Source organism: Triticum dicoccoides, chromosome 7B (genome assembly GCF_002162155.2).
Source record: "Triticum dicoccoides isolate Atlit2015 ecotype Zavitan chromosome 7B, WEW_v2.0, whole genome shotgun sequence".
Classification (NCBI taxonomy): domain Eukaryota; kingdom Viridiplantae; phylum Streptophyta; class Magnoliopsida; order Poales; family Poaceae; genus Triticum; species Triticum dicoccoides.
Window position 1 is genome coordinate 695,861,293 of NC_041393.1, and position 64,681 is coordinate 695,925,973.

Genomic DNA, 64,681 nt, shown 5'->3' on the forward strand with positions numbered 1-64,681 from the left:
TTGGCCTTCTTCTCCGGCACCACGTGGGGTGCCAGAGCCAGCAGCCTCGTTAGGCGGGCGTCCGCTGGGTCCTCTGGCAATGGGGTCGGACAGATGGTCTGTTCGGCCTTCGCCAGCCAGTCCTGTCAAAGGTAAAGGGAGTTTAGATGCCGCATAGAGTCAAACTATGGAAAACAAGTGGCAAAATCACTTACCTCGTCAGCTGGACGCTGCGAGCGGAATCCGCGATCTTCGGTAGCGGATGCGGGAGCCTCGGCGCCCTTGAACAGCACCTTCCAGACATCTTCGTACGTAGTGTCAAAGAGCCCGCTCAGAGTCTGGTGCTGCGCTGGATCGAACTCCCACATGTTGAAGCCCCGTCGTTGGCACGGGAGAATTGGGCGGATGAGCATGACCTGGACTACGTTGACAAGCTTTCTTGGCCACCAGCTTTTGGATGCAGGCTTGGAGTCCGGTCAGCTCCTCCAAATCACCCCAGATCCGGCCACTCTCATTCCAGGAGGTGAGCCATGTAGGGATGCCAGATCTGAATTCGGGGGCCGCTGCCCAATCAGGGTCACGCGGCTCGGTGATGTAGAACCACCCCGATTGCCACCCCTTAATGGTTTTCACGAAAGTGCCCTCCAGCCAAGTAACGTGGGACATCCTACCCACCATGGCGCCTCCGCACTCCGCTTGTCTGCCCTTCACAACCTTCGGCTTGACACTGAAGGTCTTGAGCCACAAGCCGAAGTGGGGCTGGATGCAGAGGAAGGCCTCGCACACGACGATAAACGCCGAGATGTTGAGGATGAAATTCGGGGCCAGATCATGGAAATCTAGGCCGTAGTAGAACATGAGCCCCCAGACAAAGGGATGAAGTGGGAAGCCCAGTCCGCGAAGGAAATGGGGAAGAAATACTACCCTCTCATGGGGCCTGGGGGTGGGAATGAGCTCTCCCTCGTCGGGGATCCGATGCGCGATGTTCCTGGAAAAATATCCGGCGTCGCGCAGCTTCTGGATCTGCCCCTCCGTGACAGAGGAGGCCATCCACTTGCCTCCCACTCTGGACATAGTTGGAGAAGGTTGAGGTGAGAAGTGCGGACTTGGGCGCTGGAGCTCGAGTTCACGGAGATGGATAAGCCAAGGAGGAAGAAGGCGCAGGTAAAAGGGTTGGATCTTTATCCCCTTATATGGGCGGACAAAAACATGTGTCCCCACTGGCCTGGTAAAACTCGCTTATCTCCCAAGCGTCACAATCGATGGCGCGGTTGGGTTACCCACGTTCGTATTGATGGGAATCTCGGAATAAGGGGAACACGATCTCTGCTTCGACAAGACGTGCCAAGGAAACCGCTTCGCTAAACGCGCTGAGGTGGTACAATAAAAACGATTCTAGTAAAGGCTTGGTAGTGGTGTGACGTCACGCCACAAAATACGTCAGCAGATTGAACTTGTGTAATATTATTCTCTCTACAGTGGTACATAGAATTTATTTTTGCAGAGCTGGACACTATCCTGGTGTTCACAATCTTCTATAAATTATTCGGAGGAAGAACCCGCCTTGCAATGCCGAAGACAACATGTGCGCCGGACTCGTCGTCATTGAAGCCTGGTTCAGGGGCTACTGAGGGAGTTCCGGACTAGGGGTGTCCGGATAGCCGAACTATCATCATCGGCCGGACTCCAAGACTATGAAGATAGAAGATTGAAGACTTCGTCCCGTGTCCAGATGGGACTTTCCTTGGCGTGGAAGGCAAGTTGGCGATACGGATATGTAGATCTCCTACCATTGTAACCGACTCTGTGTAACCCTAGCCCTCTTCGGTGTCTATATAAACCGGATGGCTTTAGTCCATAGGACGAACAACAATCATACCATAGGCTAGCTTTTAGGGTTTAGCCTCCTTGATCTCGTGGTGGATCCACTCTTGTAACACACATCATCAATATTAATCAAGCAGGACGTAGGGTTTTACCTCCATCAAGAGGGCCCGAACCTGGGTAAAACATCGTGTCCCTTGTCTCCTGTTACCATCCGCCTAGACGCACAGTTCGGGACCCCCTACCCGATATCCGCCGGTTTTGACACCGACAGGTACGCTGCGGTGGTGATATCGGTACGTATACAGCGCAACCGAATTTTCGCAGATGGGAAATACTTGGCTGATTGCCACGTACTATTTGAAATGGGGAGGTTTCATGATATGCAGTTGGTCTGACTTGTATCAGATCTGCGGCGTGTAAAACCGCATGTCCCCAACAAGAGGTTGGTAAATTGCAATTCTGTAATAGTGGTCTAGCAATTAATTTTACTCTTTTGATTAAAGATTCAGCCATTCCATTTTGAGTATGCACATAGGGTACTGAATGTTCAAGATGGATTCCTAAAGCCATACAATAATCATTAAATGCGTGTGAACTAAATTCAGCAGCATTGTCCATTCTTATTGTTTTTATCCTATGTTCAGGATGATTTGCTCTCAATTTGATAATTTGAGAAATTAATTTGGCAAAGGCATGGTTACGTGTGGATAATAGACACACTTGTGACCATCTAGTAGATGCATCGATGAGCACCATGAAGTACCTAAATGGTCCGGATAGAGGTTGAATAGGACCACATATATCTCCTTGAATTATTTCAAGAAAATTAAGCGACTCATTTTTAACTTTAAGATAAGATGGCTTAATAATTAATTTCCCGGTAGCACAGGCGGTGCATACAAAATCTGATGATTTGGGAAATCTTTTAATTGGTAAATTATGACCAACAGAATTACTTATAATTTTTCTCATCATACCTATTCCAGGATGACCAAGGCGATCATGCCAAGTCTTGAATTTATCAAGATTTTGAAAAATTATTTTGTACGCAACATAAGATACGGGTTTTATCTATGTAAAGTATAATCCGGATGAAAATGAAGGGAATTTTTCAAGAGTTTGTTCCTCATATCCATTGCTTTTTGTTAAAAGCAAATATTCTTTGTTATCCACCTCTATCGTTTTTAGATGGAAATTGTTAGATCGGATATCTTTAAAACTTATAAGGGTACGTGTAGATTCAGGATACAAGAGTGCATTCTGAATTACGATAGTAGTACCCATAGGCAGTGTGAATGTGGCTCTTCCTGAACCAATAATTGCTTTGTTACTTCCTGTTATGGTCATAACATTTTCCTTTCTCTTAGTAAGAGTTTGGAAATATTTTGCTTCCCTTAGAATTGTGTTAGTGGTAGCACTATCCACTAAACATAACTCTTCTTCCATCGGATTGTTCCCGTTAAAATTCTATAGATAGAAAAAGAATAGTTTAGAACAAAATTACTTTTATTCATATATTCATTAAATTACATACATAATATTCATATTACAATCTCAAATATAAATTCATTACAATATTATGTCTGATTCACATAATGCAATTTACATAGTCTGAAAGACTTTATTCTACTTATTGTTATATAATATATAACGTCTTATAATATTTAAATAGCTAAGTGACATCAATTTGTTTATGGGGATTAACTGAGGTCTCCAAAAACATCTTGGGTGTAATCCACAAGCATGTCTTCATCGAGGATGAGATCGTCCTTTGGCTTGTATACTTGAATAGCGCTTTGAGAAGGACCAGCTTGAGGGTTATCTTGAATGGCGTTGAAGTGAGCTTCAACTTTATTTCCATGAACTTGTTTGCCTTTTCCTCCATACTTCATGTATAGATCCACAAGGTGCTTGGGAAATCGGCATTGATTAGTACGATGATTCATGCATCCACACATTTGACAAGTTTGAGAGTTGTCATTTTGATCATTTTTCTTGAAATGACCTTTCCCCTTAGTTTGACCATTAGTCTTTTGACCATTGTTCTTTTTCCATTTTCCCTTGAATTTCTGGAAGTTCCTTTTACGGTTTCCAAATTTACTAGTAGAATGAGCATTAGCATGTGCTTCAGGGATAGGCATGGCACCCGTTGGGCGAACATTGTGATTCTTCATGAGAAGTTCATCATGCTTCTCGGCCTGAAGTAATGTGTATATGAGCTCAGAATACTTTGTGTATTTCTGTTGACGATACTGCTGTTGCAATATCCTCATCGAGGGATGGAAAGTGCATAAAGTTTTCTCTATTAAGTCTGCATCTGAAACTTGTTGATTGCAAAATCTTAGTTTGGAGTTAATTTTATGCACGGCAGAATTATATGCATCAACGGACTTAAAGTCCTGAAACCTTATAAGAGACCATTCTCTTTGGGCTTCCGGCAACATTACTGCTCTTTGTTGGTCATATCTCTCCTTGAGGGAGTCCCATAAAGATAAGGGATCCTCCTCCATCAAATATTCAGTTTTTAAATCAGGATGGAGATGGTGCCTTATGTAGTGCAATGTTGCATACTTTACCACTTGAGGTATTTCTGCAGCATTTTCGGGGGGTGCAACAATGCAAGGACCGAGGCTACGTCCACTTAAGAATATTTTCATATCCATGGCCCATGATAGATAGTTACTTCCATCTATTTATAGTTCTTGGAATTCTTTCTTATTGATGTCGGCCATATTTCCTGCATGTATGGTCATGCATTTGATTAATTTTACTTGATAGTAAAATTTATTTTGGTAAACAACAAATATGTTCTAGAGGAACACTTATAATTTGTAAGCCATATATGTGTATATCATCGAATTTTGATATATTTGGAAGAGCACCATGGAGGCATAAAAAAATGCCTCTGAGTAATAAGCAAACTGTAATATACAGTAGAGATGCCATTACTGTGTGATTGCACAAATATAATTCAAGATAATCATATATTTTTGTTAGGCCTTTTATCTCATATTAATGAGAGAATATTGCATGAAAAAATATTTTTAAAATGCAAAATAAAATTGTTGTACCAAATAACATGTTATAATATACTAAAACAAATATTAATAAACATGTTTTTTTTCGCGAATACGCAAGCCGCGTATCTTTGTATTGATAGAAGGAGAGTGTAGCATGGGATTACAAGCATACAAGGCCATGTACGCAGAGGCATGGTGCACAAGCGTTGGAGCAGACTAGAATAAGGGGCTGCTCAGCCCTAGGCGTCTACACTAGCAACTACTCGCCAGGAATGATGTTAAGCAGTCCGTTGGCGCCTGCCTTAGCCCATAGGCGCGCCTCGTCTTTGATGGCGTTGGAGATCAGCGAGAGCGAAGGGGTGGCTCGGTCGAAGATGCACGCGTTGCGGTGCTTCCATAACTACCACGCCGTGAGGATGATGAGGGAGGATAGCCCTTTTCGAACTGGTGCCGGCGAGCGGTCGAGGCAGGAAGTCCACCATGTCTGGAAGGGAGTGTGAGCACCTGGGAGATCGACGGCCATGCAAGCCCAGCCTAGGATGTCATGCCAGACCTGGCGCGAGAAGGGGCAGGCCGCGAGGAGGTGATGCATGGACTCGAGCGCTTGATCGCAGAACGTACAAGAGTCCTCGTGTGGCAGGCCGCGGGCAAGTCGCCCCGCAGTCCAACAGCGGTCTTGCATGGCAAGCCAAAGGAAGAATCTGACGCGGAGAGGCGCCTATGGATGCCAAGTGAGCTGCCAGTGGGGGTCTTCACATGCGCCAACAAACAGAGCCTTGTAGCAGGAACTCGCGGAGTACGTGTCAGAGGCGGTCCAGCGCCAGGAGAGCACGTCTGGCGTGGGGGAGAGCGGCGTGTAGCGCACGAGGCGCCAAAGGTCGACGTATTGCACCATGGCCGCCGGGCCGAGCGTGCCGCGGATGTCGTGAACCCAGGAACGCAGGTGAAGGCCGTCTTGCACAGTGCGGTCTTTTCGTAGGTGGCGTGGGACGAGAGCATAGACTAGAGGTGCGATCTTAGCCGCGGATCTGCCATTGATCCAGTGGTCGGTCCAGAAGCGGCAAGTGTCGCCCGAGCCAAGTTGCCAGCTTGTGGAGGCGCGGAAGATGGCCTTTGCGTCGGCGTCGTGAGGAATGGGGAGGTGGCTCCACTGTCGCGAGGGGTCAGTGCGCTGGAGCCATAACCATCGAACACGCAAGGACAGCCCCGTGCGGTAGATGTCGCGGATGCCAAGGCCAACGAGAGAGATAGGTCGGGACACTCGCTGCCAATTGACGCGACATTGGCCTCCGTTGGCCTCCTTGTGACCCGCCCAAAGGAATCCGCGGATGATCCGGTTCACCTTCTTGATTGCCGACTTGTTGAAGGCAATGGTCGTGAGGAAGTGCGTGGGGATGGCGCAAAGGACATGTCGCACGAGTGTGAGGCGATCACCCTGAGAGAGCATGGAGGCGCGCCAGGTGGATAGTTTGCGGCCGAGCTTGTCGAGGATCGGCTCTAAACTCGTCGAGCCGGCCTTGCGGATGGCGAGAGGCAGCCCCAGATAGGGGATCGGGAAGTGTGCCACCGGGCATTGCATCTCGGAGGTGATCGTGGCAATGTGGTCATCGGTGCACCGGATCGGGGTCGCCGAGCATTTGTTGAAGTTGGTGTGTAGCCCGGATGCTTTGCCGAAGACTGTTGGAAATATGCCCTAGAGGCAATAATAAAAGCATTATTATTATATTTCCTTGTTCATGATAATTGTCTTTATTCATGCTATAATTGTGTTATCCGGAAATCGTAATACATGTGTGAATAACAGACATCAACATGTCCCTAGTGAGCCTCTAGTTGACTAGCTCGTTGATCAACAGATAGTCATGGTTTCCTGACTATGGACACTGGATGTCATTGATAACGAGATCACATCATTAGGAGAATGATGTGATGGACAAGACCCAATCCTAAACATAGCACAAGATCGTATAGTTCGTTTGCTAGAGTTTTCCAATGTCAAGTATCTTTTCCTTAGACCATGAGATCGTGTAACTCCCGGATACCGTAGGAGTGCTTTGGGTATGCCAAACGTCACAATGTAACTGGGTGACTATAAAGGTAGACTACGGGTATCTCCGAAAGTGTCTGTTGGGTGACATGGATCAAGACTGGGATTTGTCACTCCGTATGACGAAGAGGTATCACTGGGCCCACTCGGTAATGCATCATCATAATGAGCTCAGAGTGACCAAGTGTCTGGTCACGGGATCATGCATTATGGTACGAGTAAAGTGACTTGCCGGTAACGAGGTTGAACGAGGTATTGGGATACCGACGATCGAATCTCGGGCAAGTAACATATCGATAGACAAAGGGAATAGCGTACGGGATTGATTAAATCCTCGACATTGTGGTTCATCCGATGAGATCATCGTGGAGCATGTGGGAGCCAAGATGGGTATCCAGATCCCGCTGTTGGTTATTGACCGGAGAGTCGTCTCGGTCATGTCTGCTTGTCTCCCGAACCCGTAGGGTCTACACACTTAAGGTTCGGTGACGCTAGGGTTATGAAGATATGTATATGCAGAAACCCGAATGTTGTTCGGAGTCCCGGATGAGATCCCGGATGTCACGAGGAGTTCCGGAATGGTCCGGAGGTAAAGAATTATATATAGGAAGTGCTATTTCGGGCATCGGGACAAGTTTCGGGGTTATCGGTATTGTACCGGGACCACCGGAAGGGTCCTGGGGGTCCACCGGGTGGGGCCACCTGTCCCGGGGGTTCACATGGGCTGTAGGGGGTGCGCCTTGGCCTAGATGGGCCAAGGGCACCAGCCCCTATAGGCCCATGCGCCTAGGGTTTCCCCCTAGGAGGAGTCCTAGTGGTGGAAGGCACCCCGAGGTGCCTTGGGGGGGAGGGAAACCCTCCCCTGGCCGCCGCACCTAGGAGATCAGATCTCCTAGGCTGCGCACCAGCCCCCCTTGGCACCCCTATATATAGTGGGGGAGAGGAGGGACTTCATACACCAGCCCCTGGCACCTCCATCTCCCCCCCGTTACGTCTCTCCCTCGTAGTCTCGGCGAAGCCCTGCTGCTGTGACGCCCTGCATCCACCACCACGCCGTCGTGCTGCTGGACCTTCATCAACCTCTCCTCCCCCCTTGCTGGATCAAGAAGGAGGAGACGTCTCCCGTCCCGTACGTGTGTTGAACGCGGAGGTGCCGTCCGTTCGGCGCTGGTCATCGGTGATTTGGATCACGTCGAGTACGACTACATCATCACCGTTCTTTTGAACGCTTCCGCTCGCGATCTACAAAGGTATGTAGATGCATCTAATCACCCGTTGCTAGATGAACTCCTAGATGATCTTGGTGAAACGAGTAGGAAAATTTTTGTTTTCTGCAACGTTCCCCAACAGTGGCATCATGAGCTAGGTCTATGCGTAGTTCTTCTTGCGCGAGTAGAACACAATTTGTTGTGGGCGTAGATTTGTCAACTTTCTTGCCGTTACTAGTCCTTTCTTGCTTCAGCGGTATTGTGGGATGAAGCGGCCCGGACCAACCTTACACGTACGCTTACGTGAGACCGGTTCCACCGACTAACATGCACTAGTTGCATAAGGTGGCTGGCGGGTGTCTGTCTCTCCTACTTTAGTTGGAGCGGAATCGATGAACAGGGTCCTTATGAAGGGTAAATAGAAGTTGACAAATCACGTTGTGGCTTTAACGTAGGTAAGAAAATGTTCTTGCTAGAACCCTAATTCAGCCACGTAAAAACTTGCAACAACAATTAGAGGACGTCTAACTTGTTTTTGCAGCAAGTGGTTTGTGATATGATATGGCCAAAGTTGTGATGAATGATGAATGATCTATATGTGATATATGAGATGTTCATGCTATTGTAATAGGAATCACGACTTGCATGTCGATGAGTATGACAACCGGCAGGAGCCATAGGAGTTGTCTTTATTCTTTTATATGACCTGCGTGTCATCAAGAAACGCCATGTAAATTACTTTACTTTATTGCTAAACGCGTTAGCCATAGTAGTAGAAGTAATAGTTGGCGAGCAACTTCATGGAGACACGATGATGGAGATCATGATGATGGAGATCATGGTGTCAAGCCGGTGACAAGATGATCATGGAGCCCCAAGATGGAGATCAAAGGAGCTATGTGATATTGGCCATATCATGTCACGTTTATTATTTGATTGCATGTGATGTTTATCATGTTTTGCATCTTGTTTACTTAGAATGACGGTAGTAAATAAGATGATCCCTCACAATAAATTCAAGAAGTGTTCCCCCTAACTGTGCACCGTTGCGACAGTTCGCTGTTTCAAAACACCACGTGATGATCGGGTGTTTTATTCAGACGTTCACATACAACGGGTGTAAGACAGATTTACACATGCAAACACTTAGGTTGACTTGACAAGCCTAGCATGTACAGACATGGCCTCGGAACACAGAAGACCGAAAGGTCGAGCATGAGTCGTATAGAAGATACGATCAACATGAAGATGTTCACCGATGTTGACTAGTCCGTCTCACGTGATGATCGGACACGGTCTAGTTTAACTCGGATCATGTAATACTTAGATGACTAGAGGGATGTCTAATCTAAGTGGGAGTTCACTAATAATTTGATTAGTTGAACTTAATTATCATGAACTTAGTCTAAAATCTTTGCAATATGTCTTGTAGATCAAATGGCCAACGTAGTCCTCAACTTCAACGCGTTCCTAGAGAAAACTAAGCTGAAAGACGATGGCAGCAACTATACGGACTGGGTCCGGAACCTGAGGATCATCCTCATAGCTGCCAAGAAAGATTATGTCCTACAAGCACCGCTTGGTGACGCACCCGCTCTCCCTGCAGAACAAGATGTTATGAACGCTTGGCAGGCACGTTTCGATGACTACTCCCTCGTTCAGTGCGGCATGCTTTACAGCCTAGAGCCGGGGCTCCAAAAGCGTTTTGAGAGACATGGAGCATATGAGATGTTCGAAGAGCTGAAAATGGTTTTCCAAGCTCATGCCCGGGTCGAGAGATATGAAGTCTCCGACAAATTCTTCAGCTGTAAGATGGAGGAAAACAGTTCTGTCAGTGAGCACATACTCACTATGTCTGGGTTGCATAACCGCTTGACTCAGCTGGGAGTTAATCTCCCGGATGATGCGGTCATTGACAGAATCCTCCAGTCGCTTCCACCAAGCTACAAGAGCTTTGTGATGAACTTCAATATGCAGGGGATGGAAAAGACCATTCCTGAAGTATTTGCTATGCTGAAATCATCAGAGGTAGAAGTCAGGAAGGAACATCAAGTGTTGATGGTCAATAAAACCACTAAGTTCAAGAAAGGCAAGGGTAAAAAGAACTTCAAGAAGGACGGCAAGGAGGTTGCCGCGCCCGGCAAGCAAGCTGCCGGGAAGAAGCCAAAGAATGGACCCAAGCCCGAGACTGAGTGCTTTTATTGCAAGGGAAGCGGTCACCGGACGCGGAACTGCCCTAAGTACTTAGCGGATAAGAAGGCCGGCAAAACGAAAGGTATATGTGATATACATGTAATTGATGTGTACCTTACTAGTGCCCGTAGTGGCTCCTGGGTATTTGATACCGGTGCAGTTGCTCACATTTGTAACTCAAAGCAGGGGCTGCGGAATAAGCGGAAACTGGCAAAGGACGAGGTGACGATGCGCGTCGGGAATGGTTCCAAGGTCAATGTGATCGCCGTCGGCACGCTACCTCTGCATCTCCCTTCGGGATTAGTTTTAAACCTTAACAATTGTTATTTAGTGCCAGCTTTGAGCATGAACATTGTATCGGGATCTCGTTTAATTCGAGATGGCTACTCTTTTAAATCTGAGAATAATGGTTGTTCCATTTTTATGAGAGATATGTTTTATGGTCATGCTCCTATGGTGAATGGTTTATTCTTTATGAATCTCGAACGTGATGCTACACATGTTCATAATGTGAGTACCAAAAGAAGTAAGGTTGATAATGATAGTCCCACATACTTGTGGCACTGCCGCCTTGGTCACATAGGTGTCAAACGCATGAAGAAGCTCCATTGTGATGGACTTTTAGAGTCTCTTGATTATGAATCATTTGACACGTGCGAACCATGCCTTATGGGTAAAATGACCAAGACTCCGTTCTCAGGAACAATGGAGCGAGCAACCGACTTATTGGAAATCATACATACTGATGTGTGCGGTCCGATGAGTGTTGAGGCTCGCGGTGGCTATCGTTATGTTCTCACCCTCACTGATGATTTAAGTAGGTATGGGTATATCTACTTAATGAAACACAAGTCTGAAACCTTTGAAAAGTTCAAGGAATTTCAGAGTGAGGTTGAAAATCAACGTGACAGGAAAATCAAGTTTCTACGATCAGATCGTGGAGGAGAATACTTGAGTCACGAGTTAAGAAAATGTGGAATAGTTTCACAACTCACGCCGCTTGGAACACCTCAGCATAATGGTGTGTCCGAACGTCGTAATCGCACTCTGTTAGATATGGTGCGATCTATGATGTCTCTTACCGATTTACCGCTTTCTTTTTGGGGCTATGCTTTAGAGACTGCCGCAATCACTTTAAATAGGGCTCCGTCGAAATCCGTTGAGACGACACCGTATGAATTATGGTTTGGAAAGAAACCTAAGTTGTCGTTTCTAAAAGTTTGGGGAAGCGATGCTTATGTCAAGAAACTTCAACCTGAAAAGCTCGAACCCAAGTCGGAAAAATGCGTCTTCATAGGATACCCAAAAGAAACTATTGGGTACACCTTCGACCTCAGATCCGAAGGCAAGATCTTTGTTGCCAAGAATGGGTCCTTTCTGGAGAAAGAGTTTCTCTCGAAAGAAGTAAGTGGGAGGAAAGTAGAGCTTGATGAAGTATTACCTCTTGAACCGGAAAATGGCGCAACTCAAGAAAATGTTCCTGAGGTGCCTGCACCGACTAGAGAGGAAGTTAATGAAAATGATCAAGATACTTCTGATCAAGCCTCTACTGAAATTCGAAGGTCCACAAGGACACGTTCCGCACCAGAGTGGTACGGCAACCCTGTCTTGGAAATCATGCTGTTAGACAATGGTGAACCTTCGAACTATGAAGAAGCGATGGCGGGCCCGGATTCCGACAAATGGCTGGAAGCCATGAAATCCGAGATAGGATCCATGTATGAAAACAAAGTATGGACTTTGACTGACTTGCCCGTTGAGCGGCGAGCCATAGAAAATAAATGGATCTTTAAGAGGAAGACAGACGCGGATGGTAATGTGACCACCTGTAAAGCTCGGCTTGTCGCTAAGGGTTATCGACAAGTTCAAGGGGTTGACTACGATGAGACTTTCTCACCGGTAGCGAAGCTGAAGTCCGTCCGAATCATGTTAGCAATTGCCGCATTCTATGATTACGAAATATGGCAAATGGACGTCAAAACGGCATTACTTAATGGTTTCCTTAAGGAAGAATTGTATATGATGCAGCCGGAAGGTTTTGTCGATCCTAAGAATGCTGACAAAGTGTGCAAGCTCCAACGCTCGATTTATGGGCTGGTGCAAGCATCTCGGAGTTGGAACATTCGCTTTGATGAGATGATCAAAGCGTTTGGGTTTACACAGACTTATGGAGAAGCCTGCGTTTACAAGAAAGTGAGTGGGAGCTCTGTAGCATTTCTCATATTATATGTAGATGACATACTGTTGATGGGAAATGATATAGAACTCTTGGACAGCATCAAGGCCTACTTGAATAAAAGTTTTTCAATGAAGGAACTTGGAGAAGCTGCTTATATATTAGGCATCAAAATCTATAGAGATAGATCGAGACGCCTCATAGGTCTTTCACAAAGCACATACCTTGATAAGATATTGAAGAAGTTCAATATGGATCAATCCAAGAAGGGGTTCTTGCCTGTGTTGCAAGGTATGAAATTGAGCTCAGCTCAATGTCCGACCACGGCAGAAGATATAGAAGAGATGAGCGTCATCCCCTATGCCTCAGCCATAGGTTCTATTATGTATGCCATGCTGTGTACCAGACCTGATGTTAACCTTGCCGTAAGTTTGGTAGGAAGGTACCAAAGTAATCCCGGCAAGGAACACTGGACAGCGGTCAAGAATATCCTGAAGTACCTGAAAAGGACTAAGGAAATGTTTCTTGTTTATGGAGGTGACGAAGAGCTCGTCGTAAAGGGTTACGTCGACGCTAGCTTCGACACAGATCTGGATGACTCTAAGTCACAAACCGGATACGTGTATATTTTGAATGGTGGGGCAGTAAGCTGGTGCAGTTGCAAGCAAAGCGTCGTGGCGGGATCTACATGTGAAGCGGAGTACATGGCAGCCTCGGAGGCAGCACATGAAGCAATATGGGTGAAGGAGTTCATCACCGACCTAGGAGTCATACCCAATGCGTCGGGGCCAATCAAGCTCTTCTGTGACAACACTGGAGCTATTGCACTTGCCAAGGAGCCCAGGTTTCACAAGAAGACAAGGCACATCAAGCGTCGCTTCAACTCCATTCGTGAAAATGTTCAAGATGGAGACATAGAGATTTGTAAAGTACATACGGACCTGAATGTAGCAGATCCGTTGACTAAACCTCTCCCTAGAGCAAACATTATCAACACCAGAATTCCATGGGTGTTCGATTCATCACAATATAACTAGATTATTGACTCTAGTGCAAGTGGGAGACTGTTGGAAATATGCCCTAGAGGCAATAATAAAAGCATTATTATTATATTTCCTTGTTCATGATAATTGTCTTTATTCATGCTATAATTGTGTTATCCGGAAATCGTAATACATGTGTGAATAACAGACATCAACATGTCCCTAGTGAGCCTCTAGTTGACTAGCTCGTTGATCAACAGATAGTCATGGTTTCCTGACTATGGACACTGGATGTCATTGATAACGAGATCACATCATTAGGAGAATGATGTGATGGACAAGACACAATCCTAAACATAGCACAAGATCGTATAGTTCGTTTGCTAGAGTTTTCCAATGTCAAGTATCTTTTCCTTAGACCATGAGATCGTGTAACTCCCGGATACCGTAGGAGTGCTTTGGGTATGCCAAACGTCACAACGTAACTGGGTGACTATAAAGGTAGACTACGGGTATCTCCGAAAGTGTCTGTTGGGTGACATGGATCAAGACTGGGATTTGTCACTCCGTATGACGAAGAGGTATCACTGGGCCCACTCGGTAATGCATCATCATAATGAGCTCAGAGTGACCAAGTGTCTGGTCACGGGATCATGCATTACGGTACAAGTAAAGTGACTTGCCGGTAACGAGATTGAACGAGGTATTGGGATACTGACGATCGAATCTCGGGCAAGTAACATATCGATAGACAAAGGGAATAGCGTACGGGATTGATTAAATCCTCGACATCGTGGTTCATCCGATGAGATCATCGTGGAGCATGTGGGAGCCAAGATGGGTATCCAGATCCCGCTGTTGGTTATTGACCGGAGAGTCGTCTCGGTCATGTCTGCTTGTCTCCCGAACCCGTAGGGTCTACACACTTAAGGTTCGGTGACGCTAGGGTTATGAAGATATGTATATGCAGAAACCCGAATGTTGTTCGGAGTCCCGGATGAGATCCCGGACGTCACGAGGAGTTCCGGAATGGTCCGGAGGTAAAGAATTATATATAGGAAGTGCTATTTCGGGCATCGGGACAAGTTTCTGGGTTATCGGTATTGTACCGGGACCACCGGAAGGGTCCCGGGGGTCCACCGGGTGGGGCCACCTGTCCCGGGGGGGCACATGGGCTGTAGGGGGTGCGCCTTGGCCTAGATGGGCCAAGGGCACCAGCCCCTATAGGCCCATGCGCCTAGGGTTTCCCCCTAGGAGGAGTCCTAGTGGTGGAAGGCACCCCGAGGTGCCTTGGGGGGGAGGGAAACCCTCCCCTGGCCGCCGCACCTAGGAGATCAGATCTCCTAGGCTGCGCACCAGCCCCCCTTGGCACCCCTATATATAGTGGGGGAGAGGAGGGACTTCATACACCAGCCCCTGGCGCCTCCATCTCCCCCCCGTTACGTCTCTCCCTCGTAGTCTCGGCGAAGCCCTGCTGCTGTGACGCCCTGCATCCACCACCACGCCGTCGTGCTGCTGGACCTTCATCAACCTCTCCTCCCCCCTTGCTGGATCAAGAAGGAGGAGACGTCTCCCATCCCGTACGTGTGTTGAACGCGGAGGTGCCGTCCGTTCGGCGCTGGTCATCGGTGATTTGGATCACGTCGAGTACGACTACATCATCACCGTTCTTTTGAACGCTTCTGCTCGCGATCTACAAAGGTATGTAGATGCATCTAATCACTCATTGCTAGATGAACTCCTAGATGATCTTGGTGAAACGAGTAGGAAAATTTTTGTTTTCTGCAACGTTCCCCAACAAAGACATGGAGGAGGGTGCGCATGGCAGCGATGTCATGGCTGTCCGGATGGCAAAAAATGACGACGTCGTCCGCGTAGAGGGATATACTGGATGCCTCATGCCGGGTAGTGAGGCGATGGAGGAGGCCGGCGTCCATAGCGCGCAATAGCATGGAGTTGAAGACGTCGATCACGATCATGAAGAGCATGGGAGAGACTAGATCGCCCTCTCGCAGTCCATGGGCATGGTCAATCGGGGGACCTGGGTGTCCATTGATGAGCACCCTCGTCCAGGCCGTGGAGAGAAGGATGGAAATCCACTCGCGCCATCGTGGTCCAAAGCCAAGATGTGCCAGGACCTGGAGCAGAAACGGCCAGGACACACTGTCAAAGGCCCGCGTGATATCGAGCTTGAGAAGCATACGTGGCGCCTTGAGGTTGTGGAAGAGACGAGCGGTTTGCTGCACCAGCATGAAGTTGTCGTGGATGCACCGCCCTCTGATGAATGTACTTTGGTTGGTGGAGACCATGGATCCAAGATGTGGAGCCAGCCGAAGGGAGAGCAGTTTGGCGACAAGCTTGGCGAAGATGTGGATGAGGCTAATCGGCCGGTAATCATAGAGAGATCGCGTGTCTGCACGTTTCGGGAGTAGAGTAAGGAGTGCCTCGTTGAGCTTCTGGAAGCTTTGGCCGTTCATGGAGTATAGCTTGTCAAAAGCTTCGCAGAAATCGTGCTTGATCGTGTCCCAACAAGTAACGAGGAACTCGGAGGTGAAGCCATCGGGGCCGGGCGCCTTTTCGGTCGGCAAGCTTTTGACGGCGTCCCAAATCTCGTCATCAGTGAATGGGGCGTCCAGCCCGAGCAGGTCGAACTGCGGAACATGGAGAGCATGGAGATCAAGCGTGATGTCATGCTCTGAAGCGGTGCCAAGCACCTCGGAGAAGTGGTCCAAGGCGGCGGTGACCATAGCGTCGTGATCAGTGATAGTGGTGGATCCTACCTGGAGGCTCGTCATAAGGTTGCGCTGCTTGCGGTGTGCCGCATGGATCTTGTAGTAGGATAGCGCAGCGTCATCGCTACGTAGCCAGGAAAGACGCACCCATTGTCGTGCGATCGATCTCTTGAGGGAGGCCAGACCCAGGTACGAAGCCTTGAGCTTCCGACGCAACCAGGACTCGAGGGGGGAGAGCTGCCTGGAGTCTTGCGCCGCGTCAAGACGTGCAATGAGCTCACGCGCAACCTTGAGCTACAAGGAGACGTTGCCAATCGTGCGTGCGCTCCAACGCTGCAACTGTCTTGCCGTATCCTTGAGACGTGTCACGATCCTTCTGAAAGGGTCGGTGTCGGTGTCAAAACCGGCGGATCTCGGGTAGGGGGTCCCAAACTGTGCGTCTAGGCGGATGGTAATAGGAGACAAGGGACACGATGTTTTACCCAGGTTCGGGCCCTCTTGATGGAGGTAAAACCCTACGTCCTGCTTGATTGATATTGATGATGTGGGTATTACAAGAGTAGATCTACCACGAGATCAAGGAGGCTAAACCCTAGAAGCTAGCCTATGGTATGATTGTTGTTATTGTTGTTGTCCTACGGACTAAAACCATCCGGTTTATATAGACACCGGAGAGGGCTAGGGTTACACAAAGTCGGTTACAATGGTAGGAGATCTACGTATCCGTATCGCCAAGCTTGCCTTCCACACCAAGGAAAGTCCCATCCGGACATGGGACGAAGTCTTCAATCTTGTATCTTCATAGTCTTGGAGTCCGGCCGATGATGATAGTTCGGCTATCCGGACACCCCCTAGTCCAGGACTCCCTCAGTAGCCCCTGAACCAGGCTTCAATGACGATGAGTCCGGCGCGCATATTGTCTTCGGCACTGCAAGGCGGGTTCCTCCTCTGAATAATTTGTAGAAGATTGTGAACACCAGGATAGTGTCCGCTCTGCAAAATAAATTCCACATTCCACCGTAGAGAGAATAATATTTGCACAAGTTCAATCTGATGACGTATTTCGTGGCGTGATGTCACACCACAACCAAGCCTTTACTTGAATCGTTTTTTATTATACCGCTTCAGCGCGTTTAGCGAAGTGGTTTCCTTGGCACGTCTTGTCGAAGCAGAGATCGTGTTCCCCTTATTCCGGGATTCTCATCAATACGGGCGTGGGTAACCCAACCGTGCCCGTTGCCACGCCCCATCCATCGAAGGCGAGTTCTAAACGGTCACGGAGATGGCTCTTGGTATTCTCCCCCTTTATAATGAGACCAAGGCCCGTTCTTTTCTTCAATCCTCAATCGAACTCGCCCCTCACCCCGAGTTCCAACACCCGGGGCTCCAGATTCGGGTACTTTGGACCTTCGACAATGTCCGGCTCCGACCTTCAGGGCCGGTGGATGCCCTCCTCCGTCACGGAGGAGGACGTGCTAAAGCTTAGGGACGCCAGGTACTTAACCTACGAGATTTCGCACAGGTTGCCTGCCCAAGGGCAAGTCATTCCTACCCCTGAGCCTGGTGAGAGCGTCGTGTTCGTACCTCACCTCCATCGGGGTTTAGGTTTCCCGATGGATCCCTTCATGAGGGGGCTCCTGTTTTACTATGGGCTGGAATTCCACGACCTGGCTCCGGAGTCTATCCTCCATATCTCATCATTTATTGTTGTTTGCGAAGCCTTCCTCCGCACTACCCCTCACTTTGGTTTGTGGCTCAAAACCTTCAATGTGGAGCCAAAGATGAACGAGGGGCGTCAGGCAGAGTGCGGAGGGGCGGTCATAAGCAAGAGGGCCGATGCTCCATGGCCCGAGGGCTCTTTTCAGGAGGAGCTCGGTTTGTGGCAACAGGAGTGGTTCTACATCACTGCTCCCAGGGGCAGCAGGCAGAGGCCGCCGCCCGCCTTTCGCCCGGGCCCTCCACTACGGTTGACATCGTGGGTCAATAAAGGGTTCGACTGGGGGCCGCCCAAGGACGTACCCCTATTGCAGGGCCGGATTCGAGATCTCCAAGAGAAGGAGATCAATCTGGTTGTAGTGATGCAGGTTATGCTGATTCGGTGTCTTCTGCCCTGCAAACGTCGCCCCCTCCGCCTGTGGGAATTCAATCCGGAGGGACCACGAGCTCTTCAACACTTTATGGGTACAAAACCCGTGGAGATGTACAAACTGTTCTTCGTATCACAAGAAGTGTGTCCGGACTTGACCGAGGACGCTGGCCTAAGCTGCAATCGCCCGGATCCTCAAGTAAGTAGCCCTGTGATCGGACATATCATCCATTTATTTGTCATGGATTTGCTTTTTAACCAGCTATCCCTTGAACAGGAGTGGATAGCGCAAGCAAAACTGATACGGTGTCCGGCCCCCCTCCCTGAGACCATGCCGGGTCCCGTGTTAATCAAAATGTTGGAGGTTGCGCCTTCGGAGGAAGGCGAAGGGAGGAATAGGGAAACCACCACCTCTGTTAAGGAGGCTCTCAGTAAGGGGGGAATCAAGAATCCCTCCCTCCAGGGGGAGAAGAGGACCGCTTCCGCAAACCCGGAGGCCAAAGCCTCGAAGCAGGGAAAGAAATCTGCACCGGAAGGTCCTGCGCCGGGAGGAGTCCCGGCCGTACAGTCTCCCCAAAGGAATCAGCCCTCCAGCGAGCCGTAAGTAGAAAGAAGGGAAGTTTTACAATAAAAGGCAATCCTATTTTATTTCTAAGGATAACCGAAGTTTTTACCTTGTAGTTCGGATCTCAGCCCTTCCCAGCAGAGCTCATCCTCGGGGGACCTTCGTCCGGAGATGATGGAGAGCGAAACGCCTCCATTTGCCGACCCATCAGGCGGGGCGGACGACCATGAGGTGTCGCCATGGAGGGTCTCCCCGAGTCCGGCGGGGCCTGGGAGTTCGGCACCCACTGGAGTGCGGCCGGTGGAGCTGCTGGGTTTGCTCGAGAGGGCGTCTCTCTCAGAAGATCACCGCGCGTTAATGAGTGCGGTGATTGAAAGGATCTCATCCGCCGAAAGCGGGTTACATGAGGCCGTCGGAAGTTTACTGAAGGGGTTTGAGGTACAAAAAAAATGACATACCTTGTGACAGTGTTGCACATAGGGTGCGCCCTGTATACATAGTAGCCCCTGAGACTCAGTATGTTGTCAAAAGCGACAGCGTGCCGAGGATCATAACCTTAGTTACGAAATGTCGCCTTTACTACGCGGGTGGCGGAGCGTTCGGTGGCCAGCCGGACTGATAGAGTTGCCGAACTGAAGCGGCAACTCGACGTTGCGGATGCGGACATCACGCTGGTCAATAAATGACTTGACGAGTCGCAAGGTAGATGGTGTTTCCGTGGTCACCTGGTAAGGGAGCTGACGCCCACTCCTTACAACGTGCATGCTTGATGCAGATGGTGCCGCTGCTGTGGAAGACCTTCGGGCGGAGCTTGCTCGAGCCAAGGACCAAGCCAGAAAAAGTGATGCGGCTGCCTTGAAGGCAGCGGAGGGGCTAAAAGCCGAGAAGGCTGCTCACTGCCGAAGCATGGGAGGAAATGGCCGCAATGGCCATGAAATTAAAAGATGCTACCGACCGCTATGAGGTTCTTGAAAGAGAACGCCAAGCGGAGCAAGAGGACCTGAAGAAGGCCACCGCCGAAGCCAAGGATGCCCGTTCTGCAATGCGGGCTATAAAGGAGGAACTGCGTCAGGCCGGAGACATGGTGGCTGGAAAGCCCTTCCTATTATGTAGGAAATTCATGGATCCGAGGTATGCTCAGTTGGGACATCTGTGAAGTTTGGAGGATCCCTATCTGGATTTGGTGGTGAGTGCGGCGGATGCAGTTCGGCATTTCCGAAGTCAGAAGGATCATCAAATGGAAGAGCTGTTTTGGTCTCAATTCCATAGTCTGGAGCATCCACTGCCGTTGACCGATTAGTTAGCTGAGTGGGTTGAGCTGAATAGATTGTCCGGACTAGCCATGACGGATGTGGTGGCTCATCTGTGGCCGGAAAGGCCCAAGCCGAAAAGTTATTTTGGTTTATTGCAGCAATTCCTTGGGGCGGTGCCGCATATCAAGGCGATGAAGCAGTCGGCCTGCATAGAGGGTGCATGGATGGCTCTTGCCCGTGTTAAGACATACTGGGCGGAGATGAATGCCACCGATGTTGCGTCCCGGGGTTCGGACGAGAGCCGATTACCCATCGAGCACTATTTTGAGGAGGTCCTGCCGGGCGCTCGTTTAATAGAGTCGCAGTGCTCAAAAAATGTCATGTTCAAGTGACGTGTATGATTTGTGAGATCACATTTATAATATAATGACTTTTTATACTTGTGCGTTCAAGTATTGAAATATCTCCTGTGCGGCCGTTAATGTATCACTAGTAGAAAACAGGGCTTTCGTCCAGGCCTATTTAGCCCATTAGTCCCGGTTCAATCCAGAACCGGGACTAATGTGAGCATTTATCCCGGTTCGTGCGGCTAAGGCATTAGTCCCGGTTCACCTGTGCCCTTTAGTCCCGGTTTGTGCCTCAAACCGGGACTAAAGGGTGCGATGCCCATTAGTCCCGGTTCATGCCTCAAACCGGGACTAAAGAGTAGACCTTTAGTCCCGGTTTGAGGCACGAACCGGGGCTAATGGGGTTGAGACCTTTAGTCCCGGTTCATGCCACGAACCGGTACTAAAGGTCCCATTTTCAAACTCTACCCCCCCCCCTGTGGATCGCCTTTTCAATTTAAAAAAAAATAAAAGAAAATGATGGAAATGTCAAAAAAATAAAAGAAAATAAGTTTCCCATGTGATATGTGGTCTAGTTTTTGGGAAATTTGCAAATGTGAATTTCGACTTTATTTGCAAAATCTCTCTGGAATTTGTAAATATGGGCATAACTTTTGCATACTAACTTGGATGAAAAAGTTTTTTATATGAAAAAGCATCTACTCGAAAAGTTACATCCAAATTTAACCGGGGGATCCCCGTTAAACATTTCCAAAATCCTCAAAAACCTAACAGAAAAAAAGTTACGGGGCTTTTAATATCTAGAGTGGAAAAAATCGGAAAAATGACAAACTGTGGTCAAACCATGGTCAAACCATGGTCAAACTAATTATTCTAGAATATTAGTGTTAATAACTAATTTGTTCAGTTATTTTGAATTTTACTCAAATCTGGTCAAACTGTAGTCAAACTGTGGTCAAACTATGGTCAAACCCTGGTCAAACTAATTATTCAAAATAACTATTGTTTTCTAAATAATTATTGTTTTTGAAAACAATAGTTTGAAACTCAAACAGTGAAATGTGTCAATTCATGCTCAAGCAAAATTCCTGAGGGTTAATAGGATTAACATCTTACTATTGTCAGGAAAACAACAAGTGCAGACTTGGAAACGAGGGAGAATAGAACCCGGAAGTTAAGCGTGCTCAGGCTGGGTGAGTGGGAGGATGGGTGACCGTTCAGGAAGTTAGGTGATTTGGAATGATGAGGGTGATTAGAGAAGAGGATAAATTGAGCATTGATGAGGGGTGCTGATTAGAGATTCACTAATGAGGGGTTAAAATAATTCAGAAATTTGAAAATAAAAAATTTCAAAAAAAAATTCAAAAAAAATTTCAAAAAAAAAATCATAAAATTTCCATTAGTCCCGGTTGGTGTTACAAACCGGGACTAAAGGTGGATTGTTAAAGGCTCCACGTGGCCGCCGCCTTTAGTCCCGGTTCTGGATTGAACCGGGACTAAAGGGGGGAGGCATTAGTACCGACCCTTTAGTCTCGGTTCACCAACCGGGACTAAAGGCCCTTACCAACCGGGACAATAGGCCCTTTTCTACTAGTGTATATGTATGTATAACCTGAAAGATGGCAGTCTTTGGCTTCAGCCCCCACGCACATGGTGCGGGGGTGTTTGCAAAAAAAAGGCGCATTTTCACACTTAATCCAACGTCTTGGTCCTTTGAAGGAGGTGATAGCGTAGCAAACTAGGCAATCGGACTATAATGCTTTATCACTTTCACTTAGCCATAGGAGCTCGATGGTGGGGCTACGATATAGCCCCTAGAGGCACCGCGCTCTCCAAACTTGGGGCGCGTGTGTGCCTGACCGGGAAGCGGTCCTTCGTCGAAGCGGAGGAATTCTAAACATTCCAATAGTCGATCGAGTGGTTGACCAGTCTCTCGCTGTATCATGACAGTCAGTTTTTGGCTTTCTCTACTGAGGTGCTCGCCCGGCCGAACCGGGGCACAATCGCAGTAGTTCTCCTGGTGCGGCGTTAGCCGATGGAGCGGAACGTAAGGCAGCAAAACACAGGAGCCGGGAAAACCCAACATTTGACCAAAGACATGATTCGGAGCTGATGCATATAAGGCCTAACTCGAGACGCCGAACACTCCCTAAGGTATTCGTACTTTATGATAACGGGCAGAACAGTGCCCTAAGCCCCTAATGTCCAGGCACAGGCGAAAACATCTGACGTGGCCGATGCCAAAACGCCAGCCTCCTCCTCGGTTATGGTGGGAAACCGGGGGATGAGTATCAACAAGAGACAGTAAGAAAGGTTTACGCAGGGTCTTAATCTGAAAAGAATCATTGTAACGGGTCCCTACTGCACGTCTGCACCTGTGTCTCCATTGTGCTATATCCTGGACGGGTGTAGCACCTGATTCATCTGTAAAAGAGAAGAACTTAGTTTGGAAAAAATATCGTGCGAAAGATGTATTTAAAATAGAGTATGTTTTGGGAAGATTGAGCTTTATTGGCTCTCATTGTTTATACGTGCAGCCCTTGTAAAGAGGTGTGCGGCTGGGAAGCCCCTTGTTTATTTATTCCGGACTCGCCTAACCATGTCCGAGGTCTAAATGACCTGTTTTTAGGTGCTTTCATCAGCAAAGTTGGATTAATGTGCGGCTGTCAAGGCGGTCTCACGTTTTTCGTGGTCGAGGGACACTCGGAGTTTCCCTTTAATGGGATGATGCCGCGTGGACCGAGCACCTTGTGTGCAAGAAACACGTAAATGCGGTATTGCGTTAAAGCGGGCGAAAGCTTCGTGTCCCAGTAGTGATTTATGGCTACTTTTGAATGGGGCGATATGGAAGATTAGCTTTTCGCAACGGGATTTGTCGGGTGAACCGAACACAACTTTTAGTAGTACAGAGCCTGTACATTTGGCATAAGGGCCTGGCCTCACTCCTTTGAAGGAAGTGTTGCTACGGCGAATTTTGGTAGGGTCTATCCCCATTCTGCGGATGGTGTCCTGGTATAGCAGGTTTATATCGCTTCCGCATAGTTTATCACATGAAGTGAGTTCACTGTTTTGACCTCTAGTGGGAAAGTCTTCTGTGCTCCGGTCTGCTGCCTGTGGGATTCGCTATCGTCTTTGCTTGGTGTGTTGAGCCCCTTGTGTTCGGCGTTAAGTCGACCGGACTGTTTGAAGACCCAACAATCTCTGTGGGTATGGTTTGCAGGCTTCCCGGGGGTACTGTGGATTTGACATATCATATCCATGATTTTGTTTAGGTTGGATAGCTCGTCACTGTTGTCCTTAAGGGGCATTGTTTTGTTATTCGGCCGGGAGCTTTTGAATCCGGCGTTGACCGCCGTGCTATTTGGGCCGCCATCTTTATTCCTACGCTGATCTTTTCTGCGCAGTGGTTTCCCGTTTCCATCCCTGACCTCGGATGTACTCGGGTCACTGGTGCTGCATCTTGCTAGCCAGCTGTCTTCTCCCGCGCAAAAGCGGGTCATGATGCTTGTTAGTGCAGCCATTGTTCTAGGTTTTTCCTGGATGAGGTGTCTGGCGAGCCATTCGTCTCGGACGTTATGTTTAAAGGCTGCTAAGGCTTCGGCGTCCGGACAGTCGACTATTTGGTTCTTTTTTGTGAGGAACCTGTTCCAGAATTTGCGTGCTGACTCCCCGGGCTGTTGAGCTATGTGACCTAAATCGTCTGCGTCCGGGGGGCGGACATAAGTTTCCTGGAAATTTGCTCGAAACGCATCCTCAAGCTCTTCCCAACTTCCAATGGTATTTTCTGGGAGACTTTTGAGCCAATGCCGAGCTGGCCCTTTGAGCTTGAGGGGTAGGTATTTTATGGCGTGGAGATCGTCTCCTCTAGCCATATGTATGTGTAGGATATAATCCTCAATCCAGACTCCGGGGTCTGTTGTTCCGTCATATGCCTCTATGTTTACGGGCTTGAATCCCGCTGGAAATTCATGATCCAGTACCTCGTTGGTGAAGCATAGTGGGTGTGCGGCGCCCCTGTATTTAGGTGTGGCGTTATCTTCGCACACTCGGCGGGTTGTGTTTCTTCCTGGAGCCTTCTTTTTTGGCCCATAGATGGACCTGATTGGGCCATCCTTTTTGCTAGGATCTTTATTTGGGAAATGTGCCGGATTGTGTGCGGCGCCACTTGCCGCTCTTGGCCTGTGATCTGGTCGTTTACCCAGCCAGGCGGCCTCTTTCTTTTTTGACTGTGGGGGCTCTACGGCCTCCTCGTCAAATTCAGGCAACAGTTTGCGCTTCGGGTAGCTCTTTGTGTGGTGACTATCGCCGTACTTATCTGCGGTCTTGAGTACTTTGCTCCATCTCATTCTGAGTACGTCTTCCACCATTTTGAGCTTCCGTTTTTGCTTCTTCAAACTCCTTGCAGTGTCGACGAGTCTTCTGTAAAGGTTCTTATGCTCTGGTGATGTGTCTGGCGTGAGATCGCCTGGACTAGTGTTTTCGCCGGGAATGGGTTGCTCGTCCACTGGGTCGCCCTGCTCTACGTCTGGGTCTGTATGGGTGTCGTTGTTATCGAGGCGGGACTTCGGGCGGCGCTTGCGTCGCTGTTTTTGTTGTTTTTCGGGGGAATTATCCTTCACCGCATCCCGTTGTTCCTCGTCATCACTTCCTTTTGGTGTATCCACCATGTATACGTCATGAGTTGAGGTGGCTTTCCAGTGCTCAGTAGGCGCTGGTTCTTGGTCGTCCCCGGCATCGTCGTCCATACCGTCGATGTCTCCGGAGTCGAAGTCTAGCTTGTCGGTTAAATCTTCGACAGTGTGGGTGGGTCTTGAATTTCTTTGTCGTCCGCATCCCAGCAGTCCTGACCGCAGTCCGGCCAGGGCTCTCCTGACAACGAGAGATATTTTAGTGAGCTAAAAACATCGCCAAAAGGTAAGTGTTGATAGATGTCCGCAGCGGCGAACTCCATGATAGGTGCCCAATCGGATTCGATTGATGGGGGCGCGGGAGGTTCGGAGTCCGGCAAGGAGTCCGGCACCTTGGAGTCGCGAGCTTCAGAAGGGACAAAGTCAGTATTCGGCTCTATCGCCGTAGAGGTTGCAGCCCCCGAGGCGGTGTCTAACCATCCGTCCTCGATCTGCGCGGCCGGCTCCGAATCAAGGGTTGGAGCGGACTCGTGTGCGGCCTCCAGGGCACTGTCCGGCAGCGGAGCTAAATCATGCCCATCGTGACAGTGCGGCACGCTCGGCTGTGGCTCGAATCCATTGAAGATCAAGTCTTCGGGGATGTCAGCCGTGAAGTTTAGACTTCCAAATCTGACCTGACGGCCAGGGGCGTAGCTTTCGATCTGCTCCAGATGGCCAACCGAATTGGCCCGCAGTGCAAAGCCTCCGAATACGAAGATCTGTCCGGGGGGAAAAGTCTCACCCTGGACCGCGTCGTTGTTGATGATCGAAGGAGCCATCGAGCCTATCGGCGACGACACAGTGAAGCCATCGGGGCCGGGCGCCTTTTCGGTCGGCAAGCTTTTGACGGCGTCCCAAATCTCGTCATCAGTGAATGGGGCGTCCAGCCCGAGCAGGTCAAACTGCGGAACGTGGAGAGCATGGAGATCAAGCGTGATGTCACACTCGGAAGCGGTGCCGAGCACCTCGGAAAGTGGTCCAAGGCGGCGGTGACCATAGCATCGTGATCAGTGATAGTGGTGGATCCCACATGAAGGCTCGTATAAGGTTGCGCTGCTTGCGGTGTGCCGCATGGATCTTGTAGTAGGATAGCGCGGCGTAATCGCTACGTAGCCAGGAAAGACGCACCCGTTGTCGTGCGATCGATCTCTCGAGGGAGGCTAGACCCAGGTACGAAGCCTTGAGCTTCCGACGCAACCAGGACTCGAGGGGGGAGAGCTGCCTGGAGTCTTGCGCCGCGTCAAGATGCGCAATGAGCTCGCGCGCAACCTTGAGCTGCAAGGAGACGTTGCCAATCATGCTTGCACTCCAACGCTGCAACTGTCTCGCCGTGGCCTTGAGACGTGTCACGATCCTTCTGAAAGGGTCGGTGTCGGTGTCAAAACCGGCGGATCTCGGGTAGGGGGTCCCGAACTGTGCGTCTAGGCGGATGGTAATAGGAGACAACGGACGCGATGTTTTACCCAGGTTCGGGCCCTCTTGATGGAGGTAAAACCCTACGTCTTGCTTGGTATTACAAGAGTAGATCTACCACGAGATCAAGGAGGCTAAACCCTAGAAGCTAGCCTATGGTATGATTGTTGTTATTGTTGTTGTCCTACGGACTAAAACCATCCGGTTTATATAGACACCGGAGAGGGCTAGGGTTACACAAAGTCGGTTACAATGGTAGGAGATCTACGTATCCGTATCGCCAAGTTTGCCTTCCACGCCAAGGAAAGTCCCATCCGGACACGGGACGAAGTCTTCAATCTTGTATCTTCATAGTCTTGGAGTCCGGCCGATGATGATAGTTCGGCTATCTGGACACCCCCTAGTCCAGGACTCCCTCGGTCGGTGTCAGGCGCGGAGGATGTCCAAGCCACAGAAACCACATCGTGGAAGCCATCAAGCTTAGGCCAGAATCGCTCGAAGTGGAAGCGTCTAGCCCCGGGCGGCCGCGCCACACAGTCGATCAAGAGCGGGCAGCGATCCGAGGCGGCCAAAGAGAGGCACTGGAGAAGGCAATGGGGGTGGGCAGTCTCCCAACCGGAGGTGCAGAGGATGCGGTCATTGCGGACTAGGGTCGGGTTGTCGCGCTCATTAGACCATGTATAACGGCGGCCGTGCATGTATAAGTCACGGAGCTCCTCATCCGCAATGAATCGACAAAATCTACCCATGATGCGATGGTTGATGTTTGCATTGCTCTTCTCGGCCGCCGAGAGTATCATGTTGAAGTCACCGCCGAGGAGCCATGGGCCTATGCGGGAGTCACGCACATCGTGCAGCTCGGCCAGGAACTCGAGCTTGGTGCTGTCGTCTTGGGGCCCGTAGACCCTGGTGATCCACCAATGGCCCTCGCCAGTCGGGGGGGAGGGGGTAACGAGAGCCGTTCCATGGTGCGCGCCAACGATTGGGTTCGAGAGGGAGAGGTCTGAGCGTCGCCAGGCAAGCAAGATGCCCCCCTGGGTGCCGGCTGCGGGGAGAAAGAAGTAGTCCTCGTAGAGTGGGCCAAGCGTGTCAAGCACAATGGAATCGGTGACGAGTGCAAGTTTGGTTTCCTGCAGACAAACGATGGACGGTGAGCCAGCGGTGATCACGCTACGAACAGTCGTTCGCTTGGCGTCAGAGTTGAGGCCACGAACGTTCCAGAAGATTGCTTTAAAGTTGTAATCCATAGAAGGATGATGAAGGCATTAGGGTTACAAGAACAGCAGCACTAAGCCTCGATGAGCTGCGCGTTAGTCGCGCGGGCTGTCTTAGGGAGCGCAGACGGGAGCTGCCAACCGAAGAAGTCCGCAAAGGCCTGAAGGACATCCATGGCCAGGGGCTGCTCAAAGAGAAGGGCATATTTGTCTAGAACGTCACTGGGAATGGGGGAGTCGTCGTCGGCAATGAGGCCAAGGCGCCTGAGAAGAACTCGTTTAGCCTTCATCTCCGAGCTGAGACCGAGATCGGCCCGGGCGATCCAGAAACTACGCTGTGGCGTAAAGTTAGCTGGTAGCTCCTCTCGTCTACGCCGTGGCTTGGGAGCAGGCAGGATGGAAGAGGCCCTGACGGAAATCACGTCGACAAAGGAGGCCAGAGGGGTGTCATGTGCGGCCATCTGCATGGGCTGCATGGCCAAGCTAGACACAGCTGTAGCTGGCTCCATGTTGGGTGGCGTCGCGTCAAAAGGAGCAGATGGGCCTGAGCTGGGGCCGGGCGGGGCGGCAGCAAGCGATGGGATGAGCACCATGCATGTCTCCTGGCATGGGTTGGCGGGGGACGCGCCAAGCAGCAATGGGGTGGGCGCGGGCCCGGGGGATGTGACGGAGGCATGCACGTCGCCCCCAGGGGCCCGATCCGTTGCAGGAGCGGCATCCGATGCAGGTTCCACATCGGGCGGGGCATCCTGTTGGGGAACGTTGCAGAAAATTAAAATTTTTCCTATGGTTTCACCAAGATCCATCTATGCGTTCATCTAAGCAACGAGTCATGGGAGAGATATTGCATCTACATACCACTTGTAGATCGCGTGCGGAAGCGTTCAAGGGAACGGTGATGATGGAGTCGTACTCGCCGTGATTCAAATCACCGATGACCAAGTGCCGAACGGACAGCACCTCCGCGTTCAACACACGTACGGAGCTGATGATGTCTCCTCCTTCTTGATCCAGCAAGGGGAAGGAGAGGTTGATGATGATCCAGCAGCACGACGGTGTGGTGGTGGATGCAGCAGAACTCCGGCAGGGCTTCGCCAAGCTGCTGCGGGAGGAGGACGTGGTGTAGCAGGGGGAGGGAGGCGCCAAGACTTGGGGTGCGGCTGCCCTCCCTCCCCCCTCCTTTATATAGGCCCCCAGGGGGGGCTCCGGCCCTAGGAGATCAATCTCCCAAGGGGGCGGCGGCCAAGGGGGGTGGAGTGCCCCCCAAGGCAAGTGGTGCGCCCCCCCCCCCCCACCTAGGGTTTCCAACCCTAGGCGCAGGGGGGGGGCAAGGGGGGGCGCACCAGCCCACTAGGTGCTGGTTCCCCTCCCAATTCAGCCCACGGGGCCCTCCGGGATAGGTGGCCCCACCCGGTGGACCCCCGGGACCCTTCCGGTGGTCCCGGTACAATATCGGGTGACCCCGAAACTTTCCCGTTGGCCGAAACAGCACTTCCTATATAGTTTTCTTTACCTCGGGACCATCCCGGAACTCCTCGTGACGTCCGGGATCTCATCCGGGACTCCGAACAACATTCGGTTTGCTGCATACTCATATTCATATAACCCTAGCGTCACCGAACCTTAAGTGTGTAGACCCTACGGGTTCGGGAGACATGTAGACATGACCGAGACGACTCTCCGGTCAATAACCAACAGCGGGATCTGGATACCCATGTTGGCTCCCACATACTCCTCGATGATCTCATCGGATGAACCACGATGTCGAGGATTCAAGCAACCCCGTATACAATTCCCTTTGTCAAGACGGTATGTTACTTGCCTGAGACTCGATCATCGGTATCCCAATACCTCGTTCAGTCTCGTTACCGGCAAGTCAGTTTACTCGTACCGTAATGCATGATCCCGTGACCAGACACTTGGTCACTTTGAGCTCATTATGATGATGCACTACCGAGTGGGCTCAGTGATACCTCTCCATAATACGGAGTGACAAATCCCAGTCTCGATCCGTGTCAACCCAACAGACACTTTCGGAGATACATGTAGTGCACCTTTATAGTCACCCAGTTACGTTGTGACGTTTGGTACACCCAAAGCACTCCTACGGTATCCGGGAGTTACACGATCTCATGGTCTAAGGAAAAGATACTTGACATTGGAAAAGCTCTAGCAAAACAAACTACACGATCTTGTGCTATGCTTAGGATTGGGTCTTGTCCATCACATCATTCTCCTAATGATGTGATCCCGTTATCAACGACATCTAATGTCCATAGTCAGGAAACCATGACTATCTGTTGATCAACGAGCTAGTCAACTAGAGGCTTACTAGGGGCATATTATGGTCTGTGTATTCACACGTGTATTATGATTTCCGGATAATACAATTATAGCATGAATAAAGACAATTATCATGAACAAGGAAATATAATAATAATCCTTTTATTATTGCCTCTAGGGCATATTTCCAACAGTCTCCCACTTGCACTAGAGTCAATAATCTAGTTACATTGTGATGAATCGAACACCCATAGAGTTCTGGTGTTGATCATGTTTTGCTCGCGAGAGAGGTTTAGTCAATGAATCTGCGACATTCAGATCCATATGTACTTTGCAAATATCTATGTCTCCATCTTGAACATTTTCACGGATGGAGTTGAAATGACGCTTGATGTGCCTGGTCTTCTTATGAAACCTGGGCTCCATAGCAAGGGCAATAGCTCCAGTGTTGTCACAGAAGAGTTTGATCGGCCCCGACGCATTGGGTATGACTCCTAGGTCGGTGATGAACTCCTTCACCCAAATAGCTTCATGCGCTGCCTCCGAGGCTGCCATGTACTCCGCTTCACATGTAGATCCCGCCACTACGCTCTGCTTGCAGCTGCACCAGCTTACTGCTCCACCATTCAACATATACACGTATCCGGTTTGTGACTTAGAGTCATCCAGATCTGTGTCGAAGCTAGCGTCGACGTAACCCTTTACGGCGAGCTCTTCATCACCTCCATAAACGAGAAACATGTCCTTTGTCCTTTTCAGGTACTTCAGGATATTCTTGACCGCTGTCCAGTGTTCCTTGCCGGGATTACTTTGGTACCTTCCTACCAAACTTACGGCAAGGTTTACATCAGGTCTGGTACACAGCATGGCATACATAATAGATCCTATGGCTGAAGCATAGGGGATGACACTCATCTCTTCTTTATCTTTTGCCGTGGTCAGGCATTGAGCCGAGCTCAATCTCACACCTTGCAATACAGGCAAGAACCCTTTCTTGGACTGATCCATTTTGAACTTCTTCAAAATCTTATCAAGGTATGTGCTTTGTGAAAGACCTATGAGGCGTCTCGATCTATCCCTATAGATCTTGATGCCTAATATGTAAGCAGCTTCTCCAAGGACCTTCATTGAAAAACACTTATTCAAGTAGGCCTTAATGCTGTCCAAAAGTTCTATATCATTTCCCATCAAAAGTATGTCATCTACATATAATATGAGAAATGCTACAGAGCTCCCACTCACTTTCTTGTAAATGCAGGCTTCTCCATAAGTCTGCATAAACCCAAACGCTTTGATCATCTCATCAAAGCGAATGTTCCAACTCCGAGATGCTTGCACCAGCCCATAAATGGATCGCTGGAGCTTGCATACTTTGTTAGCATTCTTAGGATCGACAAAACCCTCTGGCTGCATCATATACAGTTCTTCCTTAAGATGCCCGTTAAGGAATGCCGTTTTGACGTCCATCTGCCATATCTCATAATCATAGTATGCGGCTATTGCTAACATGATTCGGACGGACTTCAACTTCGCTACGGGAGAGAATGTCTCATCATACTCAACCCCTTGAACTTGTCGATAATCCTTAGCGACAAGTCGAGCTTTATAAATGGTAATATTACCATCCGCGTCCGTCTTCTTCTTAAAGATCCATTTGTTTTCTATCGCTCACCGATCATCGGGCAAGTCTGTCAAAGTCCATACTTTGTTTTCATACATGGATTCTATCTCGGATTGCATGGCTTCAAGCCATTTGTTGGAATCTGGCCCGCCATCGCTTCTTCATAGTTTGAAGGTTCACCGTTGTCTAACAACATGATTTCCAGGACAGGGTTGCCATACCACTCTGGTGTGGAACGTGGACCTACGAGGTTCAGTAGCAACTTGATCCGAAGTACCTTGACCATAATCATTAATTTCCTCTCCAGTTGGTGTAGGCACCATAGGAACATTTTCCTGAGCTGCACTACTTTCCGGTTCAAGAGGTAGTACTTCATCGAGTTCTACTTTCCTCCCACTTACTTCTTTCGAGAGAAACTCTTTTTCCAGAAAGGATCCGTTCTTGGCAACAAAGGTCTTGCCCTCGGATCTTAAGTAGAAGGTATACCCAATGGTTTCCTTAGGGTATCCTATGAAGACGCATTTTTCCGACTTGGGTTCGAGCTTTTCGGGTTGTAATTTCTTGACATAAGCATCGCATCCCCAAACTTTTAGAAACGACAGCTTAGGTTTCTTCCCAAACCATAATTCATACGGTGTCGTCTCAACGGATTTAGACGGTGCCCTATTTAAAGTGAATGTAGCTGTCTCTAGAGCGTATCCCCAAAATGATAGCGGTAAATCGGTAAGAGACATCATAGATCGCACCATATCCAATAGAGTGCGATTACGACGTTCGGACACACCATTACACTGAGGTGTTCCAGGCGGTGTGAGTTGTGAAACGATTCCACATTTCCTTAAGTGTGTACCAAATTCGTGACTTAAATATTCTCCTCCACGATCTGATCGTAGGAACTTTATCTTTTGGTCACGTTGGCTTTCTACCTCATTTTGAAATTCCTTGAACTTTTCAAAGATCTCAGACTTGTGTTTCATCAAGTAGACATACCCATATCTACTCAAGTCATCAATGAGAGTGAGAACATAACGATATCCTCCGCGAGCCTCAATGCTCATTGGACCGCACACATCGGTATGTATGATTTCCAATAAGTTGGTTGCTCGCTCCATTGTTCCGGAGAACGGAGTCTTGGTCATTTTGCCCATGAGGCATGGTTCGCATGTGTCAAATGATTCATAATCGAGAGACTCTAAAAGTCCATCAGCATGGAGCTTCTTCATGCGCTTGACACCAATGTGACCAAGGCGCCAGTGCCACAAGTATGTGGGACCATCGTTATCAACTTTACATCTTTTGGTATTCACGCTATGAATATGTGTAACATTACGTTGGAGATTCATTAAGAATAAACCATTGACCATCGGGGCATGACCATAAAACATCTCTCTCATATAAATAGAACAACCATTATTCTCGGATTTAAATGAGTAGCCATCTCGTATTAAACAAGATCCAGATACAATGTTCATGCTCAAACTTGGCACTAAATAACAATTATTGAGGTTCATAACTAATCCCGTGGGTAAATGTAGAGGTAGCGTGCCGACGGCGATCACATCGACCTTGGAACCGTTCCCGACGCGCATCGTCACCTCGTCCTTTGCCAGTCTCCGCTTGTTCCGCAGCTCCTGCTGTGAGTTACAAATATGAGCAACGGCACCGGTATCAAATACCCAGGAGTTACTACGAGTACAGGTAAGGTACAGATCAATTACATGTATATCAAATATACCTTTAGTGTTGTCGGCCTTCTTGTCCGCTAAGTATTTGGGGCAGTTCCGTTTCCAGTGACCCTTCCCCTTGCAATAAAAGCACTCAGTCTCAGGCTTGGGTCCATTCTTTGACTTCTTCTCGGCAGCTGGCTTACCGGGCGCGGCAACATCTTTGCCGTCCTTCTTGAAGTTCTTCTTACCCTTGCCCTTTTTAAACTTAGTGGTCTTATTGACCATCAACACTTGATGTTCTTTCTTAATTTCAACCTCTGCTGACTTCAGCATGGAAAATACTTCAGGAATGGTCTTCACCATCCCCTGCATATTGTAGTTCAACACAAAGCTCGTGTAGCTTGGTGGGAGCGACTGAAGGATTCTGTCAATGACCGCCTCGTCCGGGAGGTTGATCTCCAGCTGGGACAGGCGGTTGTGCAACCCAGACATTTTGAGTATGTGCTCACTAACAGAACTGTTTTCCTCCATCTTACAACTATAGAACTTGTCGGAGACTTCATATCTCTCGACCCGGGCATGAGCTTGAAAAACCATTTTCAGCTCCTCGAACATCTCATATGCTCCGTGTTTCTCAAAACGCTTTTGGAGCCCCGGTTCTAAGCTGTAAAGCATGCCGCACTGAACGAGGGAGTAATCATCAGCACGTGACTGCCAAACGTTCATAACGTCTTGGTTCTCTGGGATGGGTGCTTCACCTAGCGGTTCATCTAGGACATATGCTTTCTTGGCTGCTATGAGGATGATCCTCAGGTTCCGGACCCAGTCCGAATAGTTGCTGCCATCATCTTTCAGCTTGGTTTTCTCTAGGAACGCGTTGAAGTTCATGTTGACATGAGCGTTGGCCATTTGATCTACAAGACATATTATGGTCTGTGTATTCACACGTGTATTACGATTTCCGGATAATACAATTATAGCATGAATAAAGACAATTATCATGAACAAGGAAATATAATAATAATCCTTTTATTATTGCCTCTAGGGCATATTTCCAACACATCCAAGGCCGGGCCGACCATCCAATCCGGGCCATGCGGGATCCGAGGGCGCGGTGGTGTGGCAGTTGGAGGTAGGCGTGGGTGGGAGGAGCGGAGCATCAGGTCCAGCGGGGCTTGGCGCGGAAGGCACGGCAGCCATTGGCTCGTTCGAAACGCGCCTGCCTCCATCCTCTTGGGTCCTACAGGAAAGCACAGGAGTGGATGGGTGGGCCCCAGCCGAAGGCAGCGGGCTGTCGGGACAGGCCAACTGGCAGACCAGAGTAGTGTCAGCCGTAGGCCCCAGCCTTTGACGCGCGGGGACGCGGTCAAAAGGTGCGAGACAGCCTGGGTGGGCCCCGAGGATTCCCGCCGAAACGCGGCACGACGGTGGCGCGTGCGCCCGGCGGCGACCACACCGGTGGCTGCCCTGGCGAGGGGGAGGGCGCGTGCAGTCCGGCTGGGCGGGGGGAAGTCGTGTTGTTGCGGCCACCAAGGGGGGAGAGGGGAGAGCTCGGCCCTAGGTCAGCGTCGCCGGTGGACGGCGGCGGAGGCAGAGGCGGAGAGGGGCGGCGGTAGTCGAGGAAGGAAGCACGTGAATGCGGATGGGGAAGCGCGCCAGCCCAAGAGGGAAGCGCTCAGCACGGTCCGGGTCGGCATCTAGATCCACCACGTCGTTGTCCTGCACGAGAAGCTCAGAAGAGCGCGGGATGGCGTCGGGGTTGATGGTCCAGGCTGTGAGCCTGAAAACGGACATGTCGGACATGTCCCGTGTCTCCGGCGCTAGGTGCTCGATCTTGCAGAACGGAGAGAGCAGACACTCGGTGGCGGAACGATGTCAGGCGTGGTCGGGGACGCCGAAGAGCTCCAGCGACACGAGGAAGAGGGCCTTCACCGGCTCAGACCCCGCGGTCCGGCCCCAGGGGTGGAAGATGAGGCGGAAGCGCGGCGTGCGCACGCGGGTGGTGGTGACGTGGGCACGCAGCGACGGGTCGTTGAAGCGGACGAGGAAATCCTCCGGAGCGTGCCGGTGGATGGAGAAGTCGCCGTCGACAAGACCGCACTAGGAGCGAAAGGCCGCGGCAATCTCTTCGCGGGAAACACCAGTGCGCCGGCCTGCGACGATGACCAGGAGCGCGCGCGCTCGGCAGCGATGACCTCCTAGGAACAGCCAAGGTAGCAGACGACCGCGGCCGGGCGGGAAGCAGGGTGACCTGAGAGCGGGGTGGCGACGGAGGAACCCACCGAGGCTATCGAGGGCGGGCGCGAGGACGTCGCAGGTGCCGAGGACGCCAGCGAGGGGGCGCTGAGCCGTCCCGACACATTCCACCCAGAGGACGCGGGGGATGTCGACGAGGGATGCAGGCCGGCGCTGCCAGCAAACTCGGAGGACGTGGGTGTAAGCAGCCCGGACGAGGAGCAGGTGGACGCCGCCGAGCCAGCCGTCGGGGAGGGGACACGATGCCGGAGGGGAGGGGGGAGCGGCCGTCGACCGAGGGAGGGGCGGCACGGGGGAGATGACACTGCTTGGCGATGTGGCCGAAAAAACAACACCTTCCACAGCGGATGTCCTTCCTGCACTCCGAGCACGGATGGGCGTCGAGGCAGCGCGGGCAGTCCCCCTCACGCAGCCAGGAGGGGCGCGGGCGAGGCCGAGCCTCGGCAGCCCGACGGTGGCGGCGGGGCTCGCGCGGGCGCGGGCGCTTGCGTCCCCGAGCAACCTGCCAAGCGTCGATCTCGCCCCCCTCCGAAGGCATCCGGCAAATCTCGGAGCGGACGGGGGGCCGAGCAGCAGGCGGCGAGGGGCGTGCAGCGGGCGGGGAGGACGAGGGCCGCGTCGCCGAAGGGGGGGACGCCGGAGCGGGCGAGCGGCACAAGGCCTGGCGGTAGGAGAGAGGGGATCCGTCGGCGGAGGGGCTGGACTCAAGCCAGCGATCCTCGCGGGAGCGCCCGATGACGGGAGGGGGGAGGCGAGGGGGAGAGGGCCATGGCGGCAAGCTGGGCGGCGTGGTGTGAATGAAACGTGCAGAGAGAGTACGTCTAATTATAGATATAAATGGTTGTAAGGGCTACAATATAGATTTCCAGCTAGGAAAATACAAAATGGGAGTACGTCTAATTAGTACGTCTAATACAAATTGGATTATATCAGTACTACACATCACTAGTGGCAGGAGACGTGGCCTGTTTTGGTCCATGGCCTGTGTCGGCATCGCTTGGAGTATTCTGGTTAAAAAGGGGATCGACCAGAGGACAGATAAGGTACGACACCAAATGCCTCCACTCCCAAATCACCAGTTCTTGGCCCTACTCCTCGCCGGTGCCCACGGCTGGCTCCATCAGCGGCGGAGCGGCCCTCCCGCAGAGGAGGAGGGGAGTTGAGGGGCGGCCTCGTGGGGGCGGGGATCCGCGACGCGACCAGTGAGACCGAGTGCCTCGGGCGACCAGGTGCCCACGCGGATTCCAGTGGGGCGAGCAGCCATGGCGGATGCAAAGCGGCGGAGTAGCACTCGGGCTTCTGGCGAGGGTGTCGGGAGTGCTGACGGCGGCGCTGCTTCCTGGTGTTCTTCCTCCTCCACATCTCGTGTTGGGAGGTTGAGGTCGGGGAACGCTGGGAGAGCGACCGTCGGCACAGCGGCCTCGATCTCCTCCGTCTTCACCTTCGGCAGGAGGTTGATGACGAGCCGGGGCTTGAGCGCGTCCAGAGGGACTGCAGCCGGCGGGGAGGAGAACTCCGGCAGTGGATCGTAGCCCGGCGGGTTGAAGTGCTCCGGGTCCTTGTCGGATGGCGTCGGGGACGGGAGCCTCGACCCGTAGCCGTAGCCTAGGCATGAATACATCAGCGGAGGCGGCGCCGCGAGTTCCTCGTCGGAGAAGCAGCGATCTGGGTCATCGACGAGCCATCCGGCGCTTGGACCGGCAAGCATCCACTCCATGGGCGCGTACACCGGCGGAGGAGGCGGCAGTTCCGCGGCATCCGTGGTGATGTTGGAGGCAGAGGCCTCATCCTCGTACTCGATCCCGACCCCTGCAGCAACCTGTTCGTCGACGGCGTTTGGTGCGGCAGCAGCCTCTTGGGGCATGAACAGGACGTCTTCCCTGGGCGCATCCGCCCTGGTACTCGGTCCTGGCGCTCCAGGGGAGTTGCTGCGGTGCACCCGGCGATGACCACAGTGAAGGCGTTGGCGATTGGCGTGGCGGCGAAGGAGGCCACCACCAGAACCATAGCGACGAAGAGGAGCACGATATGGTGCATTGCGGCGGCGGAGGCCGCCATTCCTGTTCAGGCGACGCTGACGGCGGTGGCCGAAGTTCCGGCGACGAGTAGCAGCCGGACCAAAAGTCCGGTGAGGAAAACGGAAGCCCCGGTGTTCCCTGGCCACAAATCGAGCGAAGGCGAAAGCAAGGTCCGGCAGAGAACCCATCTCTTCTCACCTTTCTTTCTCTCCTGTGGCCTATTCTCTGGTTCGAGCAGTGCTGATAACGTGAAGAGAAACAAGAAAGATTGAAGTGAATGGAGTGATCTTTATTGATTGATTCATCCAGGCTTTTATATGTCCTGAACGGATGTTTACAGCGTCGATTACAAGAGGCGTCGCATCGTTTAGAAAAGGTGCGGCGACAGTTCGGAAAGACACGACAACGGTTCGCTATACTGTGTCTGGACAACGCCAGGATTCTAACCACCGGTTAGAATATTCTAAGGAATTTGCTAATCGCCTAATTAGCCTAATACTAATACTATTAGATTCCTAACAATATTGAGGCCTAACCTTGGCGCCGAAACACACAGAGCCACGAGTTGATGGTGGGCTTCCGGATGACCAAGATGACATGCCTCAATGTTTCTTTTTTTAAGGGAACATATGGTATTCCATTACGGTAACCTGCTGGTAAATCGCCAGGTATAGTTCATTACAACATCAAGGAATTGGCCTAACCAGATTTCGTAAGTGTTATTTCCTAAGCTAGTTCCATGAGCAAGCATGCGCTGGATTATTACAAGACCTTGGGTTCATATGAAGATTTACATTATCAAAACCGACTCTCATTTGTAATTTAATCTTCTGGAACAGAGCGCCCAATGGTGCTAGGTCGTAGTCCTGACTTGAGATTGCTTGTTTCAGTACCATGGAGTCAGTCTGAAAAATGGCTTGATGACACCCCATGTTGTATTAACCGTGTTTAATAATGCTACTGTTTTAACATGTAGGGCATTAGAGATATGTTCCAGATTTCCCGGAAATGCAGCTATGAGCGTTCCACAATCATCTCTTACAGTAAACCCTCACCCTCTAGAATGTGTAATTTGGCACCTTTAGACATTCTTCTTCATTTAATTGAACCCGATCGAGCAGAAATAATTTTAATTTATAAAAAACTTTTATACTTATTGATAATTTTATACCAATAATTTTCTATTAAAAATGTTGCATATTAGTATACTATCTTGTGTTATCATATGTAATGTATATTATTTCAAAATACACTTGTTTTGTGCTTTACCCTCTTTCAACATATTGCCTCTTCGCAGGATCTTGAAATTGGATCCTTAAATGCAAACAAGGAAGAAGAAGAAGAAGAATATCTTAGTCGAGGTGAATGGTCTAATAAATATCTTAATGGCGTTTTGTAGTGTATGATTAGGTGAGCAAACGTATACAAACTTCTAGAGTATACATGTTGAGTCAATTTTTTTTATGTTGCTAAATGTTTGTACCGCACACGCCACCTCTATGCCACAAGCCGGTTCTAGCTCGTGTGTTGTCTGACATGAGTGTTTACCTTTTTTTCCTTGGTCAAACGCGTCTTACTACTTACAATGGGGTTCAGTAAAAAAGTTAACAATGCGCACATGACCTGGACTTAGTATTGGGAGTAGCATTGCTAATAATAATCATGCACAGCCATAAAAACACGCTAAAATGATATTAATTTTGCATGCATAGGATTTGGTTTAAAAGGATATATAGGGACATCATCTATAATAATAACAATCCATGCACGGAACTAAATGTGATAATCTAGTCAACATAGCTTCAACACAACTTGCTGGCGTCGATTTGAGAAAGGCTATCATTGTAACTAATCTCGCAGCCGCAACTCATATTGGTTTGTTCATATATGGTACATGTCATCGATCTGTTATGCGGACCTCTTGTTTAGGTTGGGCTTTTTCTTTTCCTTTTTTCTTTTGAGATATCCAAGTGTCTCTTGTTTGTCTGTGTTACCCACCTTGCTTTAGACCGGACGCATCTCTGGCTAACTGTGCATGCTCGGCAACCTCGATGGCCTCGGTCAAGGGGTCCTTGCTAAAGTCAGGGAAATGAGGTAAACAATGGGGAAGGGTGCACAACATTGCGTGTGCATAGAGGAGTCCGATGGAATCGGTAATTCGTTCTTCTGTGTTGTTATTGTTTAATGGTGGGTCTGAAAGGAGAAGAGAATGGTAAAGAACACCCTCAAGATCACATTGTGGGTGTGAAAGGATACAGTTATGTGAGTTGTGTGTGCTACTGACGGCGGCGGAGATGGTGTGGGTGGAAGAAGAGCAATTTAACAATAAAATAATCAATAATTTTGCTTGATATGCATGAACATTCTAAAGGTACGGTGGCGGAGATAGTGTGGGTGGAAGAAGAGCAAATTAACAATAAAAAGGATAATTTTGCTTTATATGCATGAGAATTCTAAAGGTACGGGTCTACTCGCTACAGCGTGACTGAATCACTGAACATTGTGAAGTGTTGTGACGACGCCAGCTGACTCATGCGGCAAAGCTGCCAAATCCGTCAGTCACAGTTGGCAATCCAACGGAAGGGAGCACGTCGTGCTACAAGAAATATTTTTAAATGCGTGCTCGTTACAATAACCGATGGTGCTATATGTTTCTAAATAGTTAATGTTGAACCACTAGAAAATTTATGTCTCCGTTGCAATGCACGGGAAATTAACTAGTTTAGAAAGGTGTAGCCCGGTTGAACAGGGAAGAAGGGTAAACTTGTATGTCTAAGTCAACAAGTTTTTATCATCCAAAATTTATATATGTCCACTTTCTTGAGCATCTAGTGAATAGTGATGTTCTTTAATGCCTATCGTTTTCTCGCAGGATCAATCCAAATGACCAAGAAAGAAGATGGGTTCAACAAGCCTTATACGACAGCGAGCCGACACGTTGATCTCCCAATTAGATAACAAAGCAATGCATCACTTCCATATGAAGGCTTAGAAAACCTTAGACTGATCTTATTCATACAGAAGTGAAGACAACATGCATGCTTGCACCACTTTATTTAGTCCACCTTCCCAACGATCGAGTCAATAAATCTATTATTGAGCCAGGAGCCGGGCGGCAGTAGGGCTCGTCGAACCACCATATCCTCCTCCACAGGAGACCCAAGGCCGACGACGGCACGGATCCAGCAGGAGCCAGTGCCGAAGGCAAGGCAGCCGCTGGCGCCACCGCCGCATGCTCCTCTACGAAGCCCAGACGGCCGTCTTCTCCACGACAATGATCCTCTCTCACTAGCCCCAGCCACGGCGTCCCCGCCGGAGCCCCCGTCAGGGCATGATCATCGGCGTAACCAGGAACACCCTGGAGACGTGATGGTGCCTCTACGTCCTGAAGAAGACCGCGAGCTGCATGCGTGGTTTGTGCTGCGACGAGGAACGCGGCCAGGAGTAGCAGCGTTGCGGTGCTGGCTGATGGAGCCATTGGATCGACGACGGCGGCTGAGAGTCAGGGGACGATGGAGCAGTTTGATCGATGGGGACGATCGACCTCTGCACTGTGAATCAAGTCGTACGTGAAGAAATATATATAGGGAGAATGTGGAACGTTTAACGCTTGGTAATTAACTTGTTGCCGAATTAAATTCGCAGTGGAACTGTTTATGTTACCGTGACCTTTTGATGGCAATTGACTCCAAGACAAAGGTTTAATATGTTAATGGTAACTCCAGTTTTAATAGAGCAAATGTGGGAACTGTGTTGTCAAACAAAGAAGAAGCAAATGCAAGTCCTGCACTTGTCATTGTTGCTTGCATATTTTCAGATTTATTTTAGTCTCTACGGCAATGCTCATTCAGTGTGACGAGACGTTCCCGTCAACTGTAAAGATGTCTATGATGACTTCGTCAATCTTAAGATGTTATGCTGCCTTATTATCTTGATGTTGCTCGTAGGGGTAAGATATGCATACATGCTTTCATAGGGATGGATGTATGTGTATGTATATAGGCATTTGTACTGTGTTAAAAAGCAAATGTTATGTTGAGTGGTATATCTCTCTGACCGCAAGATGTACGGTAGCTTGCTTACAGGGATCACTGAAGTGGACCGTCCCAAGTAGTGGATTTGGTAAGCCTCTAACGACCGGTTCGCGAAATCTTTTGCCTAACTTTGGAAAGGCTTCGTACGATTATCTTGTTTTTATTTTTAGTGCTTTTCTCTATCTTTTTTGTTTTATATTTTATATTTTTTGTTTTCTTTTTTAATTTGTAAATACTTGTTTACTTTTTATTTAATACACTTTTGACTATTTTTAAAATACATGTTGAACGTTTATTTGAATATGTATTGAACGGAGTATCTTTTAAATGAACAACAACTACTCTTAAAATATAAAGTGAACTTCTTAAACACACATTGAGCATTTTACAAAAAGGTCATGGGTAAAAGTGCAAACATTTGGTAAGCGTTAGACCAATTTTTTTCAATAGCATGAACATTTTTTACATATTAAGACCATTTAAAAAAAGGGAGATACTTTTTTTTAGTTTCAATCTTTTGCCTCAGCGAAGTAGTTGATCCCTCCAAGGTAAGAGCGGATCGAGACTGAAAGCAACTAATATTTTTCTAGGCTGAAAGCTAGGAACAAAATAGCATAGTCTGAATTTATAGTTTAATTAAGAATTGTGAAAGCTCCCTAGTCTTGAAACGACCAGTTTTGGTTCTGCTCTCGAGACCACCTACACACTATTACTAACACAAATAAGTGAAAAGAAAGAGAAAACCAGCTGGAAGAATCGACGACAGGCCTGGCACATGGAGCTATCGTTCCATGCGCTATGTCGACATTGCGCCGCACATGGAGACACATATAGAATGCACAATGTTGATGGAAAATTTTAGATAACTCAATGTAACATCATGTGAATTGAAAAATACAAAGTATATTCAAAACATCATGCACAATTAAGCAATGCCCTGTTGGCACCACCATATTGGAGGTTGTGGCTTTGTGTTGCCTACCATGGCGTACTGGTGGCCAGTGACGGTCCGTGCTGGTACTAGTTTTGGGTCACCAAATTACAGGGATATTGTTGGAGATGTTCTGAGCACCTTAGCATGTGGAACAGGTGCAACCACACATCGCCTCCAAATATCAGGGTCCAGCAACATATATATACTCCCTCGTTGCCATGACGTAGTGAGTATAATTCTTTTTAAGTCAAACATTACAAACTGTAATCATATTTATAAACAAAAATGTGTACATCTAATATTCTAAAATAGCAAATGCATATCATTGGATACATCATCAGTTATATTTTCATGTTGTACATGTTTCGAATTGTATATATAAACAGATTTCAATGTAAACTCGGTAAAGTTTGCTTAGTTCGACTTTATAGAAAATCTATATGCATTACATTATGAAACGGAGGGAGTATTATGTTCAAGTACCCCCTCCGTTCTAAAATATTTAAAGTTATGCGTCCATCCTAAGTCAAGTTTGACAATGTATACAGAAAACATATAATTAAATATACTACATCAAATATATATTATGAAATTCATTTTATAATAATGCTAAAAATACATTTTATAATGAATCTAATAAAACTAGTTTGTTGTTGTAGATGTTGGTATATTTTTAGTAAACTTGGCCAAACTTAAAGATGTTGGACTTAGGACAAATACGGAACTTCAAATATTTTGAAACGAAGTGTAGAAATTAGTCAGCCTGTAGGCACATTCCTGCAGAAAAACTAGTCAAATATACAACCATATATGTATTCAGATATTATTTTTTTGTTGGAATGTAATTGAGGCTTTTGACTGAACGGCAACAATATGTGTGCAACTTCGACAACAAATAATCAACACATCAAGTGACGTCGCCGCCTCCCTTATTTTCTAATTTTGTCTCCTTGTTTTCCACAGGGGAAAAACATTTTCCCTCCATCACAAAAGAGAATCATCATTGGAGGGATCAATCAAAACAATAGTGCATCAGACGATGATGTGCGCTGTCCTCCCTTGGGATCTTTTGGCCGTTGTGACAGAATTATGGATGATGAGAGTTCGATTCGTTGATTCCCAACAGCCAGTAGAGATCCTGTCGATATACCTCAGATTCATTTTTCTTCTTCAGTCGATTTTAGTTCACTGTCCTGTCTTCTTATGTTTTCCTTTATAGTGCACCATTGACGAGTGAGTATTTTTGGCTCTCGGGCACTATGGAGCCCAAGATTTTTAAAAGATAAGTCTTAATTAGTGCACATCTAAATGACTCAATCAAACATAAAATAAAAATATTGTATGAATCTCCGCTTATAAAATCAGTGACACAAGACTTAGATGTGCAATGTGCTTTAGCAAAACCGCAAAAGAATCACTACCTCATCAGAATGAAAGGAGACGCTGCAATACATTTTACTCCGGTCAGTTTGTCATTTCACATCCATTGCCGGAGGAGCGAGGCTGAAGAACACATGACAACATACATAGCATAGTTGGAGGGCATGTGGAGGTGTGTCTCCAGGGGATCTCGCAAGATCCGGTCGGTAGTTGTCTTTGGTGGATCTGCTCAGATCTGGTCCGGTCACCGGCAAGGTAGAGTAGGACATGGGACATGAGCCAGCTCACAGGACTCAAGGCGCCGCCGTCTCTCATGCCCTACTCTTCCTCGTCGGAACCCGGAACCCTGATGGTGTCGATGGACGCAGATCGATGATGGATCCATCCTGGGACAAGCCGGCGACATCCACCACGATGCGGTTGCCGTGCCCGGACTGGTGCGCCATTCATAGTTTAAAAAACCAGACCGGACCGGCGGTCGGATCGGAGAAAACCGGAACCAGAGGTCACATCGGGTTTTTAAGCTCAGCAGACCGTTCTTGCAATCGGACCGGAAAAAACCGGACGAACCGGACGGTTTTTGGGAAAACCGACGAACCGGGCGGTTTACAAAGAACCGTCCGGTTCGATGTTGATTCCAGAAAAGCCCCTGGATCGACTTATTTTTGTGCAGAGAAGGTGGGGGTAGAAAGGGAAAAGAGAAAAAAAAATCCCTCTTTTGCTAGGGTTTCGACTGAATCTGGAGAGGCATTCCTCGAATTTGAGCAGACTAGCCGCCACCTCTCTCTCTCTCTCTCTCTCTGGTGTCTGGCTGGTGCCGCCGCCCCCATCCGCCACTGCCCTTGCCTGGCGCCGTGGCGCGCCAATGCCGCCTCTCCCTCTCGGCCTCCTTGTTGCGGCAGCAGCACGAGCCCACGCCGCCACCCGTCATCCCGCACCGCGCCACCGCCACGCCCCGACGGCCAACTCTGGTACGAACAGAGCAATCCCTCTCTTCTCTGTCGGTCTGTCCCCAATCTCCATCCTTCGATTATTTATTTCTAGGATCCATGACTCATGATATACTGGTTTGCAATTCGGATTATGGTTGTAGTGCTCCAAACTTGCAAAATCTTCCATTCGTGTCTTGAGCCAAACTTGTAGTGCTTCAGGATGTGAGAGAAATTGGAGTTTGTTTGAACATATTCACTCCAAAAAAAGAAATAGACTTGAGCATCAAAGAATGAATGATATTGCTTATGTGCACTACAACTCAAGGCTGGAGCAAAGGTGCTCTCTTTATTTTATCCCTACTACCTACTTTATTCTCTTTTTTGTATGTTGCACACTTGCACGGTTTATAATTTCATTACATGTTTAGGTGTATGTCCCAAACTAGAAACTATGACCCAATTAGTTTGGAGGACATTGGCAAGTTTGATGAAAATTGGATTCTTGAAGATGATCCCATTGTACTAAGTGTGGAAGAAATAGAATTATTCCGCAAAGGATGTACACCACATGACAATGACAGCGAGATAAATTGCAATATGAATGGTAATGTTTCTATTCACTCACTTGGTCATTTTTCTGTTATTTACCCATTATTCCTGATTTTGAGCACATAAACTTCTATGGTGTAGATGATGATCTTGTGATTGAGGATGATGAGGAGGACAATGACATGGATGGTGCAAATGACCATACAAATGTCCCAACAGCCGACGAGGGTGCAAATGACGGACATGATGATGAGGACAATGATATGGATGATGACGCACCATGTGGACCGAGTATGATTGATTGGAACTTCCAATATCGTTAATTCCTATTCTGCCTTCATGCTTGTTGGCTGTTGCTATTTGTCTATGAGAAAGACTATGTTTTATTTGATGTGTGAGAGTTGAGAGTTGGGACTATGTTTGGGAGGTTGATACTATGTTTGACAGCTTCAGACCTTGGTTATTACCTCTTGTTGCTACTAAACTATGAGAGACTATGCATTATTATGAATTTATGATTTATGAGACTGAATTATGTTGCTGGCTTGGTACTATGTTGCTGATTGGCAATTTGGCATGTTGCTTCATTGCTTGCTTCCGGGTCATTCTGCTTGCTGTTGCTACGAGATTTGAATCATGTACAATGTGAATACGTGATATAGGACAGTACAGTACTATATTAGAGTTAGAAAGTATCATGTATATGAATTACATTTTAACATTTAGTTACTTGTTACTCTGTCAGGTGATTACACTTTGTTCCTTCTATTTATTGGTGTATTTATTAGTAAAAATATATTATTTTATTGCTTAAAAAACCGACAATCGAACCGGTGAACCGGTGGTCCGACCGGTAAAAACCTGAACCAGCAGCCTTTCCGGTTCGATTTTTGGTTCGGTTTTTTAAATTATAGCGCCACTCGGAGAACCGAAGAATGCGACTCCACCTCGTCAACATCCACCGCCGCGAGGGTTGCCGCCGCCTGCCGCGCCCGCTGCCTCGCACAGCGGGCATGCCGCGCCATGTTTGCGTCGAACAACGCCCATGATGTGTCCTTCGGCACGACGCACCAACGGAGGGGTTGCGCATCCGTCATCGCGTTCGGACGCCAGACGGACCGCGCTGCCTCAGGTGAGGCAGCGACGCCACTCCTAGTGGCGGATACATGCGCCATTTAGGCGGACGGAAGGCGTCCGAGCGCTACCGTTGTAAGGCCTCTTCCGGGTGCGGCGGAGCGCAAGCTGGACGGTCATCTCCTCCTCGGGGCCGCGTGGAATGAGCTCGGGGTCGACAAATCTGGAGGTGTAGGACTTGGATCCACTGTCTGCCATGCCGGAGAAGGTCGGAGATCGCTGGATGAGAGCTTGGGCGGAGTGGAGTGGAGGGGAGGGGAGTCGAGTGGCTAGAGTTTGGTTTGTGGAGGGGATGCAGGCAAATATAGCTGAGGTCCGGTGGGCCAGCGTGGGCCGGGTCCGACGTGACGGATGCACCCAGGCCTCGCCATATCCGCCCATATTTGGGTTGGTTATGAGGCGTTCGGTCAGTCCGGGCGTTCAAATCCCTGAAAACGCGCTCAGACCAATCCTAAGGCTGGCCATAGTGGGGGTAACATAAGTAGTATCATGCACTTGGGACTCGCAAACATGCTTATGTGGCAGGCAATTAAAGAAGAGAGAGATGGTCATAGTAACATAGGTAGATATTGTAACATAATAAATGTTATGCTACTACTATATGTGTCATGCATGGCAATAAAGTAGACCACTTATGATACTAATCTATGATACTATGCACTGTGGATGTAGTATCATACACTAGTATCATATGCATGATACTAGTGTATGATACTCCCCACTATGACCAGCCTAATAAATGTCAGCGTTGACATGTTCCATGGGCGGGACAGATAATTGAATGCTGCAGACTCAATGATGGATGGGCGGCGAGGATGGATAGATGGTTCGGAGGTTGACCAGCTGTCAGGGAAGAAGAGCTCGAGGATAGCGCGAGGAACGTGTTGCCTCGGGTGTCATGGGCCAGGGCGGCTTAAGGGCCTGTTTGGTTCCAATAAGTCACCTGACTTATAAGTCAGGTGACTTAAAACTAGTGACTTATAAGTCACACCTGTTTGGTTGTCACCTGACTTATAAGTCACCTGACACACCTTTCCACACCAATCAACATCATACAGGTGGTGGGACCCACGCAAAAGGGAGTGACTTAGGGCATGCCCAACGCTACAGGCTCGACGGATGCCTCAGCTCTCCACGTCGGCTCGGGTGGTCCTCGATTGCTGTTCGTGCTGCTTGCAGGTTAAAGGGGGATCTTGCAGAGGAGGCCGTCTCCTCCCTGCCAAAAGTGGAGCGAGGCAAAAAAAGAAGAGAGGAAGCTGAAGGAAGCGTGGGCTGAGATCTGGTAAAGCAGGAGAGAGAAATATCAATAGTAAAAAAGTTGTCCTGCTGAGGCTAGTGCTGCGTTGGGCAGTCGATTTTTGGACGGTGGTTTCCCTGCTATTTTTCTACGTGGCAATGGTGAGGCATTAGGTAGGTAGTGCTTCCATTGTACATGCCCTTATAAGTTTTAAGTTGGGGTGAAGCAACTTATGACTTATAAGTTGGGGTGACTTATAAGTCGGGTCTGTTTGGCAAAATAAGTCACTTTTTTCACTTTTCGACTTATAAGTTGGTGACTTATTTGGAACCAAACATGCCCTAAGCTTCTCCTCTCCCTCTATAGATCACCGATCACGTGTTGGGGGTTTTGAGCATTGACTCGCCTGGCCACTGTTGTAGAGAAATCGACTTCTTATCGGATGGCCCCTCTCAAAGGGACAAGGCAAGCCTTGTGAAAGGGAAATAAAAATGTCATGGCGCGGTGAGGTGGAGAGGGGTTTTGAAAGTGCGTTATGTCGACTAGAGGGGGGGTGAATAGGCGATTTTTATGAATTCTTCACTGAGGAATTTGCCGGTGAGGAAATTCCTTAGCAAAGAACTATTAGCAGCGGAATAAGTACTCAGAAGTAAGTATGACAGAATACAAGCATGGTCATCATGATGAAATGAAGACTAGCACAGAGTACAGAAAGCGTAATCACAGGATAACACAAGATGAAGACAAACAGACTGAAGAAATTGAACTGAGGAAATTGAGAAAGTCTTCAGTCAAAGTCTTCAAACACAGATATGAACAAACACTCAACACGGTAATGAGGAAATGAAAGAGTTGAGGAAATAGAACCAGTAGGTTGGTGAAGACAATGATTTGGTAGACCAGTTCCAACTGCTGTCTCAGTTGTACGTCTGGTTGGAGCGGCTGAGTATTTAAACTCGAGGACACGCAGTCCCGGACACCCAGTCTCTGAGCATGCAGCTCAGGACACCCAGTCCTCACCGTATTCTCCTTGAACTAAGATCACACAGATCCCGTCCAATCACTCGTGGTAAGTCTTCACGCGACTTCCAAACCTTCACATACTTGGTCACTCGGCGATCCACAATTCCTCTTGGATGCTCTAGACCTTGACGCCTAACCGTCTGGAAGAAGCACAGTCTTCAAAGGTAACAAGCGTCGGATCCACGCAGGATCAATTTCTTCAGTGATGCTCAATCACTTTGGGGTTTGTAGGTGTTTGGGTTTGGGATTTTCCTCACTTGATGATTTTCGCTCAAAGTCCTCGGAGGATGGGTTGCTCTCAAATGACAAGTGTCAAGTTCTCTCGGAGCAGCCAACCAACTAGTGGTTGTAGGGGGCGGCTATTTATAGCCTAGGGAGTAGCCCGACATGATAAGACATAAATGCCCCTCAATGATATGACCGTTAGGTGGATAAGATATTTTGGGACAGCTGGCGCGCAGCACAGCAACGGTCGGAAATTTGACTCTCAAATTCCTCAGGGCTATCATGTTCCTCACTGTATAGGTAATTCCCACTGGCGAATTCCTAACTCCTCAGTCAGAACAAATTCATTAGTGACCAGAAGAACTTCGTCTCTGTCACTGAAGAAAGTGGCTGAACTGTATGAGATTTCCAAAGGCTTCACTCGAAGGGATAGGTAGGTGTAGGATTTTGAGTTGAGCATCACATGGAAATTTTTCCTTAGTATTTCTTCGACCCCCTTTAACAGTATGGTGTTTCCTATGACTCAAGAAAGAGAAAATGAAACTACGAAAACAAAAGTCTTCAGGCTTCATGTTCCAGAAATGAATACCAAGTCTTCAAGGTCACACCAATTTCTTCACTTTCAAAGTCTTCAGAAAGTCTTCAGAATATCAAAGTCTTCAGTTGAAGAACTTCATTTTTAGGGGTCGACTTTCTCTGTAAATATCAAACTCCTCATAGACTTATAGACATGTGTGCACTCACAAATGCATTAGTCTCTTAACCTATAAGTCTTCAATACACCAAAATCACTAAGGGGCACTAGATGCACTTATAATCTCGCCCTTTTTGGTGATTGATGACAACATAGGTTAAGTTTTCAACGGGCATAAATATATGAAGTGTATTTACTGATATTGAGGAATTTGATTGCAAGATATAGAAGAACTCCCCCTGAAGATGTGCATAGTGAGGAATTTGCTTTTGAGGCATTGCACATTTGAAGAGTTGAATCATGGAGATCTCCCTCTATATCTTGTAATTCATACACGCATTTGATATATAATATGAAGAATTTGAAATGCATGATGAAATATGGTGCCTGATGAGATTCAGCATGCGTGCAATGTCATTAACGAGGAAATAAGCATGCAGAGCATAATGCAACAAAAGTATCAGCGCACCATCGGGTTTAAGATTACAACTCGATCGAAGTAAAAGTTTCAGAAGAACGAGAGTTGTAACTTAAAAAATGCCCATAATATAGACCCGCTTGAAGACTAACTCAGATTTCTCCCCCTTTGTCATCAAATGACCAAAAGGATTGAAACTGAGGACTAATGCCCCTGAAAAATTTCAAGTCGATGGAGGAGCGCCAGCGTTGTCGGGGTTGTTTGTTGTAGCAGGGCCTGCCGCAGTGTCGTCCAAATCTTCATACTCATCAGTGTCACACGATGAAGAATAAGAGCTGGCCACCAAGGAGGGAATTTTGACCTTCTTGAATTTCTTCGGTGGAGGTGCAGACCAGTCAAATTCTTCCTTGAGACCCATATTCTTCAGATCAGCAGCGCTGTAGACATGAGAGAAAACAGCCCAGGTACGGTTGAAGGTTTCATGGAGGTAGTATTGGTTTTTCTTCACTGCATTGTGTGTGGAGGTCATGTTGTGAAGAATTGAACCAAACTGACGCTTGACCCATTTATGATTGCGATCAACCTTCTGATGAAGACTGAGGAGTAACTCATGGTCAGTCATCACCCTGGGTGCTGTGGCTTGAGGATTTTGCTTGGCTGAGGTATTGGCGGCAGAGTCATGTGTGGCAGAATCGTCATTGGTAGAGTAAGATGCAGCCTTGCGAAATTGACCATCCAAAGGACGAATGCCTTCATCGATCACAGCAGCGGCCTTGCCTTTATCATCAGCTGATGAAACTGTCCGTTTGAGGACTTCAATGGGAGGCAAGTAGCTACCGTGGTTCAGAGTGTCAACTTTGTAATTCAGTGAAGATCTTGCCCTGATGAATCTCATAATCCAAGGAGCATAGGGCTTCAGCTCGAATGCTGACATAGCTATATTGTCCAGAGTCCTCATGAAGAAATCATGGAAGTTGATGGGAACGCCATGAATGATGTTGAAAAGCATATTCTTCATGATGCCAACGACTTCTTCATCATTTGAGTCGTGGCCTTTGATGGGACTCATTGTCTTCGTCAGAATTCGATAGACAGTCCGAGGCACATAGAGTAATTCCTTGACGAGGAATTTGGTTCGTGGGGCCTGCCTTGGCTTCAATGGCTTCATCAGCACTTGCATATAGTGATTTGAAAGTTTTGGTTCGTTGTAGATACAACGAGCATCATCAAGTGGAGGACTGAGTGGTAGAGCACGAAGCAATTCAGTTGCAGGTGCCTTGTAGTGAGTATTTTCAGACATCCAGTCTAATACCCAGGAGTTCATGTCTTCAGCGTCTTCGGTGATGTGCAGAGTTGCATAGAATTGAAGAATGAGTTCTTCATTCCAGTCACAGATATCAATGCAGAAATTTAGAAGTCCTGCATCGTGAAGAACACTGAGGACTGGCTCAAAGCCGGGCAGAGACTCCATGTCCACATGAGGAATATGTGCATGATCGAAGACTTTGTCTTTGTTGAAGAGCACTGAGGAATAGAAATTGGCTTGGCTGGCAGTCCAGAAACGCCTCTTCCTTATGCGAGCAGAATCATATGGATTATAATCAGTGAAGAATACATGCTCGGCAAAGAAATCTTCAGCCTTGAACTTCTGTTTGCTGGAGAACGGATTCTTTTGCTTTGGCAGAGGGATGTCAGTGAGTTGCATCACCACCTCAGGAATCGCGAGCTCAGGTTCTTCAGGCTGAAGAATTTCTTGTTCCTCAATAGGTGCAGTCTGAGGATCAGCAGCAGTAGGTTCATCAGCACTAGTGGCTGGAATTTCTTCATGCACAGAGAGAGTGGGTTGAGTTTCTTCAGAGCCCATTTGAACTGTTGGTGCAGGGGACTGAGGAATCTGTTGGAGCGGGGTGAAGAGAGGAGTATTGGGATGCTGACTTTCCCAAAAGTCATCATTCATCACAGGTGTGGTGCATCCTATATCCACATCTTCATCTTCAATTTCCTCAACACCAGCCTCTTCAGCTGTGAACTGAGGCATAGGTGAGGAAATGACTGGCGTTGAAGGGATTGCGTCCACTTCAATTTCTTCATCAATCTACTCTGACGAAGCAGCTGAATGATGTTCTTCATCAGATCCGATTGGGATCTCATAGTCTTCTCCAAAAGGAACAAGGTCCTTTGATGGCATGGAGGAAATCGGAACAGCATCAATTGGGTTTTCGAGTGAGCTGGTCATTGGCTTCATTTTCTTCGCAGCCGAAGAGTTTGACACAGCTGATGCCTTCCTTTTCTTCACTACAGCTCGCTCTGCAGCCTTGGTCTTCTTCACATCAAATGCACATGGAAGAATTGGAGTTGGTGTAGGTGCAGATGGAGCTGAGGAATCTGGTTGATTTTCTTCAGGCGCAACTGATGCAGTTGCCCTGACTTCTTCAGTTTCTTCAGGCGCACCACTAGTGGATGCCCTGGCAATTTCTTCAGCAGCTGGAATAGGATCATCAGCCCTGGAACTAACATTTTCATCAGCAGTCTGAACTTCATCAGCGGTGCTGGCATGTTCTTCAGTCGGCTGAGCTGAGACTTCAGCCTGAGGAATTTCATGTTGCGTTGGAGCAGCAACATTGGTGAATTTCTTTGTCAGGTTGACGAATCTGACTTTGGCTCCTTGCCAATCAGCATAGTAGGCATCAAAATTCTTGCTGAGGGCTTGAATTTCAGACTGAGCCTGGAGAAGTTCCTCAGGTGTCATTCTGACAACGTTTTTCTTCAGGAGCTTCTCCTTTCTGTATTGAGCTTTCTTAATCTCTCTTGCCTTTTCAAACTTCCATTTCTCTTCAGTGATGAAATGGGTCAGCATATGACTTTGACCAGCGGTTAGATGAAAATCAGGCATGGGGGTGTTTGGATCCTTGTGCCAGAGATCAATATAATCGAGGATTTTCCTCGGATCCAACAGCAGTGGCACAGATGTGCCTTTGGCTCTAGCGGCCTTCACCTGTCTGTCTTTGATGATTTCTGCAAGTTCATCATCAGAAGCTTCATCCTCAGAAGGCACATGGAATGCGACCTATTTCTTCTTTGGACTTGGCCGAGGACCTCGTCCAGCTGTTGCTTTGGTCTTCAGCAGAGTCGGGCCAGATGATGACTTTGGTGCAGCCGAGGAACTTGTTGAAACACCAGAGGCAATCGAGAAACCAGCAGTCCTTTGACATGTAGTCAGATGCACAGGAGCTGAGGACTTTGAAGGAGCAGTAGCAGTGTGAGGAATTTGCCATGAGGGCGCTGCTGAGGAACTTGGCCGTGAGGGCGCTGCTGAGGAACTTGGCCGTGAGGGCGCTGTTGGTGAAGCACTTGGCTTACGAGCAGGCTTCTTTGGCATGGATTTCCTCGGCTTGACTGAGGCCTCAGTAGCAGTAGCAGTGGCAGAATCCTCATTGAATTTCTTCACTGCCTCCTTGGCTTGTCTTGCCAATTTGGCTTGGCGCTTAGCCCATTCTTCAGGAAAGTCCTCACCACGTTTGATGCTCGTGGGGTCATCTACTTGGCCAGGTGCCAATGGAGCTCTTGGGCATGGAGGATTGAGGGCGAATTTCTTCATGTACTTTGGAGTCACATATCTGTATTCCCTCCATTCCCTTGCCCATCTCCGTTCAATCTTCTGAATGCGCACCTTGCGCTGATTTTTGTTTTCTTTGTCATATTTTGCTTTATCAGGTGTGCAATAGTCAGCATAAATTTCCTCAGGGATTTCAAACGCAGTCATAACCTCAGGTTTCTTTCCTCCTTTCTGCGGCTTCTTACCGTCTGCCATATTCTTCAGTTGAGGAATTTGAACAAATGAGTTCTTTGAAGAAGTATGCAGTTTTTCTTCGTGGAACGCTGCAAATGAGTTAAGTTGATGAGAACCTAGTGATTCAGCATCAGACATGAGTACCTGTGAACAGAGTGCGGGTGCGAGGAATTTGGAGAGGTCATATGCGTTCTGAGAAGGTTTTTGAGAAGAATAAGTTTTGAGGAATTTGACCAGATGAACCTTGAGGAATTTCACTAAGCGTTCTTGTCTTAGGTTCCAGATTCGTACAGATCGAAGATCCACACAATTAGGGAATCTTGAAGAAAATGGTTGCTTAGAGAAACAGTTCAAGATCATATGAAGTGTGTGGTGTTCGTATGTGTGAAGATTTGAAGAATAAACACCTTTGAAGATTTTTAGGAAAGCTTGAGAATCAAAGCGAGTAATAAAAGTAACTTTTAATTACCCGAAATGAAGAACACGACGAACTGAGAAGAACAGACGGGAAGTTCGTCAGGTTAGATCTTCCTTGCCCTAACTCGGCGGAGGAAGACAGCTACAGCGGCGGCGGAGTGAAGATTTCCGCGGTTGGCGTGAGTACGACGGCGACGAGGTCGAGGCAGCGAAGCTCTTCCTCACCGGCGACGATGGAGTAGCGGTGGCGCTAGGGTTTGAGGAGCTCGAGCGGAAGAGAGATGGTCGAGCGGAGTAAATGAAGTGAGGAAGGGGAGAGGGGTATTTATAGACACGGTGAAAAACTGTTCGCCCGAAGATTTAGGATGAACGTGCCCTTGCCCTTTCTCCTTCACGCGACATGTGTCACCCACGTACTGTGTAGTGGAGATCGTGTACGATCGTGGGTGAATAGAATAATGCATCGTGGGATGCGGAACAGTTTGAGCGGCAAAACCGAAAATTTGGATAAGATTTGTTTTAAAGTTTCGTTAGCAATTTCTTCAGCTGCCAAGGATACAGTGAAGACTTTGAACGAGTTTCAAATAGAATGCACATGAAGAATTTGTGAATAGATTGGGTTGGGTATAGCATAGAGGGGAAGGGTCCGATCACATTCACTTAGCAAAAAAAACAACTTGAATAAATAGCAATAAGTGAATGTTGTAGAGGACATAAACTCATATATATATATATAGCCAATAAAGAAACACGAAGGAAACACTGAAGATTTTGCAAAATTGAAGAATTTGAAAAACTGAAGAATTTCAAAACTGAGGAAAAACTCAAATTGAAGATTTTCAACTTTTTGTGGTGGCGTGACCCACCGTATAAGAATGATGATTTCAGACACCGCGTACAATTGTCGTAGGGTTCTGAGAATCAAATTCTTCATTAATTTCTTCACACTTAGAGTGTTATTCTTCATTGATTGAAGAAAAACGTTTCTTCATGTGTTGCACATCTAAGTCATCAATTTTGCATAAGTGTTAGGATGTGTGTCCTTTTCAAAGAACATTCGAAGATTCTAAGATATTTAGTTCACACCGCAACTTGCTAAATCTCTTCTCATCCAAGGGCTTAGTGAAGATATCAGCTAACTGTTCTTCAGTCTTCACGTGCTCGATGGAGATGTCGCCCTTCAACACATGATCACGAAGAAAATGATGACGAATCTGAATGTGCTTTGTCTTCGAGTGCTGAACTGGGTTGTGAGCAATCTTGATGGCACTCTCATTGTCGCAGAGGAGAGGCACATTCTTCACGTTGACGCCATAGTCCTTGAGCGTTTGCTTCACCCAAAGCAGTTGAGCACAGCAAGAGCCAGCAGCAATGTATTCAGCTTCCGCAGTAGACAGTGATACGCAGTTCTGTTTCTTCGAGGACCAACAGACCAAAGATCGTCCGAGGAAATGACAAGTGCCAGAAGTTGACTTGCGGTCCACACGATCACCAGCATAGTCAGAGTCAGAAAATCCAATGAGATCAAAAACAGAGCCCTTGGGGTACCATAATCCTAGTGTTGGTGTGTGAGCTAGATATCGAAGAATATGCTTCACAGCCTTATGGTGTGATTCCTTCGGTGCAGCTTGAAATCGGGCACACATGCAAACACTAAGCATTATATCTGGCCTAGATGCACATAAGTACAATAAAGAACCAATCATGGAGCGGTATACCTTGTGATCGAAGTCAATACCATTTTCATCAGTGCATAGATGGCCTTTTGTGGGCATAGGAATTTTGACGCCTTTGCAATCTTGCATGCCGAATTTCCTCAGTACATCTTTGAGGTATTTCTCCTGAGATATGAATATGCCATTGCGCTGTTGATGAATTTGAAGACCTAAGAAAATTTTCAACTCTCCCATCATAGACATTTGATATTCTTCACTCATCATATAGGCAAATTCATCACTATAACGTTGGTCAGTACAGCCAAAGATAATATCATCAACATATATTTGGCACACAAACAGTTCACCATCATAAGATTTAGTAAAGAGAGTAGGGTCGAGTTTACCGGGTGTGAAGCCATTCTTCACGAAGAATTCCTTCAATGTATCATACCACGCCCGAGGGGCTTTCTTGAGGCCATAGAGGGCCTTATTAAGTTTGAAGACTTTGTCAGGATTCTTTGGATCTTCAAAACCTGGGGGTTGAGCAACATCTACTTCTTCCTCAAGCTTACCATTGAGGAATGCACTTTTCACATCCATTTGATATAAGATGATATCATGATGATTAGCATAAGCAAGTAATATGCGAATAGCCTCAAGTCTAGCAACAGGTGCAAAAGTTTCATCGAAATCAATTCCTTCAACCTGTGTGTAGCCTTTAGCTACCAATCATGCCTTATTCCTTATCACAAGGCCATTTTCATCTTGCCTGTTGCGGTAGATCCACTTTGTGCCAATGATATTATGCTTGTGAGGATCTGGATGTTTGACCAGTTCCCAGACATTGTTGAGCTCGAACTGATGTAATTCTTCTTGCATAGCCTGAATCCACTCCGGCTCCAAAAATGCTTCATCTACCTTAGTGGGCTCTGGCGCTTCAATGTCATCGATGATCTTGTCAACTTATACTTCTTTTGCAACGCGAGGATGAGCTGGTTGACGTCGAGGTATTTGATCATTTTCCTCAGCACCATTGTCTTCAGGTGCGTCAGCTCGATGTTCTTCGCGTACTGGAATGAATTCTTCAGCAAATTCTTCAGTAGGAATGACATCTCCAGTTGCCTTGAACTTGATAGAATCCTCAGGTGCTGGTTCATCTAACACATAAGGTAGGTGCTCTCTTTGCGAGCCATTAGTTTCATCGAACCGCACATCTACAGTTTCAACAATCTTGTGAAGAAGAATGTTGAAGACTCTGTAGGTGTGCGAGTCCTTTCCGTAACCAAGCATAAAACCTTCATGTGCTTTCGGTGCGAATTTAGAATTGTGGTGAGGATCTCTAATCTAATATTTAGCACCGAAGACTTTGAAATAACTCACATTGGGTTTCTTGTCAGTGAGGAGTTCATAGGCCATCTTCTTGAAGAATTTGTGAAGATATACTCTGTTGATGATGTGGCACGCCGTATCAATTGCATCAATCCAAAAACGATCAGGCGTTTTGTATTCATCAAGCATAGTGCGAGCCATCTCAACAAGAGTTATGTTCTTGCGCTCCACGACACCATTTTGCTGAGGAGTATAAGGAGCAGATAACTCATGAGTAATACCAAGTTCATCAAGATAGTCATCAAGACCGGAATTCTTGAACTCAGTTCCATTGTCACTTCTGATGTGCTTGATCTTCACACCGAAGTTGGTTGAAGCCCTCGAAGAAAATCATTTGAAGACTTCCTGCACTTCATGTTTGTAAGTGACAATGTGTACCCATGTATATCGAGAGTAATCATCAACAATGACAAAACCATATAGAGAAGCAGCATTAGTGACTGCTGAGTAATGATTAGGTCTGAAGAGGTCCATGTGAAGCAATTCGAATGGATGAGTAGTGGTCATGATAGTCTTCGCTGGATGCTTGGCCTTGGTCATTTTTCCAGCTTCACAGGCTCCGCATAAGTGATCCTTAAGTAATTTGACATTCTCAATGCCAATGACATGCTTCTTCTTTGCAAGCGTGTGCAAATTCCTCATGCCTGCGTGACCAAGCCGTCGATGCCATAGCCAGCCTTCTGAAGCTTTTGCAAGTAGGCACACGGCTGGTTGTGGTCCTGTAGAGAAATCAACAATATACATATCTCCTCTCCTAAAGCCTTCGAAGACTTTGGAATTGTCAGCTTCCATAATCACAACACAGCGATACTTGCCAAAGACAACAACCATATCAAGATCACAAAGCATTGAGACTGACATGAGGTTGTATCCTATGGACTCAACAAGCATGACTTTGTCCATGTGTTTATCCTTAGAGATCGCAACCTTACCAAGACCCAATACCTAACTTTTGCCTTTGTCAGCAAAGATGATATGCTTCAGATGTGACGGTGATAAAGGAGCATCCATCAAAAGAGTCTTGTCACCAGTCATGTGATTTGTACATCCACTATCGAGGACCCATTCAGTGGTTTTGGGTTGGTCATCCTGCAGATGAATTAGTGTAACTTACAATCTCATATGCTTCATCAATGAAGAATATGATATTAAGTTCATCAGATGAATTTCATCAAGCGGTAAACAGATATAGCAGTATGAGGACGTGTGAAATGAAAGTTCATTTCATCATGGTTAGCCTGCGTCCTTTCAGGCAATTTTGTCAAGTCCCCAGCAAATTCTTCAGACTTTAAGGCACGTCTGGAGACCTGACCCTGCAGAAGATATTAGTTCTTTTTCTTCACCACCCACATCTGAAGGGGTGGCAAAGAGTTCATCATTCTGCGAGCACCATACGAGAATGGTGGCATAGAAGCCAAACCATTTTGTTTCACATAAGAGGGGTTAGGGTAAGCATATGAATAAGCAAAGAAATTCTTCGAGGACTTATGAACATAATGATTTGAAGAATAATGTGCATATTCGTAGCCCTTAGCACTACCCTGTGAAATAGAGTTGTTAGCACGATGATAGTCATATGAGGACTTTGATCCATTTGAGGAATTTGATCCACGTGAGGAATTTGGTCCATATAAGGACTTGGATCCATATGAAGAATTAGGTCCATATGAAGAGTTTGTTCTGGGGGTTCCCATTCTTCACAGGTGGTGTCATGAGGACATTCACCTGAAGACTTTCAACATAACTTTTGGGAACCCAGATTTTCTTCATAGGGGAACCGTTCCTGCAGTTAGTCCCAACATATCTAGCAAATACTTCACCATTCTGATTTTTGAACAGTTTATAGTTGGAGTCAAATGACTCATCAGAAGAATGAGGAGATTCACACGTAAAGCCAGATAACATGGATGGATCAACTGGAGGTCCATTTGCAGCAACCCATGAGGTTTTGGGGTACTGCTCAGGCTTCTAATATGTTCCATCAGCATTAAGTTTCCTCTCAAAGGCAATACCCTATTTCCTAGGGTTTCTGTTGAGGATCTGCTTTTTGACCACATCACAGAGAATCTGATGCCCTTTGAGGCTTTTGTACATGCCTGTCGTGTACAATTCCTTCAGCCCTGCATCGTCTGTGATACTAGCAATGTCCTCAGATGAGGAATTAGTGATAGCAGAGGCAGGTAAAGAATTTGTAACAGTTGAAGCATTTGAACATTCAGGTGAAGAATTGGCAGATTCTCGTTCAATGCATTTTAAGCATGGAGGAACAAATTCTTCCTGAGAAGTGCTGATTTGTTGAGCAAGTAATGAATCGCGCTCCTTCTGAAGATCTTCATAACTCACTCTTAGCTTCTCAAGATCTTTCTTTCTTTGAAGAAATTCATAAGAAAGTTTCTCATGATCAGATAAGAGAGTGTTATGATGACTTTGAAGGTTATCAAACCTAGACTGAAGTCTCTGAAGATTTTCAGTCAGGGCTTTAGTGCGATCCATTTCTTCACCCAACATATCATCACTTTTGTCTAGCATGTTTTGAACCTTTTCAAAAGCCCTTTGTTGTTTTACAGCAATCTTTGCAAGTTTAGAGTAGCTGGGCTTGAGATTCTCATCAGATTCATTTTCACTAGATTCAGAGGAGGTGTAGTTGAGTACCTTTGCACCTTTTGCCATGAAGCAATAGGTGGGAGCGTAGTCATCGTTATCTTCATCAGGCTTGTCGGTGGGGTCAGTTTCTTCAGTGTTGAAGATGGACTTGCTAACGAAAGTAGTAGCGAAGGCCAGACTTGCCACACCAGATTCGGATTCTTCAGACGCCTCCTCTTCCTCATTTTCCTCAGATTTAGTTTTAGAGTCCATTTCCTTGCCAATGAATGCCCGAGCCTTCTTGGAGCTGCTCTTCTTGTGAGATGAAGACTTTGAGGATTTTGATGACGAAGATTTTGAAGATTTCTTCTTCTTCTTTGCATCATCAGAACTGTAATCCTTGTATTTCTTCTTCTTCAATTCCTTTTCCCACTGAGGACAATCTTGAATATAATGACCAGGTTTCTTGCATTTGTGGCACAGCCTTCTCTTATAGTCACTTGATGAGGAATCATTGCTTCTTGAGGATTTTCCAAAGCGACCACGTCTTGAGAACTTCTAGAATTTCTTCACGAGCAGTGCTAACTCCTGTCTCAGTTCTTCAGGATCACCAAGGCTACTACCAGAGTTCTCACATTCAGACTCAGGACACAACCTTGGCCTTCAGGGCATGTGGTTTGCCATAGCTCGAACCATAGAGATCTCTCTTTTCAGCAAGCTGGAACTCGTGAGTATTTAGCCTTTCGAGGATATCGGCAGGATCAAGAGACTTGTAGTCAGCCTGTTCTTGTATCATCAGCCCCAGAGTATCAAATGAGGAATCAAGCGATCTCAACAGTTTCTTCACCATCTCATGGTCAGTGATGTCAGTGGCACCGAGGGCTTGAAGCTCATTTGAGATGTCAGTGAGGCGATCGAAGGTTTGTTGGACATTTTCATTGTCGAGTCTTTTGAAGCGGTTGAAGAGATTTCGAAGAACATCAACTCGAGAGTCACGCTGAGTTGAGACTCCTTCATTCACTTTGGACAGCCTATCCCAGATAAGCTTAGCAGTTTCCAAAGCACTCACTCTTCCATACTGTCCTTTACTCAGATGGCCACATATGATATTCTTCGCTTGAGAATCGAGTTGCTTGAATCTCTTCACATCGGTAGCGTTCAATGAGGGTGAAACAGAGGGACCACCATTTTCCACAACATACCAGAGATTGTTGTCAATTGCCTCGAGATGCATTCGCATCTTGTTTTTCCAGTAGGGGTAGTCCGTTCCATCAAAGGTAGGACACCCAGCCGAGACCTTGATCATACCTGCGGTTGACATAACTAAAACTCCAGGCGGGTAAACCAAAATCACACAGAACAAGGGAGTACCTTGCTCTGATACCAATTGAAAGTGCGTTATGTCGACTAGAGGGGGGGTGAATAGGCGATTTTTATGAATTCTTCACTGAGGAATTTGCCGGTGAGGAAATTCCTTAGCGAAGAACTATTAGCAGCGGAATAAGTACTCAGAAGTAAGTATGACAGAATACAAGCATGGTCATCATGATGAAATGAAGACTAGCACAGAGTACAGAAAGCGTAATCACAGAATAACACAAGATGAAGACAAACAGACTGAAAAAATTGAACTGAGGAAATTGAGAAAGTCTTCAGTCAAAGTCTTCAAACACATATATGAACAAACACTCAACACGGTAATGAGGAAATGAAAGGGTTGAGGAAATAGAACCAGTAGGTTGGTGAAGACAATGATTTGGTAGACCAGTTCCAACTGCTGTCTCAGTTGTACGTCTGGTTGGAGCGGCTGAGTATTTAAACTCGAGGACACGCAGTCCCGGACACCCAGTCTCTAAGCACGCAGCTCAGGACACCCAGTCCTCACCGTATTCTCCTTGAACTAAGATCACACAGATCTCGTCCAATCACTCATGGTAAGTCTTCAGGCGACTTCCAAACCTTCACAGACTTGGTCACTCGGCGATCCACAATTCCTCTTGGATGCTCTAGACCTTGACGCCTAACCGTCTGGAAGAAGCACAGTCTTCAAAGGTAACAAGCGTCGGATCCACGCAGGATCAATTTCTTCAGTAATGCTCAATCACTTTAGGGTTTGTAGGTGTTTGGGTTTGGAATTTTCCTCACTTGATGATTTTCGCTCAAAGTCGTCGGAGGATGGGTGCTCTCAAATAACAAGTGTCAAGTTCTCTCGGAGCAGCCAACCAACTAGTGGTTGTAGGGGGCGGCTATTTATAGCCTAGGGAGTAGCCCGACATGATAAGACATAAATGCCCCTCAATGATATGACCGTTAGGTGGATAAGATATTTTGGGACAGCTGGCGCGCAGCACAGCAACGGTCGGAAATTTGACTCTCAAATTCCTCAGGACTATCATGTTCCTCACTGTATAGGTAATTCGCACTGGCGAATTCCTAACTCCTCAGTCAGAACAAATTCATCAGTGACCAGAAGAACTCCGTCTTTGTCACTGAAGAAAGTGGCTGAACTGTATGAGATTTTCAAAGGCTTCACTCGAAGGGATAGGTAGGTGTAGGATTTTGAGTTGAGCATCACATGGAAATTTTTTCTTAGTATTTCCTCGACCCCCTTTAACAGTACGGTGTTTCCTATAACTCAAGAAAGAGAAAATGAAACTACGAAAACAAAAATCTTCAGGCTTCATGTTCCAGAAATGAATACCAAGTCTTCAAGGTCACACCAATTTCTTCACTTTCAAAGTCTTCAGAATATCAAAGTCTTCAGTTGAAGAACTTCATTTTTAAGGGTCGACTTTGTCTGTAAATATCAAACTCCTCATAGACTTATAGACATGTATGCACTCACAAACGCATTAGTCCCTTAACCTATAAGTCTTTAATACACCAAAATCACTAAGGGGCACTAGATGCACTTACAGGTTTAAGCTGAGGTTTTGTGTGGGCAGCCGGCGGCCACCGGGTAGCTGGCCGTAGCTGGGCCCGTCAGTAAGTAGCAGCGCTGGATGGGCGGGGCCAGCAGCTGTAGTCTGTAGGTTCTAGGTTGGGCAACCGCTGGCGAGACAGTGACGAAACCGAGGCGAGAGAGGAGCAAACGTCTCCGCGCTCCGCACCACACGCCACGATTGCCGGTACGAGTTTCTGTTTCACACTAGCTGGTAGTGCAAGCCAAACCAACACCCCAGCGTCAACGACGTGGCAAGACACGTGCGCACGCGTGCTAAGATCGCTTAAGATTGTTGCTTGGTCGCAACCCGCAGAGCTGGAGTATCAGCACCGGCAGCTTGTTGCACGATGCCTCTAATTTCGTGGTGGTCCGGCCGTGCGTGCCGGCGGGACAAACGACAGCTCATGAAGGTCCGCGCAAAAAACAAAAAAACAAAAAAGCACATGAAGGTGCGGGGTCATTGGCGGGACATTGCTGATGGAGCTCCAGTTCCATGGAGCCTGAAATGTGAAAACTTCAAAAAAAATTGTTTCAAAAAGTTCTGAAAAAACAAATACACACAAACCTATGGAATGTATACTACAGTACTTATCTGTTAAATATCATCACGAAAGACATTTTGACGTGAGCTACATAAAAATGACAAAAGTATCCCTCGCAAAACAAAGACAAAGTCATGTATTTCTATTACATATATTGTCCATTATAAAAGTACACACTAAAAACGTATTTAGTAATGAAATTTTACACACATATACTACCTCCGTTCCGCAATATATGACATAGTTTAGCCTACCAAAACTCATATATTTTAGAATAGAGTTACTAGTATGCATCTATAAGAGTATCTACAGCCAGACTTGACAAATCCGACCACGCCCGCGCATGCGACCGGGCGCGTCCATGGACAGCGACTGGTCACACCTTAAATTAGCCACTCTACATCTGAGTCTCTCATATTTCAACCCATAAATCCATAAGAAGCATGCAAAAGAAATCCTACATACTACCCTAGTTAATCAAAGATGTCCACGACGTCGGCGCCAGGCGCCGGGTGGACGGGCGCGTAGGAGGGCTCTGGCTCATCCTCCTCTTCCTCGACCTCATCCATGTATGTGAGCATCTCTGCCTCCTTCGCGGCCGGCTGCGCCTCATTCTCCTGCCGGAGATGGCGTCTGGCCTCCGCAGCCAACTCCGAGCGAAGGGAATCGAGGATGCCCTGCAGCTCCGCCTGCAGATCCGTGACGCCAGCGTCCCCCACATCCTCCTCCTCCTCTAGATCTACAGCATCCGGAGGTAGCCCCTCATTGATTCGGGCTTTGCGCCTAGCCCGGATCTGCTCAAGGAGCTCCAGCCAGCGCTCTGGCGTCAGAAATGGTTAGCTCCTCACACGACGGCGTGGGACTACTAGGGAAAAGCTTATACAAAAACCCTCGCTACTGCTACTTACTAGTAGCGCAGGTTTTTAAACCTCGCTACTACTAAGTTGATAGCAGTAGTGCGGGTTTTTAACCCTCGCTACTACTAAGCGGTCTCTACCGTGCCCCGGGACATGACATAGTAGTAACGAGGGTTTTTAACCCTCGCTACTACTAAGTTGATAGTAGTAGCGTTGGTTTTTACCCCTCGTTACTATTAAGTGGTCTCTACCGTGCCCCTGGACCATGCCATAGTAGTAGCGCGGGTTTTTACCCCTCGCTACTACTAATCGGTCTCAACCGTGCCCCTCGGGGACATGCCATAGTAGTAGCAAGGGGTAAAAACCCGCGCTACTACTAAATACTG

The 64,681-nt window shown here is 47.8% G+C and overlaps 1 protein-coding gene across 4 annotated transcripts; it reads left to right on the forward strand.

Moving 5' to 3' along the window:
• Positions 1-36,440: 36,440 nt before the first annotated feature.
• On the forward strand, positions 36,441-40,605 carry LOC119341483. 4 transcript variants are annotated; one of them, XR_005165123.1, is made up of 3 exons: positions 36,441-38,598; positions 38,853-38,965; positions 40,428-40,605. XR_005165123.1 is itself a non-coding variant. In XM_037613356.1 (3 exons), the coding sequence occupies exons 1-3, from the start codon at positions 37,483-37,485 to the stop codon at positions 40,511-40,513; spliced, it is 393 nt and encodes a 130-aa protein (XP_037469253.1). In that variant the 5' UTR covers positions 36,463-37,482; the 3' UTR covers positions 40,514-40,605. The 4 variants fall into 4 exon arrangements, 1 of the variants encoding a protein (XP_037469253.1); XR_005165124.1 differs by having other exon boundaries at positions 38,853-38,916; XM_037613356.1 differs by having other exon boundaries at positions 36,463-37,725; positions 38,853-38,916.
• The last annotated feature ends 24,076 nt before the right edge of the window (positions 40,606-64,681 follow it).

Excerpts from the sequence above, each read along its gene's own strand:
- LOC119341483 (XM_037613356.1), top strand. The coding sequence starts at position 37,483 with ATGACCACAGTGAAGGCGTTGGCGATTGGCGTGGCGGCGAAGGAGGCC. Across the intron at positions 37,726-38,852 it reads CGAGCGAAGGCGAAAGCAAG|GATCTTGAAATTGGATCCTT; the intron begins GTCCGGCAGAGA and ends GCCTCTTCGCAG. Across the intron at positions 38,917-40,427 it reads AGAAGAATATCTTAGTCGAG|GATCAATCCAAATGACCAAG; the intron begins GTGAATGGTCTA and ends GTTTTCTCGCAG.